General features: G+C 36.9%; 3 protein-coding genes and 1 non-coding gene across 6 annotated transcripts; 3 read left to right on the forward strand and 1 right to left on the reverse strand.

The window, feature by feature from the left end:
• The first annotated feature begins 200 nt into the window (after window positions 1-200).
• Window positions 201-12,643, forward strand: LOC146157271 (gamma-aminobutyric acid receptor subunit rho-2-like). Its single transcript, XM_083388153.1, has 13 exons — window positions 201-255; window positions 849-977; window positions 1,726-1,793; window positions 2,734-2,857; window positions 3,730-3,832; window positions 4,286-4,368; window positions 6,705-6,869; window positions 7,547-7,699; window positions 8,010-8,071; window positions 9,229-9,387; window positions 10,045-10,112; window positions 11,285-11,429; window positions 12,470-12,643. Exons 1-13 carry the CDS (start codon window positions 201-203, stop codon window positions 12,641-12,643), a joined length of 1,488 nt encoding a protein of 495 aa, XP_083244279.1.
• Trnaa-ggc (transfer RNA alanine (anticodon GGC)) lies at window positions 4,605-4,679 on the forward strand. Its single transcript has one exon. It is a non-coding gene; the product is annotated as a tRNA-Ala (tRNA).
• Window positions 12,644-18,688: 6,045 nt separating the features above from the next.
• On the forward strand, window positions 18,689-34,164 carry LOC146157273 (gamma-aminobutyric acid receptor subunit rho-2-like). The gene is made up of 12 exons (XM_083388154.1): window positions 18,689-18,702; window positions 19,650-19,720; window positions 20,293-20,412; window positions 21,582-21,643; window positions 22,631-22,754; window positions 23,269-23,371; window positions 25,853-25,935; window positions 27,652-27,813; window positions 29,140-29,292; window positions 30,093-30,154; window positions 31,995-32,194; window positions 34,038-34,164. Exons 1-12 carry the CDS (start codon window positions 18,689-18,691, stop codon window positions 34,162-34,164), a joined length of 1,281 nt encoding a protein of 426 aa, XP_083244280.1.
• A 1,407-nt stretch (window positions 34,165-35,571) lies between these two features.
• On the reverse strand, window positions 35,572-58,618 carry LOC146157274 (rho guanine nucleotide exchange factor 26-like). 3 transcript variants are annotated; one of them, XM_083386611.1, is made up of 14 exons: window positions 58,291-58,618; window positions 51,275-51,389; window positions 50,448-50,547; window positions 48,613-48,731; window positions 47,622-47,782; window positions 46,720-46,878; window positions 43,764-43,893; window positions 41,852-41,935; window positions 41,581-41,664; window positions 40,109-40,263; window positions 38,819-38,924; window positions 37,348-37,467; window positions 37,024-37,077; window positions 35,572-36,449 (listed from the first exon to the last, which is right to left on the reverse strand). In XM_083386611.1, exons 1-14 carry the CDS (start codon window positions 58,386-58,388, stop codon window positions 36,267-36,269), a joined length of 1,668 nt encoding a protein of 555 aa, XP_083242737.1. In that variant the 5' UTR covers window positions 58,389-58,618; the 3' UTR covers window positions 35,572-36,266. The 3 variants fall into 3 exon arrangements, with proteins under 3 accessions (XP_083242737.1, XP_083242736.1, XP_083242738.1); XM_083386610.1 differs by having other exon boundaries at window positions 51,275-51,392; XM_083386612.1 differs by lacking the exon at window positions 58,291-58,618 and having other exon boundaries at window positions 51,275-54,514.
• Window positions 58,619-59,697: the final 1,079 nt, after the last annotated feature.

Here is a 59,697-nt window from a genome sequence, read left to right on the forward strand (position 1 = left end):
ACATACCTCAAATTATGATCCTCAAAAAAGATGTTGTGGCACCAAATTTTTGTCGTATAAATCATTTCACACCATCATATTTATAATATATTCAAGTTACGCAGTTGTTCACACTTGTCTATGAACCTTCAGTAGCTTGAAATGATACTGTAGACCTCCTTTCATATGAAGTGGTACATAGGAACAGGGAGCAGTAAGCAATGGTGACTGGTTGTTTCTCTATTGCCCTCCTCTGCGCATCTCTATTGCCCTCTGGTTGGTAACGCGGCAGTCCCGGTATGGCTAGAGGTCGTGAGTTCCGACCTCATCGCAGGCTTGTAGGTTTTCTACCCTGGCTCTGCTTGCAAAAAATCCATAATTGATCAAATATAAAAAAATCCCCCAGAAATACAAAAACAAATTAAAAAAAAATCCTTAATTGATCAAATATCTTGGTGAGCCACTCAGAAAGCTCTCGGGGTATATTTAGGAACATGTAACTCACAGCGAACTCGCTATATTTGTTGTTATTGTCATTTATACTTTATTTTTTTCAAGAGCAACGCCTACAAATAAGTTAACAAAATGTACCCTAACTTAGGGTTTCTGAATCGGCTTATTCCTCATCACGCCTTGATAGAAAATTATAAAGAGGCGAGTACCATCCCTCACGTCAGTCCAATAAACCAACTTAAATCCATCTCTAAATTCCTAACCATGCATAGAAGCCACTTCACGACTTGTTTTTCGTCCACAGTATTCGCCGAGCCGTCAAATTAACCGACTCAATTGCGTCCTAAGTCCAGCTCTGACTCCCTAACCAATAATGACTTGTTTAACGCCATTAATGACTTGTTTAACCTCCACAGTGTTCGCTGAGCCGTCGCCTCCAGTTCAACCGGTTTCAGTGGACAGTCACGGAAACGCCATCTCGCGGCAAATCGAGCAGATGTTCAGGGACCACAATTACGAACTGAGCATTCGACCTCGCAACGTCGGTAAGTTGTTTTTCAACTCTCGATCAGGGATGAAAGTACAGAGTGATTTTCTACCCGAAACGGTGAAAATTTCTCTTTTCGGAATGCGTGAAAATTTTTAAAGATGACATCACAAAGTTGCGTCATAACAGGACGTCTAAAACAAGTAACCACTTGTCATGGTTGTCGTGCACAATATGCCACTGAAATATTTGTCTAAATGCATTCAAGAAGATGGCGCGATGGCCTGGCGAGAAAGAGAAAGAAAGGGACATGCCAAGATGAAAACAACAACATTTTTTTTTACCGGAACGCCGTTGATTGAAACGTGTCTGACGCCTGATTTGTATCTGTGAATGTCAAATAAAGTATACTTGGCGATGAAACGCAGCATTTCTTTAAGATTGAAGCAAACTGAAATGGCGGGAATAACCAAGACGAGCGTGTACTTGCCTTGCTCAATCTTACCTGTTGGTAAAAAAGTTTAAAAACGGAAAGCTCTGCAGCTCTTTATAACAACCCCAGATACAAATGATATAGACAAATCGATGGCATATAATTTGACTATCGTATCACACTTAAATGGAATAAACGCTATCTTAAGCAATGCCGCCTTAGTTTAAAATACCAAGATTATATTTTGCAGCTTTATAAATTTAGCTATAGGCCAGTGGTGGGGTTGGCTTGCGAACTAATGTGCGCAGGTTGGTTTCACACAGGTCACATATGCGCAAATTTCCGTGAATAATTCTATGCCATTTCAATGCAGGACAACCGATAAAAGTTGGCATTTCGCTGATGATTGAAAGTATCACGGACATTTCGGAGAAAAACATGGTAAGTTAACCGAGCGTAAAGCTGTATATTTATCCATATATCGACCGTGGTATTATACAGATGCTGACCAATGGGCGTGATATATCATTGCGCATTCGACAGAATCTGTATTGACAGAACAGCAGACAACTTTGCAAAACATATACTTTACACAGGCTAATTTTATGACACTCTGCGTCATAAACTCGTGAAAGAACAATTGACGCCTCGAAACCGACAAACTTTAAAAACTAAAAACCTTTACCCCTTTGTAGGCCGGTGCAACAAAAGTTCTGTTTTTTTAACCCCTTTTGGAATTTTTGAATTTTTAACAGTAGTACACCATTAAAGGTTGTCAAACATTTCAGCGTTTTATCTGAACTTGAACTGTTACATTTTCTAACGGTATTCATGTAAATCTTGTTTTAAAGTGATTCTTAAAATGTCACCCGGCGGACCTAATTTGCTTTTTTATGTATATAGATGACTAAATAATATAGAATCGAGTTATAATGTATTCTTCAACATAATAAACAGTAAATTTTCACAAACTCAATTTTTTACAAAATCTGTGACATGATTTTAGATTATTACCACCCACCAATTAAAAAGATTTGTCCCTGCCAATATAACTTATCATTTTGTGATGACTTAAGTCTAAGTAAAGTAATTAAAAAAACAAATTTAGACAAAAACGGTATACTATTAAAAATAATAAAATAATTCGATTATGAGCAACAATTTAAATGAAAAATGACAAAAAAAATATAACAAGCCAATTGTTTCTTATTGTTTTTAATAAAAACACCTAATTTCAAACCAGATTATTTGACACAATGACCAATGCACAAGTCAGTTCAAGTCATTTAAAAACAGAGAATTAGGCCCTTAGGTTGAGTCATTGGTTCAATCATTACAACGCTGCTCCTTTTAAGCTGCTCATTTGCAATACCGCTTGTAGGACCTCACATTCACCCTGAGAATGCACGAAACTTGGACAGATCACAGGCTTCGCTACGGCTCGAACAGTGGAATGAAGAGCGTGGTGCTGCCGAGCCGACTCATATCCAAGCTGTGGGTACCAGGTAATCAAGTAGCAAATAGTTCTACGTTGCGTATACTGTCGTCATTGTAAACGCTACAATTTGGCAACATGATGTTCCTTGTCGAAGTCGGCCAGATGCTTTGACTGAAAAACGAACCGCCAACCAAAACCATTTCAGTTTTCCGCACAACAATTGGTTAAACGGTCGACCGTTTTTGTGTGTGTTAGTTATACGTAAAGCCGTGAATTTAAGAGATCCTGATCTAAAACATTTAACTTTCACTTTCAGTATAAACACACAGTAAAACAGGAAATGTAAAATGCTTAACAGTAGATTTATACCTTATATTAAAAGGCATTTTTCGACCTGGCTTATGCTGGCATTTTTATCACGTTTTGTTGGTTGGCACACACGCGTTTGTCTGAAGAACTTTCAGCTTAAGTTTATCTCAAGTATCCCCGATTGCCTACCATAATATGCCGTCTTTATCTAGTACAGGGCTTCCTAAACTTGGGTCCATTCACCCCTTAGGGGCCCGTGAACTAATTTGTGGGGCCATGAAGGCCAAATTAAAATATTAGTGTATAAGAAATAAAATAATCAATTTTTTAAATAATATAAAGTTTAGTTAAAAATAAAACGTTTTACTACTGAATGTATTAAGACTCCATTTTACTTAAATCAGTTTGTAAAAATTGATGAAATTTCAGCATATCTCTGACGTCTATTTGATTTTGACATCAATTTATGACGTCATTTTTTTTTTAAATTTCTGGCCAACCAGGGTTTAAGCGAAGCAAAAAAAAAAGAAACCCTGATCTACCAGGTTGAAATATCATCTAATGGAAAACACAACTTTTAGTTTTTTAATGCTGATCGACTTAGTTTTGTTGTCTTTGTTGTGTGTCAAGATTTATACATCATGGGATCAAAGAGCTCGTTTGTTCACAAAACGACGGTGGACAATCTTGTGCTGAGGCTTTACAGCGACGGAAAGATCTTCTACAGTGTCAAGTATACCAACTATTGTAAAAGATGAAAAAAAAAATTAACCCATTTTTGTTCGTAAATCAGGTCTGTTTTGCAAAAGAAGCACTTTTCTGATATCAAATCGTCAGCTAATTAACACAAATTACAAAACAATGCTGGTGTTTTATAAGTGACCCTCTATAGTTAAGAGCATGTTGTTTTTGTATTACAACTGTACGCTTAGAGAACCACCTATCAGTTGACTTCGACATCTTATAACAACGAGAATTGATCAATAATGAAAAGATCTACTTGAAAAAAAATCAAACGACCTTTCCGAAATACATTTTTTGTTTGTTTTTAATCATAAATATCTTTTCTATTTTTTGTATTCTAATCAAGGCTCGATTTAGTTGTTAAATTTTTCGCGTTTTCCATTCCAAGATTGTTTTACTTTGGTTGTGTTTTTTAGTTTCTAATTTCGTAACTTTTGCGCAGAATAACCACCACAGTGGCGTGCCAAATGAACCTGTACAACTTTCCCCTCGACACCGAAAGCTGCTCCCTTATGTTTCAGAGCCGTAAGTTCTTGATTAAGTCCTTCGCGTTTAATTCTTTCACTGAAGGTTAGCCAAACTATTCGCGTATGGTAGTTTTTTTTATATACCGACCAAATATATTTTATTAGTTGCAAGTACCGTTCAAAACGCTTTCAAATAAGTATTAAGATTACTAGCAAATTAAACATTAGTTCTATTTGACTAACAGATTGAGCAAGCATTGGCGTATGGTTGTTTCTCGACTCGTTCCCTTCTGAGCCTGCATAGCTCAGTTGGTAGAGCGACGGTCCCGGCTTGACCGGAGGTCGTGAGTTCGAACCTCACTGCAGGCTAGTTGTTTTTCTAGTCTGCTCTGCTTGCATCATTGATCGACAGATTCGGTGAGTCTGCAATGGCTTTTCGGTGTACTAATAATACGTAAGCCGTTATCGTTGGTCAAAAAGCAGCTTCAGAAGGGCTAGATCTCAGTTGTAAGCACACATATATGTGTGTACATATGTTTCATAGTTCTATTTGAATAATAATTCTTAAAGGTGCATAAAACCCATTGAATATGATTAAGCTTCTAAATATAATTTAAACCAAAACATTTCATGTTTTAAAAAGGCGTTGTTAATCTATATATTCCAATTCTCGCACGCCCTGCAGCAATTCCCTTAATCACTAGTTCATAGTAATGTATAATTATTTGATGAAATAGCGAGAGACTATACTATAGTAAGCAAACCTTCTTATCTTAATCGGGTTTGTGGCCACAATTTTAAATATTTCCCACGGGGGACCAGGTAAAATACGCAAACAACACAAATGAGTTTTAAAAGAGATTACCATTAGGACAAAGCCTAATGCTTTGCAACACCCGATCAATTATGGTAACGATTTTGACAGTTCCTTCACGCGCTAGATGGACGGTGACAGACAAACCGTAAAATTTTCTTCTAATTGCTTTAATTTAGCCCAACAGCCATTTCTAAATATTTACGTCATGAAAATCGATTTACCTAAATTGGTGACTCAAAATTGCGTTTTTATAGGCAAATCGAATTTATCGGTAAAACAGCTATCCGGCGGCCAAACGTATACATTTTTCTTCAACAGCAAGTATCAAACCTTACAACAATGTTAAATCGTTCATGTAACTTTTGATAAATAGTTTTACTAACACTAGTAAAAGTAAATCATCTCTAACAGGTATTTTTGTCGAGTCAGTTACCAAACTACTATCAAATATCAAACACTCTATGTTTAATATAAAGAGGTGCACTTTGCACAAGGATTAAAATAGAGCGCCTATTCGTTAAAGCACATATTCTACCAGTGTTTCTCAACGTTTTTCGCGGTGCCCAAAAACTAAACTTAAGCATAAAAGCGAGATCTTAGCGACACAATTTTCTTCGTTGGACTTTTTGTAAGAGAAAAAGCGATCAAGTTTAGTTAATGTAAGCCAAGATTTCGTACTCAACGTTCAAAGTGTTGGATACATTTTGCTCAGAACCGATCTTAAAAAATCAAAACTGCACCAGGCGACGAAAACAAGATTGGGAAGCACTAACTAGAGTCTATACAACAAAGAGATCTGATCATTGTTGTATAAAATCTCCGTGCGTGCAGAATCGGCCTTATTACTCGGGTAATTTTATCACAAAAAATAGGATTTATTACCAAAGAGAAGTTGGCAGCGCGAAGTTTAGAGTGTAAGATGTTGATCGGAAATTTTTACATATTATTAAGGAAAACCTAACCTTTATTCATGACTAAGAGTCTTAGACTTATCGGAGAATTTCAAAGTCACATTTTTCCTTAAAATCGAGCGCGCTGGAGGTGATTCACAAAGTGTGAAACCTATACCAGCCTATACTTTTTTAAATAGTTGGCCGTCAGATCTTCGGAAGACGGCTTATTCGTTTAAAATTTATAAACATCGAAATATTTAAATAATCCGCCACCGAAAGAGTCCAAACTCGAGTAATAACAAAGATTAATTATTATTTAACTGCCATTTTCCTTAAGAGATTTATTTAAGATAAATTGGAAAAAAATTGGCAGTACTCACAGTTGTACGGCCAACAGGTAGACACTGAAAGACATCTGAAACAAATAGCGATAAAATTATATATTAAACTAGTTAAACTAAAAAGAGGCATTTTCGGCACTTATATGTGTTCTCCAACGTTTCGTCTACCATATACAGGATGGCTCTATCAGGGATGCCGCAACACCACGCTCAACACCACACAAAGTGAAATAACTAAGGAATGGCTCCTTTTTAGTATACTATGCCTGCATGGTAGCAACAGCGTATTTATAATTTAGTTAAAGTCGTGCTTCTGAACTAAAAAGTTCTGTTTTATGAACAGTCGGCCACAGTAGCGAGGAGATGATTCTAGAATGGACGATAAGTGACAACATGGAAGACCTCTTTATGGACACGCGACTGGTGACAAACATGCCAAAGTTCAGACTCGTACATCACACCTACCACTCACAAAACGTCACCATGACCGGCATGGCGCAAGTCACAGGTTCGCAATCCAAGATCCAGGGTTTTTGTTCGGGGAGGATAAAATAGTCTCACACATGATATTGCAAAAAAACTTGCGTTACAAAAATAACTCGAAAAGTTCACACAAAGGGCAAAAAAGCATAACACACATTTAGTTTATCTCAGTGTTGCAATGGGTTGAGTCGTGCCTTCACTTAAGTGCACTTAAGTCACTGTTTTTAATTACTTGACCTTAATTTTAATGACTTGAGTCTTTGAGTCAAAATGACTTGGGTTGAAATTAGGTTATTTATTTCAAAATACCAAATTATTTTACAAAGGACTTGATTGGGGTCATTTTTAAGTGACTTGTTTACAACACTAAATAAAATTACCAAAAATATACTGGACAGAATGCTAGTACAAGTGCCAGTTATAAGATGAATAAACCCCAAACATCTTAAAATGACTGGTTGAAGTCCGCTTATTTATCCAACTTACTAAAACATTTTTGTCTAACTCGTAATATATAACCAAGATGAAGTTTGTCATTTAAAACTATGACTTAAACCAATTTTAACGAGATTTAATAAAAAAGTCATTTGAAAACTTGGCCTAACTACGATTGAAGTCAAGTCGTTAACTTACGTCAATGGCACTAGCGTGACGTCGCCATTTAAAAAAACAGACTTTTTGCATTTTCGTTTACACTTTTAGGCTTCAAGTCGCAGCTCCAGGTTAGGTTCGAGTTACAGAGATACCTGCTTTCGGTTTTCTTCCAATCCTACTTCCCCGCAATGATTATGGTGGTACTGGCTGGGCTGGGAATGTGGATCGACCCGAGGTCTGTACCCGCCAGGGTTTCCATGGGTAAGCTTGTCGTTTAATGAGTTAAAATTCCAAGCTAAAACGTGACCAATTTTGTAGCAAAAATTGCAATCTCTTTTTTCCTTTTAATGTTCTCTTTTTTAGCCAAAAATATGCTTTACAATTTAAAGATGCTTTTTTTTTAATTTGTATTCCCTTAAACGCATAATTGCCGTTGAACATTTGTGGTTTACTTAAAAAAGTTTCACGACAATATAGTAAAATGTTAATATTTTAGCGACACCTGTAAATATCGTATACTATCGTCTGCATACAATTTACTGATTTACACCAATTTTCCAATGTTATTCAGGTGTTACGTCTGTGCTTACGATCTCAACAATCATTACTGGTCTAAAGTCCTCGCTACCAAAGGTTGGTGCTTTAAATTTTAGTTTATAAAGAACCAATCTCTTGTCCAAATACTTACTCACTGAAAGAAAATGAATCTTAGAAAATCCAAAATACCTTTCAGCACCAATAAGCCTATTAAACGAACCCCCTGTCAGTAACCACTAATAGGAATGCCCGATAATATCGGACCGAGGCCGAAACCCAATGCCGATTGGTCGTATATGATACTCATCCAATACTAGGGTGGTATCGGTACCGAACTGATACCAAATTTGCATGGGAATTTCAACCATAGTTTGCTATCCAACATAGTAATTTCTCCATTGGAAATTAAATTTATTGAAAATGTATAAGAATAATAACAGGAGGCAACTATGCTTTTTAACGCTTAGGAAAATATTGGCCTAATAACCTTAAAAAATTCACTTTAACCCTTTCAACTTCACCTATTTTGCTTTGCTTGTTTGGTAATAGTAGTGAAGTCATTCGGTATCTGATAGAATTGCGATCGTGTTCTCTAAAATATCAGAAATCGGCATTGGATTAAAATGTCAAGTACCAGACATCTGTATAGCCACACTAATATAGGCAAATTCATGCTATGTTTATTGTTTCGCTACTCCAGATCTCTGACCTGACAGCGATATTCAAATCTTCCTTAAACAGTTGGTCACAGAAGCGACAGTGAACTTCTTAATTAATGCACTCGCCATACATGTAAAGACCATTCAAGGCACAATGGAAGTTAAATCTAAATTTATACATTTCAACTTGCACACACTGGTATAGAATACTATGAAGGGTAGAGTGGCCTTAAACAAAAGCATTTTAAAATTCAGCCTTGAGTTTAAAAATGTTGCATTGGATTTGTAAAAATAGAAATCACCTTAACCTTGCAACATAAATGTCGACCTTAATTCCTGATCAGTAACAGCAAAACACTCTAGTAAAGCTAGCAGATTCAGGTCAGATACAATTAACTGATCTTAAAAGATATACATATATACATTATATATCGCAATTCGGAATTAAGATATACTAATTCGGAATTAAGATATACTGACGATACCTTTGTTTTTTGACCTGAATTTGCTAGCTTCGCTAGAGTATTTTGCTGTTTAGTTTAAAAAACCTTTTGACTATAGTTCACCTCCTAATTATAATTTTCCTTCCTCCAGGTGTCTTACCTGACAGCGATGGACATCTACCTCTGGGTTTGTTTCCTCTTCGTCTTCTCAACCGTCCTCGAGTTCTGCGTCCTCAACTTCCTTATGACGAAACAGAAGAGGGAAGCGCTCCGCGAGGGGTCCGACGCCGACGGGGAAAGCCCCAAGCAGGCATGTGTGACGTCACAAACCTAAGCTTATGACGTAATAGTGTTGCGCCATATCTTATTCACTGCTTGGCGGCCTGTCACTGACCGAATGTCGCAATCAAGTTAAACATTAGTATTTATTATTAAGTAGGGCGGTATGGCGCGAACGCCAACACTAGACTCTTCCTGTACGCTAGCTCGCTTGCTCATAAAAACAAATACAGTGTACCACACCATGCTCAAAACCGGACTTCCGGGGTTCTTTCGTTTCAGCCACTGCTGAAACTAAGGGATTGTCCTTTAGCAATAAAACAAAGGCGGAAAACAATTAGTGGTTATAAGTGAAAAACGCAAAAATAGAAAGGCAACAAAACAAACTAAGTGAGGTGAAGTGAATTAAACAATCAAGACAAGGTTAAATAAAGCGAACATAAATATAATTTGGTATTACAATAGAACAGCTGTTCGTCAATGTCATACGTCAGTGTTGGACGACTGTGGTCGCAACGTTTATTCGCAATATTTACAATTAGCGTTGTCGTCAGCGCTGAATCCATTTTACAGTATGTTTTGAAACGATAAAAAACAAAAAAAAATAACGTTGTCTTTTACGCAACGACAAGTCACGATGTTAAGACAGGTTTATTATATTTTCACAAAATATTTGTTGTTCCTACAGCGATTTCGAAGCACCGACGTCAAAAGTATGATGGGCTCTCAAACGTTCGATGACGGTTTTAACCAAGAGTAAGTATATGTATAATTTTTCTCAATAATAACCAGGGTTTTCGATTGGTAGGTTGTTGTTTAAAAAGTGATACTTTTAAGCGAAAACGTGATTAATTTTATAGCAAAAATTGCAGTTTTTATTCCGTTCTGTTTTTTTCCCTAAACATTTACTTCTTTACGAAAATGCTTTACAATTTAAAGATTGTTTATTTCAATTTGCATCCCATAAAACGTATCATTGGCGTACATCGCTGTTTATTTAACAAAAAGTATATGATTTTGTTTCTTTCTTAATAATATCGCCAAATGTGTAAATTAATACGTACTTTGATGGAGGGGCTTGTCCCCTGTCTTTGTAGACATTAATCCAGACTCGGACAACTAGATTTATTTTAGCTTTTTAAAATTAGATTAGGATTAAAATTAGAGCATTTCAGTTTTTCCAAATTAGATTAGAATTAGAATTAGATCATTTTGAGTTTTCTCAAATTAGATTAGAACTAGAATTACCGAATTCTTAAAAAAACGAATTTGAACTAGAATTTAAACTAAAATTACATTTTATTATTCACAATCAATTACATTTAAATCGAGAAGTATTTTAATAGGAATGTGCATGTCAATTATGTGTGTGATAACTTTTAAGCATTTTAGCATAGCATATAATTTTTAGTCCGTGAAAATTAAGTTTCAACCAAAGAGTTTGAATTCAAATTCTTTGTTTTTACTAAGAGACTAAAAATGTCGTTGGACAAAGTAGGATTTTTGGTAAAATCCGAATTAGATTAGAACTAGAATTAGAGCACACAAGCAATTCACAAATTAGATTAGAATTAGAATTAGCCGCATTTTGCTCTAATTCATTGAATTAGAAAACTAGAATTATCTAGTTGTCCAAGTCTGCATTAATCTATATTGTGCGATAGCGACGTTGTCAATATTGTTTATGAAAAGTGTTCTTGTGTTAAATCCATTCATTTTAACGCAACTGGCTTACAACAGGCTACCCTGTGTTTGAATGGGTAACTGAGGATTGGGGTCCAGCAACTCACACAAAGCTGAAATTAGGGTAACTTACATCCGGTTGACTTAAAGTCCACGCCCCCGGCGGCAAAATGTGCCTTGTTTTATCTTTGGTAACATTTTATATATTCGAGCAAGGCATAAGAACGTTTTCTCTTCGGCCGCAGAATCCGCCACCACCAGATTAGCGACAACCTGTCGATCGTTTATCGATCTCAACCCTTCGACCGCGAGCTCAACAGCGGCTTCAAGCGGCCGAGCGTTGTCCAGCACAAGCGACAGAAGGTTCCGGTGAAAATCGTTAAAAGCCAGGTTGGTGTTTAACAGCCGGAATACCCTAAATAATTTAATCTGTTGCTGACCCCAAATGCGAAGTGTGTTGATGAAATTTTAGCGTGGTTGACAAAGGGCAAAAACTCCTGAATCCCAAATGCCAGTGGTTGTATTTCATCGGGGTTTGTTTAATTCTAGGATAACATCGGTGCCGATCCGACACCAAATTAATATAACAAGCCACAACAGCAAGTGTTTTAATAGCAATAAAGTAAGTTTTCTAACAATAAAGCATTTTTGTTTTTGTTTCACAACTGGGCAAACAGAACGTTTTGAGGTTTCTTAATAGTATCGATATTGAATTATTTGACCAAAGTCCCAAATTAGGAAAGTATTTGACCACAGTCTCAGTTAGGGATATCCAAACCTTCCTTACAAACAATCCAGTAATTGGACGGGCGCTTCTAGGCCTAAAATCTTTGTCTCTTTTTTAATTCTCTGGGCTTATTTTTAATTACATTTTTCTCTCTTTCATTTTCAGTTTAAAACTCGCCTTGGTTAATAATAAAACAATTTGTTCGAGTAAATCAGTCAAACACAGGTCAAATAATGTAAAACTGTTTTCAGTGTTGTAATGACTGGAATATTAGACGTGACTTGAATGCACATAGCCGATTTAAACAGCTTGTCTTGACTTAAATCTTTCAAACAACTAAAAACATTTCTTTTTAATGCAAATTACTTGACTTGAAGTTTACCTTAACAATGACTAAGAAAGGGGCTCACAGGTCGCTCGACTTTAACTACAAATTGGGTTTAATTTTCGTGAAACTTTTTAGTACACGAAATGTTCAACTTAAAACAAATATCAGCTTAAATACGAAATAAATACAGATATTTCATCCACAATTTTGGCAGAATAGCTTATTTTTAATGCTAATGCGACTGAATTCTGAGTATTTAGTGAACAAAATTCAATATTTTGCAAGACAGCAATACTTGAAAGAATTACCGATGTTCACATTTTAAGGTTCGGTTTAAAATCATCCCAGGGCAATGATCTTTCAACTTTCGTTTAGCTCTCGTCGCCATGGCAACGCCTGCGCAGAATCCGCTGCGCAAATAGCGACGCAACAATGCTGGACGTGTTTTTTCGCGTCGGCTATTTCTTCACCTTTCTCGCCTTCAACGGCGTCTACTGGGGCTACTACGTCATATCGACGCAGCACGCCGAGTCGGCCGAGGAAGACTGATGACGTCATCATTCAGGGAATGACGTCAGGACCTAGCAAATCCCCCGTTGTAGTCATGGGAACGATGGCCAGCAAGCAAGCAATTTGGTCATGGCGGCGAAACTTTCCGAATTGGCTTGACTTTGCATTTTGTTTAGTTGCAAGTTGACGCGATAAAGATGATTTTAAAATCATGTTTGTTTTAATTTTGCAACGAATTTTCACCACGTTCAGTTTTTTCTTCGTGGCGTTTTTAAGCAAAGTTATAATTAGAAAAAAAATTGGCTTCCACTTATTGATTTGGTTTCATTTTAGTAAACTGAACTGCTGTTAAACTATTTTCAAAAATCTACATATATTGGAATATTTACTTGTTCGAATTTATTTCTCAATGGTAATAAATGAAAACGCAGGTAAACAATTTATACTAGACATTAGGGTGTATCTTTATAGAATCCAAAACCATCGTCGGTAGGTTTTAGCCAGTCGATCACTGCTCCGCTGACGCGTATATTAACAAGTAAAACTCATAATTAAAAACATGAGCAAAGACAGGATCAGAAGTTTTGTTTAAAAGGAAAATATATTTCGCCAAGTGGCATCATCAGTTCCTGTAAAAGTACAAATAAATAAATAAAAGCGAGGCTGTAGTGTTTTTCATTGCGTTTTTAGTCTATTATCATGTTTTAATATTTTATTGTTTACTTTTATTGGTTTGTTGATGGCTGCGCTCTGATTTTATTTATTTATTTGCACTCTTACAGGAACTGATGATGCCACTTGGCGAAATATATTTTCCTTTTAAACAAAACGTCTGATCCTGTTTTTAGTCATGTTTTTAACTATGAGTTTTACTTGTCAGTTTATGCTAGAGACTTTTCAATAATATATATTCTATCAATGTTCGTCGCCACGAGAGTTTTTTAACAAATAACGGGATTTTAGGTACACTATGTACGGATCTGTAATGTAGCTTTATAATGAATTGCCCGAAAGGTCGAGTAAATCGACATCACCTTGACCAGCGGTTCTTAACCAGTGGGCCATGGCTCACTAGTGGGCTATGGGAACATCTTGAGTGGGCCACAGACCAATTTTATAAAGCTAGATTTAATTAAGAATTAAGTTTCATTTGTGTCACTACACTCAATTTTACAGAAACAATGGCTTGGGAAAGGAAATTTGAAGAATTTAGAAGGAATGTAAATTTATTGTTCAGCAGCTAGTATCTCACTAATGCACGGTTAAAGAAATAATCTGTTTTGAAACATGTTCTGCTGTTTTTTGTTCTAAACCTATTTCATAGTTGTTTTTTTCATAAACATTTATTGGGCTACAGAATTTTTGTGCAACGAAAATGGCCACGAAAGAAAAAAGGTTAAGAACCACTGATCTTGACTAAGACGTTTCGATACCTGGTCGTAAGATTTGTTTTTCACCTTTTATGAGTTAGGTTTGGATGTATTTCAGTCATCAACAGATGATGATACAAGCAGGTATCGAAACATCTTAATCAAGATAATGTCGATTTACGCGACCTTTTTAGCTTTAAAGGGTATTTTTGGGCACACTATGCGGATCTGTAATGAAGCTTGATAATCAATTTTAAAGGCAAAAAGGTCGAAATAAGTCAACGTCATCTTGGTTAAGACGTTCCTTCAATTAGTGTGTCTGAGAAGTAAATTAAAGCATCTCCCATTATAGGTGGGACGCAATTGTTATCACTGTGAGTTTTAGGTATTTTTAGTAGTTTTTAGTTTTAAGAAAAAAAAGGCGAAAAACTTTCCGTTATTGCTTTTTCATTTCATGTCTCTTTTTTGGTTTTATTAGAAAATTCTTTCCGCTTTATCGCTTTCTAATACAACCTTTTTGTCGTTGGTAAAGTTTTACATTATTATCTATACACTAGTGTCTAGTATACGCATGGCGTTACGTTTGTTCTATCCAATGTGTTATATACGCAATAAATAATGATTTTAGAAAAAAAAAAACGTTGTGAAAAGATTCTTTAATTAAGTTAAATCGCAAACAATTCAACAATGGAAAACACACGTTTATCCCACTAAAGGACAAAGCTAGTTCGCATCCGGAGATTTTATATTGTAAAATCGTGTACGTTATTAAAAGTTAACCAATATCAAATGAAAATTCTTTCATGGATTTACCAAGATATAAAAATGACTCATAGAACTACTTTATACGTTCCGGTTACCAGATTTATATAAATGTTAAATGGGAGAACATTAATTGCTTCACACACCTTGCCCAAAGACGCTATAAAAATGTTAGGGAGAAAGTACATCTTGTCACTATTCAGTCTCTAATAGGCCTGCGTTTAGGGGTTAACACTACTGTAAGCACCACAGTCTTCAGGGTTACCAATGAGTGTTGTGACTTGACTTACGTGATTTTAAGTCACTTTTTTCAAATGACTTGACTTGACTAAAGTCTTTTGGGCAAAATGACTTGACTTGAGTCTTCTTGGCAAATTACTTGACTTAAGTGTTTTTGCCAATGACTCGGGTTGAAATAATGTTTTCTCATTAAGGATATTTTTTCCAAAATTGGATTATTTATCTTGAGTTTTGCACGTAAAAGATTTGCTTGCAATAAGTTGCATTTTGCGTTATTCCTGGAAAAGAAGTTACTCACAATCGGAAGAATGTATCAATTTTAAGAGTTTAAAGTTGTATTTTGTGACAAGGAATTAACTTGGAATTAATTTGCCCTAACTTAGACTTGACTTGTTATTTATTCAAAAAGACTTGACTTGGACTTGAGTTCTTTTACGGATGACCTGACTTGGACTTAAGTTCTTTTACAAGTGACTTGACTGGGACCTGGGTATTTCAAAGTGACTTGTTTAAAATCCTGTTCCCAACTATACGGTCTTTCGTAACGTTATCCCACACAGACACACCGAATATGCCTGGTCTACCGCCCCGCATAATGGCCCTACTTAAGATGGAAAAGGCCTGAACAAAAGAAAACCTTACTAACATCAAGCACGAATATCTATTTTTTTTTCTTTAATTGAGAACTCTGCATTATAGTTGAAAGTAAACAGTCGGACATTCTTTGTTACGATTAAAGTTAGAAATGCCAATAAACTATTAACAAGGGATCGTTGGTAGGGTGTTGACATGCATAAGCAAGTCTATACATTCCGCACGGGGGCGGTCTTGCCTAACACTATTTGTGGTAATGCGCTTGCTTTTACTTTCATAGCGGAGACAGGTTGCCAAAGAACTGGGCTCGGACCATTACTGAGTTGTTTAGGCATTCCCGGTGTCTTGTTGGTCAATGCAAAGACTCCAGTCATGGCCCTTACGTTATTTCCTCGGTGTACATTTGCTTTCCGTTAGTTATGCCCGCCATTAGTGTACAAGCAAAATTACCGAAAAATCATGTTTGTACTTTGCAAGCAGCACTAATGTGTAAAAATGTCGGCGATATTTTTAGGGTAACTAAACCGAGCTCTACTTATGGTAATTTTATCCCTAAATAAGAACTTTCTCAGAGTAGTGAAATTATAAAGATCAACAAATAGCTCTCTTTGCTTTGTGCTATAGTTTTACTTTAACAGATCAGCATAAAAGTGTTGTGTGCTTCGCGTTAGCAATAATTTACTACATTTAGTAAAGCGACCCTGTTTTACCTTTGTTAATTTTCCCCAGAACATGCGAGGAAATGATTGCCTTCAAGTTAAGCCCGGTGGATTAACGAAAAGCGTTCTAAAGGCACTGTCCAAAATTAGCCGTCTTTAATAAAATGACCCGGTAGCCTTTGCGCAAACAGACTACAAAGGCGGCATACTGCATTTGAACCTATAGCTGTGCGGAAACAAATTGATCCAAGCGGGATTAGCACGCAATGCGCCGCGCTAATTAAACCTGCGTCAAATTCAACACGCGAAACGGGCAATGAGCACGGCTTATCTCGCTAGGAAACAGACTATAAGGTCAATCTGTCTGTCGCATTGGCGGTGTGTAGTATGGGTGCCTGCAAAAAAACGACAATTTACAGTTGAGTTGGTCTGGAGAAGGACAACCTCAGTAACTGCTCCAAGATTTTGTCGAGAGGGTCTTTATTTTTGCAGAGCAACTGTTTTTTTAACTATAAGCCAACACTTGCGTGAGTAGTAAAGTAATAACATATGGGTTATTTCCTGACATTTCAATTTATTTGACGTAACGAATACTGATGGAGATGCTTTTTTGCCAAGCTCTTCTTATATTTTACATTTTTTGTAATTTGCTACTGTTATGACTTTTCTAACCTATTTGGTGTATTTGTTGTTAAATTCAAGCTCAAAAAATACTGTGATCAGGTATTATTTCTTCCACAAAGTTTTATAGCATATAAATAGTTTTGGCGAACGAATAGGCTACTGTTTTCATTTTTAGAGGCGATCCTTTACTTGTAAAGCATGTTTCAATAAATAACTATTCCTGTTTTTCCAGATCGAACATAACTGACAAACAGTTAAAGGTGAAAAAGAGGGTTAACTTATTATCAGCCTTTTGCAAAATTGTTAGACAGGTCGAATATAAAATGAAGTCAAGTAGAAAAATATAATTCGCTTGCAAAACACTCTCACCAAGAGTTAGTTACATCATTTTAATGATTACATTTTTTCCTATTCATAAGAATTTTGTTTTGAACAAGAAGATCAACATCCACAAAGAAACTTATTTTTGAGGCGTCTGTGAGACTTTAATTTTTTTTTGTGAAAACAATCAACAATAATTAGGCAAAACGCATTGCATTTCCTAGGGTGGTGTTTTACATTGTTGGTAATTATGCGTAAAAACCAAACAGAGAAACAAAAACGACTGAAAAGCTTGTCTGGTCCATCTTCCCTGCTGAATCAGCTAAAACTCGAGTGCCTATCAAAACTATGCCACGTAGTCACGTACACTAATTATTCGAGCCATCGCACAACTTAAATTTCACTAATTCAGCCTTAATAGGTCATAACAAAATTCTGTCGCATGGGAATAGACAAGGCACCCTTTAAAAAAACGCAAGCGCTGTTTGACTCGTAAGGCGTCATATTCAATGTGTTGGAGTCCAAATCCAATTGCCCAAAGACGCTCTTAATCAGATCGGGGCTCCCCGGTAGTTAGCGCCTGCCAATAAGCGTTGGCTGTCAGCAGGCCAGACCTGCACGTAATAAGGGCTATGTACTACCGGTCGAGGCGAAGAACAAGGACCTCTGTAAAAGAACGGAGAAACGCGGTATAAAAAGGAATTCGAAAAGTCTGTGTAAGGGCCTATAGTGAAAGTGAGCCGATGCGAAGTATACTCAAGACAACTCTTTTGGTGATGAAATTTGTTCTCCGACGTTTCAAAGCCCTTCACAGGTAGCATTGTATATATACGAGCGTTCGGTTTGATTCATCCCGAGTAGGTATTTGAAACATTGGAGAACTAATGATAATTATGAAAAACAGCTCATCCGGTAATTGTAATTGGTAATTATCAGAGGAGCTGTTTTTGATGATGACGAGTATATTAATATTACTATGCTTAGTAGCAACAGTTTATTTTACAAGAACAGCTTGAAAGACAGTTAAAAAAAATAAATAAAAAATAAAAAATAAACTTAGGCAAAATTATTATGTTTTTAGTAATTTTAAAAAAAGGGCCAATACTTGCCGAAGTGGGAAATAAAACAACAAATTTTAATTCGAAATACGTGGCAGACTGTTATTAAAAAGGCTTTTTTTTACAGCGAAGTTAACTTATAAATTTACTAAGAGGTATATTTAGCCTTCGATTGACAATTTTGTCACATAATCGAAATCCAAAGTTAGGTAGGCCTTAAACCTATAATTTACTTCTACTGAAACATAGTTACGTTGTATAAGTTTTGTTTAACTTACGTTGTATACGTTTTGCTTTGCTTTTTTCTAATGAAATGACCTGTTTTTACAACGATTATTTAAATCTAACTCTAATTTAAAAAACGCAAACACCCAATGAAAATAGAAACGAAACAGCCTTGTTTCCGAAAAGTGTGGATTTTCATCTAATTCCGAAGAATAGTAAAGACATTTCACAATGAAGATCTTAAGGTAACAGCTTAAACCTGTGTATTAATTTTGGTATAACATTGATGTTGATTTTTAGCAAATAAAATTCAAGGTTTCGTTGGAATTCATTGATCCAAACTAAATGCGATGTTGCTAGGTTATATTTTGCATTAAAGTTTTTTTTACATAGCCCATTTACAGTTGGGTTTTTTCCCATTGTTTTTTTATGAATGAGAGAATATTACTTCTACCAGGTTTTAGATTAAAACTATGGTATTTGCGAATGGAATAGTCGTTAATTTAATTCCACAGCAAAAAGCAAAACTAAACCGCCAAATATCAGTTGGTTTCGACAACAATGAAACTTACGGCCATATTTATTAGTAGGCCTACAGATCAAAGGCATCTTATATAGGCGCTACGAGTCTACATTTAACCGAAATGTTGTTCGTTGGCTGTAGTGTTCTCAATTCAGCTAAAACAACGATTTTTTTCCCCTACAAGGGAATGTAGCGCACAACGAGTTTCCGTCCGTATACCGAAATACATCAGGATCAATAAATTTAGTTGTTTTGGAGACTCGGAGCGCAGGTAATTAGAAGTTGGCGCCTCTGACTTTTTTCTGTGACAGCATAAATCCCCGGATAAGAATCGATTTGTCTTTCCAATAAACTTTTGGCACCTGGGCGCTAATTAAGTGGCCTAATTCTTGTCGAAAAAGCGGCAGGGAAAAAAATTCCCATAAGATATCAGGCCATTTAATAGTTTTTGATCGGACGAATATTAGGTATTTTTTTTACAATGACATTTTTGATACGACTACTATTTTCTATACGATTACGAGTATACGGCTACATGTTGTATATTGTTTCGGTTGATATTAGTATAGAAAGTTTTATTTTTGTTTGACCGGCTAATCATATTTAAAGCGATTTTTGCTGTTTCATGGTTTTTCAAATTTTTTTGAGCTCCGTCGATTTCCTTTTTAGCTTTGCCTTGGTGATTTGCCTGCTTCTGGATTTTGCTTTGTCGCGCCAAAAAAGTAAAGCCGTGGAAAAAGGTAAAACTTTTGTTGTGTTTATTTTGGTGGAGACCCTTAACACCCCTGGCCCCTGCTCAATAATTTAATACTGATTTGTTTTAACATACTGCTGCATTGCTATTTTTTTCAGTAATGATAGTTTGATCAAAAATCTAGACCAAACCAAAATTATTATTTACAATAGCCATTAAATGTAAAAGGTTTTCAATTTTTTGAGAGTTAATATCCAATGGAAATGCAAATTATTAGGTCATTTCAGTGTTGTAACCATTAGTTCATTTCGGGTAACAAAATAATCTTTACCAGGGGTAATTGAAATTCATTAAGTGCTTCTGGGGTGTACCGGCATAAAAAATGTGTTAAGAACTAATGATAGATTTGGTAAAACACTGATATATAATAACATGCGCTCGGTGCTAAAATTGCCGTAAACTTTGTCGATATTAATGGATCCATACACAACTTAAACATTGCGATAAACCGCAATTAAAATCAAAGTTTCTGGTAAAATATTAGACTGTTGATAATTATTTGTTGAAAGAACTCCAACAACGTTGGTCAAAAATTGACCCATAATAAACTCTTAACAGGTCACGGCAAAAAATCGGAAGCTAACGACCATCACGGTAATGACGTCACCAGACAGATTGAGATGTTTCTTCGAGAACATTCCTACGAACTGAGCATTCGGCCACCGCATCAAGGTAAAGGTTGCTTTGCTAAGTGAAAATAAACAAACAAAAAGTACACTAGGGTGGCATAACAGGGGTTCGAGAAAGTATAAAATAAAAATTTGAATTAACAGAAAAAGACTTTATAAAATCGCTAAAACACTTTTTTGTAAATAGCTTTCTTTGAAGCGTAGAATAGGCGTGGGATTCGTATGTAACACACAAATAATATTTAACTAAGCGTTTTATATCTATTGAATGTCCAATAAATGCACTGATTTTTTAACTTTACCGCGTATTTTGTTTATAGTAGGAGGTGTCAAAAAATATTTTATAAGGTTTTACATTTTTTATAAAACCTTTAGCATTGTGAGAGGGCCCGAAATGCTACAATTCAACAACGATCATCTCATTAGTAGATTAAAATTACCACCAAAGTTGTCAAAAAATAGGGTTCAAACTTGACTATCGCGAAAGGTACAACTACTTTTCGGATTATATGTTCCTAATGCGAATCAAAATGCCTTTTCTCCTCTATTGTACCTTTACCACTGCGGTTGCCCAACTTTAATGTGACAATATCCGCCAACAGAGCTTTCTTTGGCAATCTTCTATCTACATCTCGTAGAATCCATGTGTGAGATAAAACGGCCATAAAATACAATAATTGACATATATTTGTCTTGTTCGCCTCGGTGGTTGACTTGTGATAGCTTAAACAAGGCTAAGACAATGCAATTTCCATCGATTTGTGCGTTGCGGCGATATTGCCCTTTGCGCGGTTCCACAAAGGTAATCATAAAATATTTGCAACGAATTTTATTGGGCTTTAGAGGCAACGCAAAACTACTAACAAGACTTGATTGCCAATTTGATAAGGTAATAAAGAGTTTGATAACTTGAGAAGACGAGATGTTTGTGCCTCGGCATTCAGCAGTTTTTGTAGTGTTTTATACGAACAGGTAAAGTAAAATCTTGAATCTTGTTTTACACTGTAAAGTTTAACCAAGCTTCTGACAGTTTTCAAGATACAAACTTGCAGTTATCTTGTTAACTCAACGTAGCTTCAAATTAGTTTAAAATTAGCTCAATGGCAAAATTTGCATTTCCTAGAAATTCCAGATTGGGATTGCGCAGAGTATGCGACTAATGCAAAACAATATGTACTCGGTCGCCTAAAGTCCCTACACACTGAATTTTTACAGGAGCCTTGCCGGTGACTATGTCTTTGAAGATCGAAAGCATTTCGGATATCTCGGAAAAAAACATGGTGAGTTGTAATCGAATTTGAAACTCACAAACAAAATCATTTGTTTGATACAAAAAACATCCTCTACAAAGCGTAGGCTATAGTTGAAAAAAACAGGTCGTTTCGCTTTGTTTATTAAGCGTATCACGAAATACTTAGGCTGGACTATCGCCAGCGTTGTAAACAAGTCATTTTAAAATATCCTAAGTCTCAGTCAAGTCATTTGAAGAAGTTAAATCTAAGACAAAATATCAAGTCAAGCCCCAGTCTAAGTTATCACTTGCGAAAGTCGAGTCCCACTCAAGTCATTATAAGAGCAAGACAATTTCAAATCATACCATTGACTTGCAACTAAACGTTAGCCATTCAAAGTGGTAACTCGTCTGATTAATTTAATCAATAACACATCAACTAAAAACAGCCAAACAACGTATAGAAGCCCAATTGTTTTATGTAGGTTACAAAAATTACGATAAATAACCCAATTTCATAAACATATAATTAACGAAAACGCTTAATTAAACCGAATAAGGTATTTGACACAATAACTTCAAGTCATTTGTCCGAAAGACTTGAGTAAAGTCAGGTCATTTTGCCCAACATACCGTACTTAAATCCGGCATTTTGCCCAACATATTAAAATTTACTTGAAAAACAAGTTATTTCAAAACAGCGACTTAAATCATTGTGACACTGGCTTTCGCGATCTTATTTTTTTGGATGACGTGGTAGGCTACTCGTGATTTAAGTGGAGAAAAATGGCAAAACCATCCTTTAGCCTACCAAATGGATAATTAATACTGAAATTACATAAAATAATATTTTTTTGTCGTATACCACAATGAAACTGCAAAACACGTGCTAAGCGCCGTTATTTGCATTGGATTTAAACGTAAATGCTGCAAAATCTCAGACACATTCAATGTGTTTACAAAAGGCCGCCATCCTACGAAGTAACTTCAATACTTGACAACTTTGAGTTGTTTACCTTTTATTGTTTCTGTGCAGGATTTGACCTTCACACTATGTATGCACCAGCAGTGGAGAGATTCGAGACTTCAATATCACACAAAAGATGACAATTACAGCATCGTACTTCCGAGTCGAATTGTAGACAAACTTTGGGTTCCGGGTAGGGAGGGATGCACGATATTTTTATTTTTTTTTCATTTCAACCTCAGTTATTTGTCTAAAAGACTTAAGTCAAGTCAATTCAAGTGATTTGGCAAAAGACTTAAAACAAGTCAAGTTAAATCATTTGTCCAAAAGACTTGAGTCGAGTCAAGTTAAATCAATTATTCCTGGTCAACGACTTTAGTTAAGTCTAGTTGAATCATTTGTTCAAACGACTTAAGTCAAGTCATTTTGTCCTAAATACTGAAGTCAAGGCAGGTCACTTGAAAACAGTGACCTAAATAGTTTGAAACGCTGTAAATATGCAAGGCTAATTCTTCGAAGGTTATTACGCAACACTAATTGGGCTAAAAGAATGCTTTCTCGTAATAGGAAAAACATTAACGGCTAACCAAAGGATTCACTCTAACCAAAATATTTAAGAACCCCTCTTAGTCTTTTTAAACCGCATATGGCAAAATACCACAATAAAGATCGCATCACAAAACTTAAATTTCCATATTTGTTTTTAGATATTTACGTGGTGGGCTCCAAGAGTTCGTTTATACACAGGACGACGGTCAACAACATTGTTCTTCGCCTTTTCAGCAACGGCGACGTTGTGTACCGAATCAAGTACGTGCTCGTTTCTTCCTATAGGCTTATTTCAGGAGTGGTCAGAGGCAGATCAAGGATGGCCGCGGCACATGCCTTCCTCTAAGTCTAAACTATATACTTTTTCCAACTTTTGCTATAGGTAAATGGAAAACGTTTTGACGTTCGTAGTTCTTTCCGATTTCAGTCTATTTTTCCCGTTTAGTGCAGGGTTTCGTAAATTGGGGTCCTTGGACCCCTTTGGGGTACATGATCTAGTAGGGAGGGACCATTAAGGCCTCATTGAGATCTTGTCGTATAGTTTAATAAATGGAACGAATTTTTTAGAAAAAAACTTAAATGAAAAACACCGTGGCGCTTTCTCCTTGAATGCAATTTGACTTTCTCTCAGTCGATCGAAAATGACCGGTTTCGTGAGTTCATCTCGAACGCGTGGGTCTACACTGGATTTTATGGTCCCTGCGTTCGCGTTGTGTTTGCGTTTTTTCATAGAATGCAGAGCGTCAATTTTGAAACTTAAGTTATTGATTATTGTCAGTTCTGACGCTCCAACGCCAATCTTATCACTGTTTCCTCAATCAAGTTAAATAACTTTAGAAGCTTCGATAGTGTGATAACACTTATTTAACCAATCCACCGGTGTGCGAGTTACGATGAATAGAGCCGAGGAAAGGTATGTGTAAATAAGGAAGAAATAGAGTCATACTTGTTTTCCAAGGTGAGACCATTTGCGGTTAACCAAGTAAAAAATGCGATCTTAGTTGTGTTTACAGTTGGTCACCACTGGCTTACATAACTGCCACCGTTCGGGTCAGTAGGTCACTACAGAACTGCTTTGCCCTGGGATTTGAGGTAAATTGCGTTGTATAGATCCCGAGAAAAATTAAAATGAAGACAAAGAAGACTCGTTGCGTAACGAAATATGAATAACCTTTTGTTCGGTCGTGACAAACTAATTTACGCCAACCCCAGCGAGGCCTGAGAGATCGGTATGCCACAGTGATGACCCAAGCCTATTGTACTCTTTGTATTCAAGAACTAGCTTGATAGCCTGAAAACATTGTTTTGTAGTTAGCTCGCGATTTAAAGTTTGGCCTCGGGTATGGCATCAGAGTGACGTGTTATCAAGGTAATTTATATTAAAAAATGTAATATAATGTTAATTTACTCGGAAGAAAATCACATCGAATTATTGGTAAAATTGCGTGAACGTTTAAAATATAGAAATAAGCTATTGCTGCCAGGCATTAAAAACGGGCCTATGTTTATAATATAGTTTTTTCTTTGTGTATCTTATTTATTTTATCTTTTATACTCTGTGCGTCCGTATTAGCAATTTCCTCGCGCCACAAATGCTAGCACAAACTTGATAAAAATAGAATAAGCAAATATTTACTCGAAATTTTAAAGCAATTTTATCTGCTGTATTGCCATCAATTTTTTCTTTGTCTGTTTTTAACCTCCAACAAATGCGACTCACCATTTCTTTTAAAAACAATGAATATATCCGAGATGTTTGCGCCGCTTAAAATACCCAACTATATACAAAGCTGAAGAATCGGGCTAGAACAGGGGTTCTTAAACTTTTTTTACCGCGGACCCCTACATTTTTTTTTGCTTTGCATGGACCCCAGTTGGCAAGAAATGCTCCAAAATGACGTCATAATACAAATAGATTTCATAACTCTGTTTATTTCGCTCCAAAAAATGTGAAAGTTAAATGGAGTCTAACTATACATCCACATTAATTAAAGTGTTTTCTTTAAAAAATTAATTACTTCTTAAGTATACACTAGTTCTTTAATTAGGCCTTCGTTAGGCCCCCCAAGGGGTCCATGGACCCCAGTTTAAAAAACCCTGGGCTAGAAGAAGTACTATTGCTTGTGCGACAAAACTATGAAACTCTTAATTAACTACTTGTTACAACACTGATTTTCCCTTTGCTTTGAACCAGTGATTCTCAACCGGGGTGCGTCAATCTAGGGCAGGGGTCGGCAACCTACGGCCCGCGGGCCGGATCCGGCCCGCCGATGTAATTCATCCGGCCCGCCGCCACTTTGACAAATTAGACACGAGTCGATTTCACATACTTTTTGACTATTTTAACTACGTAATTGCGAAAAATTTTTGCGCTTCGCGCGAATAATCATTGTGCGTCCGGTTTGTTTACGTTTCATGCGCAGTGAAAGGCTGTCAAGTACGTCGTGAAAAAAAAAAATTTAGGATTCCAGTTTTTGCTCTATTGGTAAGCTTCTTGAAACATGTTTTGTGTACAATAAAAAAGCTAAAATAAGTTTTTTTTCTACCTTAATGTGCTCCTTCAAACATCAAGGGTGCCGCAAACTACTTAAAATTTGTGTAGGGTGCCGCAAGCAAAAAATGGTTGGGAACCACTGCTTTAAAATATAGCCACAATTCAAGCGGGGCACTTTATTTTAGACACTCTATTCAGCAATTAAGCAAATTTTACAGTAACTTCAGCAAAAGCGTTTTTATTTCCAGAATGACGACCACCGTTTCTTGCCTGATGAGGCTGTACAACTTCCCACTGGATTTGGAAAGCTGTTCACTCAAGTTTCAAAGCAGTACGTTTCGCGATGAATTAACAATAACCTGGTGAAACCCGCGTCGATTATTTCACCGAAACTTGGTCAATTTTTTTGGCAATACCCAGCTTTTAAATCGCCTAATCTATATTAATATATGGTTGACTGTTTTTAACGTTAACCAGCTAAAAATTTGTTTTACGATTTTGGCGCTACGAGTTATCTACTTGTTCTAATTTTTTAAAAGTATACCCAACATTCGCCTACGTCCCGTAATATTTTCTTTTTTATGCAAACCACGATATTTGGCCATAATTTCGTTTGCATCACCGACTTTCAGCATATTCTTATATGTTCCAGGTGGAATTCGTTCTGCTGTGAACCCTTAACACGACTCAAAACCCCACACTTAGCCATAACCAAAACATTTATCTATTCATGGGTATTTTTAGCCTGTTTTTGCGTTTTAAAGTATAGCATTTGCTACATATGGAGAGGTTTTTGGCAGTATATATATATATATAGTGATTAACAAAAAATCTATAGATAAACTTCTTCAAAGAAAAGCAAAACTATATGAAATATTCTAATGTTTAACAGTTTCTTTGCGGGTTTTATAATTGGTTCAAATTAACCTAAATAATGACGTAATTCTTTTCGAATTGTTGTGGGCCTACTAATTTTCGCGCAAATATCACTTTTCGACATCAAATTCGATGTGGCCTGTGACATTTCCAATATTATTAGCCTATAGGTTTAAATGAGTATATGCTAGGAATACCCGATAATACTGCGTCGGAGCTGATAAACAATCCCAACAGGTTGTATCTGTACTTGTCGGATACTAGGGGTGGTATCAGTGCCAATTTGATACCAATTTCAAATTGAAATCCAGCCATTATTACAGTCATGCTTTGAAACAATCCAGCCATAATTTGCGATTTGAAAGAACGATTCCACCTGGACAGGTCAAAAATTAAAACACATAAATATGCTGTTGCTACCAGGCATAGTATATTTAAAATACACGCATTTGCACCCTGTTGGCTTTGTGTGTTAGTCCCTGACGAAGGCTTGCCGGACAGTAAGCCGAAACGTTGGTTAAAGAAATTTATGCCAGAGGAACCTATTTTAAATAATTAAAACACATATTAAACTTCTTATTGTACAAGAAATTGTAGTCCAACAAACTAGGACAAATAACCTCTTAACATTTCTATATGATCAAAAATGTTGCTTGTTTGCGCAAAGTAATGACGTCATTTGGTATCGGATCGCGAAAAATATTTCGGCATCAAATAAAAAATGTCAAGTATCGGACAAATATACAGTATACAACCAGTATCGCTCCGATTCCTTATAAGTCGACATCCCCATCTCTAACGGTTAGGGGTTAGTCTCATCGCTTCATGTCTCATCGTTTCTCAAAGAAAATAAACAATGTGGATCATTATTGAAACAGCAATTTTCTAAATATCTATGTATTGAGCCAAAATTTTAGCGAGTTACACAGAATAGAAATACCTCAATTACATAGAATTACAATTACCTTAAAAACTGTAATTAATTACAATTGATCCAACTCGTGTAGAGTCAAGGTGTGCTGTTCCAGTTCTGTTTATCGTGACATCACAGTAACTACTTAACGAAAAATTCGATTAGAGGTGCCGGAAGCTATTTATTATTTCTGAGGGGTGTCACAAGTCATAAAAGGCTGGGAATCACTGGTCTAACCCCTTATTTGCTTTTTCGCAGTGGGCTACAGCAGCGACGAGCTGTTGTTGAACTGGTCGATGGGAGAGAGTATGGAAGAGCTGTTTCTCGACACGAAACTGGTGACCAACATGCCAAAGTTTCGACTCGTGCATCACAAGTTCAAGTCGCTCAACGTGTCCGCTGGAGTGACGGAGAAAGAAGGCAGGCAAAATAAATATTTAGCCGCAACGTCGCGCCAAACGAAACTCTGTAGCGACACGTTTCATTTAAAGCAGGGCTGGGTGTCAATTTGGCTTTTAAGTTTCCGCAAAACTATTTTTTATGTGCTAGCTGCATCGGTTGTGACTTTTCGTGAAAAATTTCGTTTTATAGCAAACGTAACGTGGCATTTTGATTTCGGTGCTTTAATTTGAGCAACTTTTCTAATTTAATATAATTTAAGACAGTCTGAAATACTAACAATACATTTTGTTATTACTTTTTGGGGGGAATTTAAACTTGTCCGGGAATCAGGACTTGACGGAGTCGGTTTGCTTTGCTAGATTGTGACTCGACAATCGGAGACTAGAGTAAGACTGCCCGAGTCCTGAGTCCGGCGTGCGCGTGCGCTGTACCAAATTTCGAAACTAAGGGCGCAATCTGTAGATCGTAAAGGTGAAATAGAATATCATAGAATATTTCCCAATTATGCCTTATCCACCCTACATTAGTTACGTAAATGGTTGAGTTACAGGCTGTAAAGGTGGAACCGTACCCGGGACTCGATCAAATCGCACATTTGGCCGGATTCGAGCTAGGAAGTCGGACCTGGGGTATTTTTACCCAATTTCGCAACCCTGATTTAGACGGAACACATTGCCGATTTTTAATCGCAGTTGTAAATTTCGAATTTTTTAGGGCGCAATCTGTACATTGTAAAGGTGGAATAGCATATGATGGAATATTTTTCAGTTAAGTATTGCGGGTGAATAAATTGTATGACACACATATGAGTGGATTGCTGATTATCCATCTTAATTTAGTTATGTAAATGGGTTAATTACAGAGTATGGAGTTAAAGCTGGACTCGAGACTCGATTAAAGCGCACATTTGGCCGGATTCAGACTCGGAAGTCGGATCCGGGTTACTTTAACCGACTCTGAAGCCTTGATTTAAACCAAACACTTTGCCGATAAAAAAGGCCGTTTAACATAATTTTAATTGCGACTTTTCCTTAAGCATTTTATTAGGTGATTGCCGTGTTGTAAACAAGTGGTTTAAAAATACCGTCCCTGATCGTCTAATTTAATTGTCCTAAGTAACACAATTTTACCTGTGTATTTAATGAAAGCACCATGATTTAAGCCAAGTCATTTTGCCCTAAAGACTTAAGTCAAGTCATTTGCAAACAGTGATTTACATCAAGTTGACTTAAGTCATGTCATTGACTATGGCTGGTTGATGTTTTCTTGAAAGTACAGAGATAGTTATATAATATACATTCCTGATAGTAAATGAAGCATTTTACGAGGCTTACATTTCTACAGAAATGCGCTCCCAACTACTGATCAACTTCGAACTGCAGCGCTATCTTTTGTCCTGCCTCTTTCAATCCTACTTTCCAGCCATGGTGATGGTGGTTTTAGCTGGACTCGGAATGTGGATCGACCCCAACTCTGTGCCTGCCAGAGTGGCTCTCGGTAAATTACGCGAGTTTGGAATATATGCTCACTTATGTGCGCCGTCACCGGTTTGTTGCATACGTTAGAGATATAAGAATGTTCGATAATATTGCATTGAAAAGTTCAACCCCATATCAGGTTGGGCGCTGGTCTAGCATCCTACCACAACGCACATTGTTGGGTTAGGATGCTGGTTAGCGTTTGGGTTTGGGTGGGTCAAGCATTATTATTAAATATATATTAATACTTGACCCACCCTTACCCAAACACTAACCGACACCCTATAGTTCAAATATTGTGCGTAGCTTTATAATTGTGGCAGGATTCTAGACCAGCGCCCCAGGTTGTAATATCGGCAATCGTCCGATACTTTGAACATGGTATCCGGAAGGATTAAAATACAAATTATCATTTAAATTCAGATGTTTATACACGGAGAGATATTTTCTTTAAACAATATGAATAAACGCAAATGACTCCCGGGTTAAGTACAAAAAATATGTTTAATATTAAGGCGATTCAAAAAGAACACACTAGAACCGGCGATAAAAAGGAACGAGAAAAATAGAAAAAGGCAAACATGACGATCAATAAATCCGGGTCGGTGTAGCGTTGCTACGCTATTTCATTTGACCTACTGTGTTAAGTTGGTTATTGTGCTTATTATCAGCAACACTTTTTGCCCAAAATATTGTGTATTGGTATCTGAGTAAAACAAAGTACATCGAAGTACATTGGGTTCGAATCGCCGCATACTTTCCAAAATTTCGCTCAGTAAGCGAAGTAAAAATTTTGTTTTTCTGTTATGTTCAATCCAGGAGTGACGTCGGTCCTTACAATATCGACTGTCATCACCGGACTGAAAGGATCCCTCCCCAAGGTACGTTCATTATAGTTGAGGCGCGACATTCTACCGGGAAATGACATATGCTATTATTGTGCCGAGCAAAAACAATGAAAAGGGTAATTCCTGAAAGGACGGCAACCTTGCCTTATATAATCTATCGGAGACTTTAATCGATAAAATTTCGACTCAGAATTTGCCCCTGTAAGAAAGGGAATAGCTCCATAGCAATATATAGTTATTGTTGCGTTGTTATTGATCATGTAGAGCAGGGGTGTCCAACATGAGGCACGCGTGCCAAATGTGGCACGCGCCCTAATAAAAAATGGCACGCAAGCCCCCAAAAAATACAGCCAATTGTCGAAAAAATAAATTTGCTGTACAGCATATTGTCAAGATTTATTCACAATACAAAACAATACCAGCAATTACGACAACAAACAATTACTTCTGATATTATAACACTAATGTTTTTCTTTTTTGCTTGTTTGAGTTGGACACCCCTGATGTAGATTTACGCATAATTTGTACCGTTGAGACATTATAACGCATCTAAAAACAAAACAAAAACGCTTATCGTACAATTCGTCGATAGGCATATAGTAGCTGATTACAGCCCACCAGTTGTCAATTTATTATATTGTATAAACTTTGACAGCATTATATAGCAGTGTTACGAAGACTTGAGTCAATGTCTTGATTGGACTTCGATTTGGTAAAATGGCTAGACTTGACTTAAATGACTGTGTCAAATAACCTGGATTGTAATATAATGTTTTCATTAAACATTTTTCAATAACAAATGGGTTAATTATCTCATTTTTTGTTTGTTTTTTAATTTTTTTGCAATATGTTGTGATTTTTTATTTTAGACAAGATATCGGGCAATCAGGCTATGTTCCCAATTGCTTTTTTGCCAACCTTTACAATTTAAATAACTTTGTTTGCGCCTCGAGCGAACCTTAATTCTTTTTACTACGTTTTTGTCCGTTTATAAGATAAATTCAGCTGAAAGACGTTATATAAAGTGCAATTTTCGTTAAATTAAACTTAAATGCCGTTATTTCAAGCAAATATACAAATCTCTTTAATCTACTTAATGGCCTACGCCTAATGCGTCAAGTACCTGTTTTTATTGAAAGTTTTTTTTTTTTTAATTTAAACCAAACAAACGAATATTTAAATAGTTTTCGGCTGCAATTTTCGCCAGAGTTTGCCTGACTAAAGTTTTAAAATTAGTTAATTTTTGACGTCACGTTAAGTAACTTCGTGACGTTTTCCTTAAATGTTTTATTGCTCCCAAGTAAAACCCTGGATCTGCCCCTGGTCCACAGACAAACTTCTATTAAAAGTACTCTGAACTTAATCGACAAAGGACATTATTTTACCAGAAAAACATGTTTTTTTCATCATAATGGTATTGTCAACTTTGACTTTAAAAAGTCCTTGTGACTATTGTTCACTTTTTAATTGTTATTTTTCCTCCTATAGCCACACTAATGTAGGCGAATTCATGCTTTGTTTGTTGTTTCGTCTCCTCCAAGTCTCTTACCTAAAAGCGATATATTGCGATAAACAAATCTTCCTTGAAAAGTTGTTGACAGCAACAAAGACAGTAAAGCTTCTCAATTAATTTACTCGCTATACATATAAAGACTGCTCAAGGCACAATGGAGGTTAAATCTAAATTTATACATTTCAAATTGCAAAATCTTGTGTAGAATACTTGTATGAAGAGTAGAGTGGCCTTAAACGGCAAAAAAGATTATTTTATCAAAACACAAACATTTTTTTCATCATAAAAATATCAACTTTGAATTAAAAAGTCCCTTTGACTATTTTTCACTTTCTATAATTGTCACTTTTATTCCTCCAGGTGTCTTACCTGACAGCGATGGACATCTACCTCTGGGTTTGTTTCCTCTTTGTCTTTTCAACAGTCCTCGAGTTCTGCGTCCTCAACTTTTTCATGACCAAGAGGGGAAAGAAGTTTTTCGAGAAATTCGCCTCCAAAAGAAGAAATCAGATTTTAAAGGTTCGCATTGGATTATCTTCATGTAACACTAATTGGTCCAGGTAGAATTTTTCAATGCTTTCTATATTTTTTCTTTTACTATTTTCTGAAGGTTGGATTTCCGCCGTTTTGATAAACTGTTAATGTTTATAAATGTGGCGATTTATTTATTCCGTCTTCTGATACAAACTTTGTATGTGTATTGGTTCTTGGAAACTTTTGGGCAAAATTCTAAAAACATTCCTTCACTACTAACTTCTCTGTGTTGGCCGTAATGCAAAAAAGAGGAATAAAAAATCCACAGACTGGGCTGTAGCACAAATTGTTAAAAGCGGCACTACGGTCTCCACTGCAAAATTATTGTTTGTCGCTGCAAGCCACCTGGAGGCCTTATGTTAGACAATCCACCTGCACGCCTTATGTTAAACAATATAGTCCTATAGATTGGAGATTTGATCTGCTTTATTTTTGACATCAACTTATTTCAAGTAAATTAGACAAAAAAAACACAGTTAGATGTAACACTTTGTGTGAAATTAATGTAATCCTACTCACCCTTTTCGAAAAGCCCACGGGACTACTCTGTGATTTTCCTCACCAAACTTCGAAAGTCCAGAAATTTGACATCATACTAATCAACTCTTTATCGTTCACCGTGTTATTTCTGTCACATTTTTTTGTTTCAGCGTCAAACGAGACGTTTCAACATGTCGAAGAGTCAGCTACAGATGAGGACAGTGGGCCCCGTTGGTTCCATGGGTTCAATGGGTTCCTCAGGTTCTATTGAAAAGCAACCTTCCAATAGAAGTACCGAGGAGGAAAAGATTAACACGTTAGTAAATATTCGCAGTTTATCTTTGATTGATTTTTTGTTGCTTGGAGTGACTATAACTACTGTGCTGTCCACAAGTAATTTTAATTTTTTTAATATTTCAAGTTATTTACCCCATAGATTTAAGTTTAGTCAAGTGATTTAAAAAATGATTTGACAGAAAACAACACTAAAAACCTATAACTTAACTTTACAAGGCACCACTTAGTACAATTTTAGGCGAACTTTAGAATACTCTTTTCCCAAAAATTTTTGCCTACTCGTGACGACTTCGTTAAGCCCAAAGGTACCAGGGCAACCAGGGCTGGGGAGCCGGAGCCGGAGCTGGAGCCCGGAGCCCGAAGCTAAGCATTTTCTCTGGAGCCAGAGCCGGAGCCGGAGCCATTGTAATTTTTTTTGTGGAGCCGGAGCCGGAGCCATTTTTATTATTTTTGTGGAGCTGGAGCCATTTTACAATTTGTGGTGCTAAAGCTAAGAAATTATATTTTGTTCCATCTCCAACGTTATTTAGCCAAAAGCAATTTTTAAAACTTGCCATTGAATAAGTGACTGGTGGCACCGGAACTGGAGCCAGAGTCATTGGGTGTGTGTTTGATGGCTCCGGAGCTGGAGCCGGAGCCAAAGGATATGAGTTTTACTACTCCGGAGCTGGAGCCGGAGCCAAAGGATTGAGTTTTACGACTCCGAAGCTGGAGCCGGAGGCATTTAATAATTGCCTGATGGCTCCGGAGCTGGAGCCGGAGCTAATGCTATTTTACGGCGGCTCCCCCGCCCTGATTTAAACCACCTCTTCTTCCTGGATTTAAACCACCTCTTTTGTTTCAACTGTTAAACAATACACAGCGGTGTAATAGGTCAATAGCAGGCCTCATCTGAACCGCGTACCAACGCTTAACGCTTGTCTACAGCGGATCCCACAACGATCAACTCCGACGCAACATGCTCTACCTGCGCTCTCAATCAACCGTGACGTCATCCGCCTACGATGACGTCATAGGTGGGGGCGGCCGCCTGGCTGGATCGGCACCCGGGGTCCGGGCACCGGCCATTGTGGGAAACCAGCAGTGCCTGAGCTTCGAGGCTACCTCGGTGGACGCCGTGTTTCGGGTCTGGTACTTTCTCAGCTTTGTCGTGTTCAATATAGCCTACTGGACTTACTACGTGATTGCGACACAGCACGAAGCTGAAGAGGCCGACTGACCCGAATGACAGATCGCTAACTGACCACTTACTGCCCACCGACTGATTGACCAGTTACTAAATCCGAGGACTGACTACCAACCGCCCACCGACTGAATACAGACTGGCCACAAACTGATCGACGACTGACGGTGACTATCCACTCCACCCACTGGCCGTCAACTGACCGGTAACTGACCATTTGTTACCCGCTGTCTAACCAGTTACATTGGAGTGACAGAGGGCTTTTATTTCATTCATTTTTGTCAGATGGTACAGTAGTGTTCGTCTATTGAGACATTTAAGCATTTAGTGGCGGCACTGTTCAATTTCGAACGGCGTTTTAACTTGCAAGTTTATACCTCGGGTACCAGCCTATATGTGGTGCTTTTCGCAGTTTGCCAAGAAATAAAAAAAATAAATATCGAGCAAATAACATCTCTATAAAAGCATTTCCAATACATTAATCATCGTTTGTGCGACTTTTCAACTTTAGGCTGACGTATGTATCGAGTCTGTCCATTACGCCATATTTCTTCAGGAAATTAGTATGTTAAGTTTTAAGCTCATATTTAAAAAAGAACAATTATTCTTCCGTAAGTAAAATATATAGTTTCTCCGAATATAATGTTTTTGCCTATATATATATATAGTTGCAATATTATTGCCCTGAAGAGAATTGCTCGTATTGGTGGTCTAAACGTTGGTCCTTTAATAAAATTTTGCCAGAAGAATAATATTACAATAAATATAGTTTCTCGGCTTTGTTTATGATATGTCGATAAAATGCTGCTTTTCTGTTCCTTATAAACTCTTCGCTTTTAATGTTGGCCAGTACTGGGAGCGTTATTCTACACTCAGTTTAGTATGATGCATCACTTGTCGACAAACCCGATATTTTTACGACATGTGCCAAAATACGAGTAGCCATAACACATATTACAACGTTCGAAAAACCTATGGCGTTTACAAGATTTTTAGGTTTTGGAATAACCAGCCGCTTAATACAGCCAATTTCAGTCTGGCCATATGATCTCCTTATCTCCTTTGGAGTCATCTATAGGTAATTTTAACTCAAGTGAACCCTTTATTGTGAAGGGATGAGGGCTGACTAACTCAACGGACTATGTACAATGGTATCCTCTGTAAATAAACAGCCCATCTTAAACCGTACCTAATAAAGCAACAGACATTGGTAAAGCAATAATAGCCCTATATAGACTTACAATAATTGTACTGTACTGAGTGATGCTTTTAGAAATGCGTATAAATAGTTTTGCCGTATTTTAATGTTTTGTCGTTCTTTATCAACCTACCACGGAGATTTCCGTGATCTGCTGTCTGTTTCGCACTATGTAAATCACTGTTTTATCTATATACACGCACTGTGCACCTTTCGTTATTCCTCCACAGCGTTGTTTGCTTGTTTGCAATACTGTTAATTGCATTAAATGTATATCAGCACTGTACGTTGCCCAGTGGAACAGAAGTCGACGTCAAGATAGAAATAAATATACAAAGATCGCTTTGCGAAAAAAGTGAAGATGGTAGCCGCTTAACAATAAGAAGGTAGTTCGATGGGGAACCGATAACTTTACGCGTCGAGACGCGATAGCTTTGCCTGCCGCGTTCGTTGAAATCTCAAACAAACTTTTCACAAGAAGGAAAGCCAGTTGTTAGCAGTAAAGGAACCTAGCAAAATGAGATTTTTTTTTCTGAACTTCAAACTATTTTTTTAATAAAAATTAATAGTCAAACTTTTGTGGTTTGAAAAATCGAATTTGCTGCAAAAAACTGAAAAACGATTTTTTGCTAGTTGGAAAACTGTTGCTGGTAAAACATAAAAATCAAGATTGGTATTCAATGCATGAGCTTGATTATCAATTCAGAACAAAATTGGAAAATCAATTTCTTCGCAAAAAAAATTCGAAATCGAAAAAAATCGAAATGCACTGAACTCTAAACACCGAGAAAAACTCGAAAAAAAATGTGGCGGCCAAGGTTTGTAACCGCCGCTTTTTCAGGTGTTAAGAGAATTCAGCAGCATACCCAACAACGCCAATTGGCCGGGCCCTGATACATCCCAAAGCAGCCTTATAATACGAAAAGTAAACAAGGCGATTCTATACGACAGTGGCTTCTCCCAGCATTCGATTTCTTCTTTGCAGGTTCTTTTCCCTCAGAGCGACATTTAGGATCTCTTTGACGTGCGCCGACGGAAACCAACCGCGCCCTCCGTCGGATATTCGCTCGCCGTAATACCATCCGTCAGAGGTCGTTTCGAGCAGAACGTAAACGTCCAGGATCTGTCGAAAACAAAGCGAAATGGGTCAAAAACGGCAATTCGTCTCCTAGAAAGTGTTTACAATTTAAAGCACATAAGTTTAATTAAGCAATTACTATTCGAGCATTATAATAGCTTGCCAAACCTAAAAAAGTTAACCTAGATCAGCGGTTTTTATTCTTTTTCAGGCGAAGGAATAACAGCGAAGCTTTGACGACTCATTGTGCTCACTGAACTTTTTACTAGTGAACAAACCATCAGACAAATAAAATTGTATTTCGAATTTAAATCATATAAGCCATGTATTCGTATTTTCTCCGCAATATTTGCAATTTATCTAAGAAATCCGGATCACAACTATTCTTAATCAATCTATCTATCTATAAACACTGCAGTCGGCGACTTGACTAAATGATCCAAGGAAACAGTTTTCGGTCGCGAATAATGGGGTTAGAACGCTGACCTAGATGTTAGCAACTCAGTAGACATGTTGATAGGTTATTATTAGTTGATAGGTTATACTTTAGGATACAAACGTAAAATTTCACGACAAGGTGCAGCAAATTTAAATCGACTTTTGCTGTGCAGTCACTCACCTTAAGGGTTATCATGTCCGGTTCTTCCGTTCGTAATGACCGTATAACCTCAACCTAAAGGAAGCAAAAAAATAGATCTATACCAACAATAGAAAACGGAGTTGCCTCGCATGTGTGGTCCCAATTTCCACTCATAAATCCAAAAGGAAAAATTACATACATATTAAGGTTTTTAAAACCCAAAACCAGTCCAATCTTGGTGTTTCGAGAAACGTTGTTTTTATTTTCGAACATGTTTTGGTTCTTTTTAACATTAATTCTCACAGCATTACTCCAAAAATACAAACGTGAAACCATTGTATGGTCTACCAAGTATTAACTTGCCTGCAGGTTGGAGCTGGAAATTGTTTGTTTTGGCCTCGGTTGGTTGCTCAATACCGCCATCCAGCGGGCTTTTGTGCTTGCCTTGTCGGCTTCGAATCTCAACTCCGACCTCTGGTTTTCCTGAAATGGAAAACAACATGTTCCTCCAATTGGCTGCATTAAACACCAATCAAAAAATAGTACTCTATAACGGAGTAACCGAATAGACGCAAGTTGAAAAGTTTTGAAACAAAAAAGAAAAGACGCCGAAATTTCAGAGATCGTAAGTGTGAAAAATTAAAAGAGAAAAATATTGAAATGTGTATATAACAATTAGATTAAATGTTGTTTAGTAAAAATGCTCAAATCCACAGTATACCAGGTAATTCAGCGTCCCTAATAAAAGTCCATATAAGCGTATAGCTGGTAAGTAGGTATACACTTATGAAGAAGTAAGCAAACTATAAATGAACAATTTCCATATTATACAATTAAAAATCGGACCGAAATTTGTCATTTAAGTCTTAAAAAACCGTTTGAAGTAAAAATATTGACAACCCAACCAAGCAAAAATTGTTAAATTTGATAAACGATTATTAATTTGGTTGTGGTTATGTGGGAGTTTGATCACAGATTCACCAACAGTATGTCTTTTAGTAGGGGGCAAATCGGGAAGATATTCAATGGTATACAAATAAGAAAATCTGTCTTCCCGTTTGAGAGCAAATCACAAAGATGTGTAAGTACCATCGAGCTAGCTAGAAGGCCAAATTCGTTAAGGTCATCGTCCGCGTGACAGTCATGAAGTTCACCAATCTTATTGTTTCAACAAATGAAGATGCGCGTATAATTTTTGACAAAAGTGTGATCCAGTATTTTACTCGGGTGTTTAAACCTTGAGTTTTACCGGTTTGCAAACGCGTGATCGATAAACAATGATTTCGAAATACATGAAGATAGAGCACGAGGCGGTAAGCTTTTGCGTTTTGGAGATACCGTGTAAATCAAGGGTTACTGAACTTTTTCTACCGCGGATCCGAAGTTTTTTGCTACGCGTGGACCACGGTGAGGCAAGAAAATTAAGAAATGAGCGTCATAGATTTACGTCACAATACAAACAAAACTTTATAATTCTGTTAATTTTTGTCCAAAATATGTGAAAGTAAAATGGAGTCTAATTACAGTCAGTGCAAAACCGAAATTGGTTCCTTTAAAAATATATTTTTTTAAATGTACAGTAATACTTTAATTAGGCATTCAAAAACCGCTAAAACTAATTCACGAACGCCCAAGTAGTCCATGGACCGCAGTTTAAGAACCCCCAATGTAAATCAAACAAACGCAATGTCAACATTAAGTGCATTTAAACAGGACCCAGACAAACAAGCAGCTTCAAGTGTCAGGATGCCCGAAAGCCGCTCTGATAATAATTTATTAATGGTTCAGCCCGCGCGGCTAAACTTGTATTTCAACAACGTCGAACAGCACCCACTTGGTTTTGCTCGATCACCAGAATGAAGCCGACTGGGTCGTTAATGACGTCACGGCTACGTAGTCGTTCCTTGCTGCAGTAGTCGGAGACGGTGTAAGAGTCGTCGCTGGGTAAAAACAAAGATTGTTGAAGATGTGGAAAAAAGTTTTCGGGCGTAGTTTTAAGTAATTTCCGGTCAACATAGAAAACCTGAACCTAACTCAAAAAAATTTTAAACCAAATATTTTGTTAAAGGAGTCAACGTCGTCATTGTTCCACGATAATTCATAAAGGTTGCATAACGAAAGGGGTAAAGAGAATCAATAAAAGATCAGGCAAAACGGAAATAATTAAGGGACAAATACATGTCGTCAAAGTTATTTTTATATATTTTAGTCATGAAACTGGGCAGATGATGGCTATCAAATGATTGGTTTTGATTTTCGTAGAAGTCAAAGCGAACCTTATACAGAACTTCAAGTAAGATTGTGTAACATTACGATAAAATTATCAAACAGATTCAAATGTTACATTGTCGCTGTAAAATTGGTCCCTGCGCAAGTTTTACACGCATTACGAGCAGCTTCCCACAGATAAAGATTTGAATGGATTTTCATTTGGATTTTCGGTCTACTAAGTTCTATATTAAGTTTAACCTGTATCGCTGATGTCAAACAATAGACGGAAAGACAATTACTCAAGTGAACACTCCCACCTTCTGGCGTCCACTTTTCGTGGACAAGTGACAAGTACAAAATAATAATAGATTTGAAGGAAAATTACGTCACAAAAAGAATCGTGAAAAAAAAAACGATAAAAAAATGAAAAAAAGAAAGGAACAAATCTTAAATAACTAAAGCAATTTACGAATGCAAAAACACTTTTTGAACAATCGCCGTCCTAAAACCCTATTTAACAATTCGTAATGATTCCCAATGAAAATAAGAACTTTGAGTTTATAGGCTTATGGCAATTAACTATTTTAGGTGTTTTAAATGTGTTAGCGAACACGCAACAGATGCAAACCAGAAACGTTTATTTTCACCATTCGGATTGAAAAAGTTTTTGGAGCATATTGGTTTGAGGCTGTAGTAAGACGTAATAAGAATATGGAAGCCCATACAGAAGTAGGTATTTGAACGTTTCGAATAACTCTAGATTCATTTTAGACATCTGTAAAGAGTTATTCGAAACGTTAAAAATGATACCTACTTCTGTATGGGCTTTGGTATTCTTATTACGGATTCAGGCAGATTCTGTTATTCGAAAGAATATTTTGATTAACAGCTACCCAGAGAATAAGAAACTTACCTCTTCTTTTTTGCGATGAGGAGCACGTCGTTGAAGAGGAAGAGACAGACTTCCTGACGCGTGACGCGTTTGAATCCGAGGACAAACTCTTCCTGGATCCTTGTCAGGAGTCCTTGCTTCACCAGGAAGCGGGAGGGGGACACGAGAGCAAACGACTGCCAATCAAGACAATAAAGATTGGTTTTGTTTTTATCGTTTCGCTTTTGACCTTTTAAGCTACCCACGTGTTTTATATTTTTTTTTCACCCGCACTCTTCCCGGCAAGGTCAAGTCGTGGTGCTGTGCTTTCAAGGTCACTTTTTAGTTCCGACGTTATTGTTTGGATTGATAATGTATGTTAAAAGTTGTGGACAAACAAATAAGTGTCATGACATAAATCCAGGTTACTATTACTCTAGTTAAATTATACATGCACTGAAAATGACCCTTGATAAGTTAGCATCATTGTAGAGCATTTTATATAGGCCTATTCAGTGGATGCATTCTTTATTGCAAAGATACAGAAATAGTGAACGTTGGTTAAGCTCGTCTGATAAGAGATCGTTTTGATAAACGAAAATTTTATAAACAAACTAATGTTACGTGTTTACATCACTAAACATTGTTTTGGAAAATTGCGTCAGCAGAACCTAAATAGATAATGAATACTGAAATTTATAAATCAACAGCGAAATAAAATCGATTTTAATACAATCTAGACTCCAGAGGACATAGATTGTTTTTTTATTGATTTTTGAGAAGTCCCGTTCATTCCTGTATTGTGTTCTGAGGGCCAAAGGTTCAAAACAAATGGAATAACATCAATTTCTGAAAAAGAGATTACCAAGGTTTTTTAAATAGATTTTTAGCTTTTGCTAATAAATTTGAGTTGTAAGCAGCGAAAGACAAGTTTTGCTGCCACTGTGTTAACAACGCTAAGCACCATCATAACCAATTTAGCCCACTTAATGGGTTTTCTGAGGACTGAAGCTTTTGTAGTCGTTCTGAACTTGAGTGCAAGAGTTCACTTCAGACCGTGCGCATAAACTAGTTCTAAAAAGCCTGTAGATCTGTGCTGTATTTATCGTGTGTTACGAGCCTGTACCATCGCAGCAAACTCGCATAAATGAAAAAACAAGTACCTGTGTTGACAAAATTGTACTTAACTGATGACGAGCTTTTGCACAACGGTGTTTTATCACGCATCAGGTAAGAGTAAGAAAAAAAAACAGATAAAAACAAGCGCGAAAGTCACTTGTGCGACAGCTCGTCAATTATATTCATTGGAATTTGTCAAAAGTGCCACTTGTTTTCAGTTTTTGAAAAAGACAAATACGGCTATCAATCAACACAGAAATATACCAATACTTTTAATTTAAGACCCGAACATGTGCAGCTAACACTTAAAGTCTGTCTTTGAAAACTAATTAATTTACAAAATGTTGTTACGAAGGCCCGTCACTTTTAAGGCATTCTAGGAAAAACCAACTCACCCGCGAGGATTTGAAATCGAGTTGTTGTTGTAGTTGGATCATTTGTTCAGTTCGCTCCAGCGTTTTCGCGCGTTCGTTACAAGCCTAATAATAAAAAAAAATGTAAAAAAAATCATATATACAAACTTTGAGAAATAAGGCATGAAGTATTTTTTAATAAAATAATAATATTGACTCTACGAATCTAGTTCCCCCAGAAAGCTGTATAAAATTGTTTTAGTTAAAATCGTTGTTTTTACTTCCGACGTAAATTGAGCTCACATTATCTCACCTTTACGAGATTGGTGGTTTCCCTCAAGGCACGTGACGCCGAGTCATACTGGGGCATTGTGATGTCACAGCGCTGCAGTATCGTCTGTTTTTGTAAGGGAGGAAAAAATCAGTAAGGTATGGCGCATCGATAATTGCCTGATTGCCTTAAACTAAGAGAAAAGGTTTACGAACACTGGTTTGCTGTCGGGTTTGTTAAAATAACTTAAATAAAATTAAAATTTTGACAAAATTTGACCTGAAAAAATGCTTTTTTGACAAAATTTTGACCTATTATATATACATTGATTTAAACAACATATTGTTTTTTGAAGTAATGTAATAGTGCCTTGGCGTTGTTAACCACACTAATCAGTTATTTTTCGGGTTTATGTAAAGCTCTCCAAAAATAGGACGCTGGCTATTTAACAAAATGCGATGTAAATATAGCTGGAATACAACGTAAAAATTATCAAGCAAAGACCTAGTACACTATTGAACTAGGAAATGGGTTAATTGCATATCACAAGCGAAAAAATACAGCAAATATTTTTCAATAGATTGGTCAAAATCAGAAATATACAACTGTATAAAGAAAAATCGAAGTTCGAGCTAAACCTAATGCGAAAAACCAGGCCTGTGTGGTTAATTCTGCCTGCTCGCGTATATCGTATATTACTTTAATAATTTGAAAATAATTTTGACAAATTTTGAACTAACGTGCAAATTTTGACAAAATTTTGACATTTTTTGACAAGTCAAAAAATAATCGCGCTAATTATAACCAATAACAGCGAACCCTAATTTTGAAAAAGTGCTCAATTGACCTTTTTATATCAACCAGTTTTATGGAGCCTAATCGAACGCCATAAAACACAAATTTCCTTCCCTTTTCAAACCGGTTTAACACTGTAAAGGAAATGGCCTTGAAATGCCCCTATATGTATCATGTTGCTGAAATGTTTAACTGTGGTACAAAACATGTTTAACTGTCGTACAAAAGCATAATATTTAATAGACATTGAATTGTGATACAAAAACACTACTAAACAAATAATGACATTGTACATAGTTTAGCTTGTTTCACGCGGATAACAATAGTATTACTCTACAAACCTACACTTAGGAAAAGCACGATACTTCAAGCCAGCACATCACTAAGTTTCACATAAACATTCTTACCTATATTCACCTTTACTGAACTTTACGACGTTTGAAGCATTACGACAGGTAACAGTTCGAATGTTTTACAAAACTACTCGACTGGTTGAAGAAAAGAACCACTATCAAGAGGTTTTTTACAACACAATAGTAAAAACACTTAAGGGTAAAACTCACCCCAACGGCACTTACCGCCAACACTAACTTTTTCGAAAAATATCTTTCTTTTTATCACTTTTAGGTCACATCAAGACATCGTCGTATTACGCTACATTCCAACAAGATTGTTTCACAAAGCTAGTCGACTGATTGAAGATAAATAGTACTACTTCAGTGTTGTTATTTTTTAACAAAGAAACATATGAATCAACGGTCACACCAACTGCACATTTCACATCACCACAAACTTTCATTTTTAAGAAGAAACTTTTTTTCTTACTTTTATTTCACATCAAGACATCGTCGCAATACGCTAGATCCCAACAACAAAATTGCTTCCTAAGGCTACTTTTATTCGACTGGTTAAAGACAAATAGTACTATACTTTAGCGGTTTATTTTAAACAAAGAGGCTATGTACCAACCTATAAACCAACTACACATTTTACATCACCACAAACTTCCATTTTTTAAGAAGAAATTTATTTTTACCACCAAGATAACTTAAACACTTACATTGATTTATACGCTGCTAGACTCGTACAAAAAACCCAGCACCACTCTTACGTTCATACTCCTACGATTATGTGAAGACAAGAGTGAAAAGTGACTCACGTCGACCAGGAGAGGGAGCCTCGTGATCCTTTGCATTGGGAGGAGGAGGAAAGAGTGAAGAGGTAGTCCCGCGCACTCCTCTCCCTTCTCGAGATTACGGAGCACCTGGAGGAACTCAGGATTGTTGTCCCTGGAGCAAGGAAAAAGATGAAGTGGATTTCGAGACCAGGAGGTAAAATGTCAATTTGCCAATTCATTGTTGCAAACATTTTTAAGGATTAAGGTTTCAGTTCAGTCATTTGTACGAATAACTCAATCCAAGTGATTTTCAGCAAATATTAATAAAGTCTGATATTAATGGATTGCAAAGGGTACGCTATGCATGGGTGTGTAATGTAGCTTGATAATAACTTGCAGCCACAAAGGTCTAAGTCTAGTAGATAGACATTATCTTGATTAAGACGTTTCGATACGAAATATTTACTTAAACAAAAAGATGATACAACAATCCGAAGATGATACAAGCTCATATCGAAACGTCCTAATCAAGATGTTGTCGATCTACTTGACCTTTTTTGCTTTACAAGTCATAACAAAGCTTCATTACAGACCCGTGCATAGTGCACCCATTAATAAATTCCCAGTATTATTCAATTCAGGTCGTATTTATAAAATTGAACTATGAAAGACTGATAAAATCCTATTGCATTTCGATAGCAAAGACTACACTAAATTAAATTCACTTTAAAAAAAGTGACTTCAAAATGACTAAAGTGATTGACTTAACTCATTAAACGTCTGTGAAAGTTTTAATTCAATTGACTTGTAGTTTAGTGATTTCTTATGAAACACTGCAAAATAAGTTGTTATGTTCTTCAGTTTCGGCGCGTATAACAGTAAGCTTGCTATATGAAGTCAACGATATTATTAATATGGAAAAATATTGTAAATTTGTTTGATTCCCATGACTTAGGCTTGGTTCGTTGTAATATGCTTTGAACTGGAACGACTGGAAAATTAAGACCGTGAGAATTAATTTTTATATAGGGTAAAAACTATTAGAAAAAGAACCTTATCTGTAACATGACTTGACTTTTGTAGATTATGTGAAATACGTTTAACGTGTTTAAGTAGACTTAGCGTAGGTTTTACCTCAAGACGTAGTAAGGACTTTAATTTAATAGGAACTTCGCAATAATCAAAAATCCTACAGCGTGCAAAAATGTGGGAAAACTGTTTACAATTATTTCGCCAGCTACTAATTTCATCAGCATAACTTCGGGACAATTTTTAGGCAAATGGCCATTTAGTTAGACATGTAACCAATATACGTACAATATTTTCGAACTGTACTTCCTAATTTGTTGTTTTAATCTTAAATAAAAAACTGAAGGAGAAACAAATATACACGAAACAAGCTGTCTGTTTTTGAATCGCGTAAAAATAAAAACACAAGGGTCATTACACGAGTGAACTTTCGCTTTATATTTCAAATTGCCCGATCAAATTTCGTACGTTGTAGGTTTCTGCGTCATAACGCCTCAATCAGGGCATGTTTGCCTTTCTCTTATCATGCCGAAGGCCATATGGCGTATGACGATTTATGTAAATTCAATACTCGACTTTTAGACAAAAAAGCGAAAGTGGTGCTAAAATATTAAGAGCATAAAAGTATGTTCTCAATGTCGCCACTAAATTAAGGCTATCGATTGTGTTTTTTCATGAATGGCGTATAGTGTATGCATATTCTGTCTTACAGAGACTTCTTTCACTTTCGACTAAAACTCTTTTAGTCTGTATTGATTTTAGTATTAGACGTTCTTGGTCTTGCATCCAACCGAGGTTCTTAATAGAATTATATGATATTTGTTTTTACATATTTCAATTATTTTATGGTTTTTACTTGAATCGATGCTTGGTAATATGGCTAGAACGTAAAACGAAATGAACTATTAAAACATATCGAGCAACTTGGAGATTTATCTTTAAAAAAACAAACTTTCCTTATTCGGTTTCAGAGATCCCAACGACCTACAAAACCAGGCCCGGTTTACATAGTAGCTTCCAAATGTAGTCAGTACCGTTTTCAACTTATTTCGGTGTAATTTCGCTTAATACAGTGGGGGGAGTTGGAGGCGCACGATATTGGTTAACAAATGGGAATCGGAAATAAAAAAATACTTTGCTATAATAGTTAAAACCATATTTTTTTCTGTGCTAGGGGTGTCCAACATTACGTATTGTATATACCGATACAAATTCCCGATGGCACGAGCAAAAAATACGTCATTGATGGAATCTTTCTGCAAAATTATGTATTGTCTTTAAAATGTGTAGGTGCAATGATTTACAGGGTTTTAAGTCAAACATTGCTTGCAGAAACTGAACTTTAAGTTAGAAAACGCTCGGTTTAACCACAAATAATAACTGAAATAGCTACATTTTTTGTTTTGGATCAGCACCGATATCACCCTGGTATCGGACGACTTCCGATACTGCTCCATTGTATCGGATATCGTTTCCGATCCGATATTATCGGAGATACCTACTTAGTATAACGACAATTGAACTCGAAGTTACACTTGGAGCTGTCAAACGGAGCATTTAAACCAGTGATTCCCAGTGCGCCGCGGCACAATAGTGTCCCTCAAAAGATTGTCAAGTGTCCCGCGAAACGATTGTCAAGTGTCCCGCGAAACGATTGTCAAGTGTCCCGCGAAATGTAATTTCGAAAAAAAGAATATTCTTATTACCAATAGCCATACACGCGAGTATTTTAGACTTTAATACACACTATTCATTAGGCTTTAATAATTTTGAGACATTTACAGATGTTTGTCGTGTATTAAGGACGATTGTAAAATTACTCCTATTGTTGTTTTGTTAAAATTGTGTCGCGAAATAGTTAAGATTTTCTTAGTGTGCCGCAAGCCCAAAAAGTTTGGGAACCACTAATTTAAACCGTAGCAGTACATAACATTGCATAAGAAACGCTAAAATCTCAAAAAACACTCACATAAGTTTTTGCAGCACGCGCTGCTGGTAGGTCTCGTTTGAGCAGTAAGTGACGTAGGGCTGGAAGGCGCCGGACGTGACGTGGTCAAGTATGATGTCACAGACGTCAGTGACGTTGACGGCCGAAGACTTTCGGCGTCTCATCAGGGAATGGTAAAACCTGTGGAGGCGCGGGTATTTAACACAAGTTCGTAACTATTCCGATTCGTTATTTTTTACGAAAAACAGGAAAGGTTTAAATTGTTATAATTGAATTGTTATTTGTCGGTTTATAAGGAATCTGTTTTACATGATACGTCAGTATCCCTGGTGAAACGTCGATCTATTATTCCTGGAAGAGCAACACTCATATATATATTATGCCTGGCAGCAATAGCTTATTTCAGGAAAGGTTTACATTTAAAAAACCTAAAAAAATAAAATACACTTACAACTTTGTCGTTGTCATTATAAAATTATGTATATTTAAGAGAGCCTTTGAGTTCTGGTTGGGAAATTTTATATCAAGATTATTTTTTGAAGCATTCATCGAGCTCTTGTTTCTCATTGAACAAAAGCACTTGTAACTTTGAAAGTCTGACAGCTATTTCAAACCCTTAAAAAACGTATCTTTTGATACATTAATTTTGTAACCCTTGCCCACCCCGTACGATGTAAATTTACAGGCGTTTCTAATTAATAGCTACATTAATTAATTACGGCCGTAACTGGGCGGCAATTTACGTTATTTGACAGTGAAAGTACTTGGCTGTGTAGTTAAGCTTCACAGTCGCACACAACGCTTTCAATTTAAAATTACTTTCTTAATTTAGCATGGTAAGTGTCTTTTCATACACACCTATTGGAAAATTGATTTTCATTCACGCCGGGAAAGAATAAAACGTTAAAACAAAAGGCCCTTACTTTCGACTTGCTGTTCTGACTGCCTCGACGTTGCTGAAGAGATGATGGAACTCTGTGTTGGTGATGCAAGCACGCAACTCGTCAGACGCCATGAAGTAGTTCACCAGCACGTTCAAACTGCGCAGGTACGAAGCCTCTGAAGTCATAAGCTCGAACATCGACTGAAAAAACGGATAAGGCGAAGATTTTTAGAGTGTATTGTGAGTTTGTGACAAAAAATTGCGTTTAAAAGGAAAACGAAGAAAAAGTTTAGTTTGACAATTTAGAATCAACAACAACAACACGAAAACTTGAAAGCAAATGTTAAAGTATCAAGATTCGTGATTTGAAGCAATAATTTTACCGTTATATTTGCGGGAGATTTGTGCATTACAAAAGTGGTGCAATATTACATTTGAGACAGAAACAAGACAACAAGGGTGGTGGTATTAAAACATTGTAATTTAAGATTAAAATGAAAACGCACACACACTTAGATTAGTAATTAACTTATTAAGGTCTATCGCCCCACCTCTTGTTAATTTCAACACATATTACAATTAATCAAAGTGCTATTCCACTGTATTCCACTATGATGTTAAAGACTTGAGTTGCACTCTAATCGATTTTCAAACAACTTTAACTAGGGGAGTTTTTATAAAACTTGTTTGAATCACGTACGATTTTTAAGTAAATAAGGTAGATTACTATTAATAAACCCTGTTTAGAGGTAGTTTTAAAAATGTTAGAAGGCAGTGGCTGAATACGATCCTGGACAAAAAAGGTCGGGAGCCACTGGTTTAAAATGCCCAATTAGTCAGGTATCTGACGAGTAGGCTACTAATACTAACCACCCAAGTACCGAACAAAATATTACCGCAATTTCTTGAAATTAGCCTTACATTTTTACATGCTCGACAAATACGTTGTAAATTGTATGTTTTCGTTGCCATATCCTAAATGCCAGGTAAAGACCGGGTAATTAACTAGTCTTCCAGTTGGTTTGCCTCACCTCTTGCCGCTTTCGCTCCTTGGGACTGATTCTGCTCAGAGTGTCACTCTGCTGAACTTGAGGGAGACAGCTCCAGCTCTGACGTTGCATGCCCTGCCGGTTGATGCAGCTACCTTTCACTGCAAAGAATACATTACGTGGTAGCCTTGTCAAACTAACGCATTTCAGTTCAGTGGTAAACTTAGGGATATGCCGATTCGGCCTACAATAGTTCATAGCCTATTAATTCATTATGGAACCTGGAAATGTAAGCAAAACGGTCTTGAGGGCCTACAAAGAAATCTCTAGTAATTTTGTCATTCGTCATCCACGTGAAAAGATTTACTAAATTTGATGATATTCAAAGAATGTTTGACATAAAGTAAGCCCTACAAAGAAAGTATATTTAAAGTTTTCAATTAAAGTTATTTCCGATAAAGTAAAAAATAATTTGTGGAAGGTGTGTGATTTTGCATTCAACGTTAAAATAAAATACAACCGCAAAGTTAAATTTGACATCCTGAAGTCAGATCTAAACAAATAATAAGGTTTTTCTTTTTGTAGAAAAAGCTAACTAAACGTTTGGCCAGTGTCGTATGATTATCTACAAAAAGATGTGCATTTTAGGGCTAAATTAACCTAAAGTCGAGTATACACATTCCATTGATTTTGTAATAACGAAGAGTTTTATTCAAAAACTTTTATAACAAAGACTGTTTTGGCTGTAAACGAGTCCCGTAGGGCAATAACGTTCAGAACAAAACCGCACTTCTGGCCACAAGTGTTTGCAATAGGAGTGTCGAAGTCGGGACAAAGGCACACGTTGCCTGAAGAGGAATGTTGGTATATTGCGAGTCTGCGGTGTGGCTGTTCACATTGCGCCGCATGTTAACAACAACTCTGGCGAACTTAAGTTACCAACAACTCCTCAACTTTCATCAACAACTATTTTGCTAAAAGCACCATTCGAAAATGGATTGGGTCTTACACGTACGTCTGTTTTATTCAAAATGGATAATTTAACAAGTCGTAGAATACTTTTCAATCTGTTGAGGCCAACCAAGACGGTTGATTTGGCTTTTCTGCCTAAAGGTTAAAAGTTAAACCCGCGTCTTATTTCTCTGGAATAAATGCCAAAAGTTTAAGTTACCAACCGGATTGGTTGGCGTCAACAGATGGAAACGTATTCTACGACTTGTTAAATTATCCATTATGCATAAAACAGACGTACGTTTAAGACTCAATCCATTTTCGAACTCCATAAAGAATTTATATTGGCTTCAAACGATTGGTGGTTTTCACAGTGGTTTAGAAAATCAGTTTTATCAAAGAGTCGAATACATGCTTGGAGTCGGGATAAAATCTTGATTTTGTCGAAACGTAATCACTTTTTTACAAAAATGTTATACGCACCAACCAACAACAATAAAGAAGCAAACAGGGATGCAAGACTTTGCTTTGCACAGCGCAAGTGTGTCAGAATTTTCTTACAAAATAGTCATATATGTAGACGAGTGATTTCCGTGCCTCGAGAGATTAACAAGTGTGCCGCGAAACTTTTTGTAATTTCGGAAAACAAGTTCTTTGTATTACCAATAGGTTTATACACGCAAGCGTTTTAGACCTAAAAACGCACTATCCATTACAAAATTGATTATGTTACGATAGTAGAGTTACTAGATATTGTTGTTCTGTTGCTAAAGTGTGCCTCGAAATACTCAAGATTTTTTTAGTGTGCTGCAAAACAAAAAAGTTTGCAAACCACTGATGTAGACTGTAGTGTTGCGAAGAACTAAGTTAATGACTTGACTTAAGTGCACATAAATCACTGTAATGTATGTCTTGAAGCGACTTACGTGATTCCATTATGAATTCGTCTTCTTCGTCTGCATTTGTGACACCGCGTTCTTTGACTTCCTGGTAGAGAACTCCACCAGAACTAAGGAGGCTGGGATCCTAATGCAAACAGAAGACGAAAAACGTTAATAAGGGAATAAATTATGCCTTTTGGGTGAGCATTGGGCCCTGAGAGCGGGGTTAGTACCTAGCGCTATGGGTTCTTCGGGCCCCAAATAAAAGAATATTAAATAAGGCCCAAAACGTAATGAGTTCAGGATGAAAATGTTTACAAGGACTAAAAATTGCTTGTCAAAGCGGACAGATAAAATGTCTTTTCGAATAAGTATTTTTTGAACTTTACAAGACAAGTGTAGCCTATTCAGCTTTATAAAGGATACAGTTATAGTCGGAGCCTATTTTTTAAACCCTGATCTCCCATAAAAAGAAAACGTAAAATATGATTCTCAAGTGTAAAGGTGGCGTGATATAATCCCGAGCGACATGCCATTTAGGCATAGTATCTCACTATGTGTTTTGCAGGTTTTCAGCAGCATTTTTGCATGCGTATTTGAACAAACAGTTAAATCACACCGAAAATAATGCATATTTCAAATGTCGACCTAAACAAACCCCGTTTCTTTCGCTTAATCCCAGGGTGAGACAATACCATAAAGCCCCGTTCTCACTTACTACTCTTAAAATATTTATACTTTGACCTGATGAAGCACGGCGCAAAGCTTGTCGAGAATTTAAGACAATGTGTCTTTATACAGTGCAATCTGATTCCTCGACTCTTAATAAAGCAACGCCGCAAACTTCGAATTTAATTACACGCTCCACTGACCTCGGATCGCTCCTTCACGCTCGAGAGACTTTCGGAATGCACGAGAATCTTTGGCGGCGTGAGAATGGCCCGGTGGTACGAGTTGGTCCGGATCTTGCGAAAGGTCTTCGGCAGGCTACTGCAACGCACAGGATTAAATGGCAGCCACTCCCCGACGTTGGGAAACATAGCACGGTCCCTAAGGCCTTTAAGTGCATGGGTAGTTAGTGGTTTGTAGGGATGGTAAGACTATACCAGTGTTGTACAATCACTAAAGTTAATTGCGTGACCTAACTTGACTGTTTTTTTGATATGATTTAACTTAACTTTAATACCTCGGGCAAAATGCCTGGACTTCAATTGGAACTAGAATACGGCCCGATAAACTGACTTGGGCTTAAGTGTTTTAAATGAATAGAAATAAAAACTGAACTTTGTAAAATTGCGTTAAACTTTGATAGCTTTTATACAGTTTTTGAGTCTTTTTGGATACAGAAAGTAAGTTTGTGCCGTAAAAACCTTAAACGGTTAACAATTAGAAAGAATCGTGATTAACTAAATTCAAATGCTCCGGGCCAATAGCCTGGGACAAACATAGGCTGGCATATTAAACAAATCCGAGAATGCATTTTGACTAAATCGCGAGACTGAAATGTTCAGTGTCATGGTGTCGTATTTAGCCCACTGCAGACCGGTTATATCGGGCGGGTGTGCTGTCCGATATGTGGTATCGAGTATCACTAGTCACGACCAATTCGATGATATTAGATAATCCTTCCAGATACATGACCAAGCAATCAAGCATGTACAGTTGTGCACACTGTTGTTACGAAATTAAAAGCAACTTAAGATCATGGCGAAATCGTTTGATGATCTCTATTCAACTGCTGGCGAAAAATATACAAAGTACAAGTTCAACAATGCTGTGTCTTTGTAGGTTCTGGCAACTCTACGGAAGGCTTTGGTAATTCTTAGACCACGACAACCTGCACAACCTGATCGATAAATACAGTTTTTTTTTGTATCTTGGGGAAACACTTAATGCTACGCTATGAAATGCGGGACTGTTTAGATCGATAAAATATACATGCCGGATGAACTGGTGGATTTTCCCTCATAACTTAGGCTCGTGTGCTGTAGGAAAATATCGAGTTTTTACGATGGCGCCGCGGGAAATTTTATCATCAGGACAAAAATTGTCGAAATTTAATTTTTCGAAAGCTTATTTGGTTTCAACAAACACACAAAACAACAGTTTAAAAAGGTATAAATAATCCAATAATTACGCGACACGGTGAATCCAAGCATTGTTTTTGACCGCATTGTTTTTGACCATGCATTAGTTATAGCTGTGGGTTAGGTCAAATCGCGTTTAGCCAAATTTAACAACCAAACACTTTGTCAAATTACAATAGGGCAAAGTTTTGGGGATAAAACAGGATCATTTGGCCTGGCTGTAACAGGACAACTAACAGTGGCGGTCTATACAAATACTTGCTGCGTGCTGTTTACTGGTCGATAGATTTTATCCGTGGATCAGACAGACTGGCCTGAGGCTATCCTCTACGAATTCGAAGGATTTGGAACATTTGCTGCAATCGGCCGTGCATAAATTTTTGGCTCGCAAATCCCTGGGTTTTAAATCGCAAAATCCCTGGGTTTTAAATCGGAAAGCAGTCTTTTTCTGAGGTAATGTACAATACTAAGCGGCTCTAAAGTGTCACTTTGTTTGCAATAAATCAAACTTTCTTTTGCGATAAGTTCAAACACCGTTTGTTTTTTAATGGATGATTACTGTATGGTTCAACAGAAAGCGAAATGTCCTAAAAATGTCTCGACTTTTGTAGTCAATTAACAATGCAACCACAACGCTATATCATTTATATCGCAAATCAAAAGCACATCTGCGGCAATAAACAGAGAGTTACTTTTAAAACTACTTCTATCATAACTTATTGTTTTCTTAAAGATGATGGTTGAGCAGAAAGCGAAATGCCTTAAAGCTGCACTAAATTCTTGTGGCAAATCGAGGTTAATGCTATGACCTCTTGCTGTGCTAAGTCTTGCTAACTCCTTCAACAAACTATGTTTGGCTCACCTCATTTTAACTGTGTGAAAACAAATGAGATGCACATAGAGATGCATTTTCAACATTAAACTGGCGATACCCTTTCCGTTTCAACCAACCCGTATATTATATTAAACGCTAACTTTTTTGCAAAAACAGGCGCATTTTCTTCTCTCTTTAAACATTTCGACACACACGTATCATCATTACTAAGCGAAAACAAAGATAGAAATCAAAACAAAATCTCTAAACCCTGATATTGCAAAAATCCTAATCTTCGAGCGAAGAGGGTTTATCCCTAAATGAATGTGTTTTACTGCTTTCTATATCAGGCTGTGTACACCACGTGTGGTCTTTCTGTGCCAAGAAATCAACCGGGCTTCACTTTCTTTCCGCGTATGGAAGGCTGTAAAATCGCGCACACGCCGAGCATATGTTCCATGTTAACGTTACGAGGGCAATATCTTCTACGATTTGGCGTTTAGGGCGAATGTACCGACGCTTGGGTGATAAGCGACCCGCAACCAGATTTTCCAAAAATAAAGCTTTTATTTTTGTTTTCTTCTGTAGCAGAGTTTTTATATTTTGATTTACCAGTAATTCATATTGTGTTTATAATAAAAACGTCGTCATACAAAGGGGCATTTCTATCCCTACATGATTTTAACCTTTGTAGAGCATGTTGCTCTATCATCATGAATTCGTTTAATCCCTAAAAGTATAAGATTGCGACTAATAGTAGATTAATCATTAGACAACAGAAAAATGAACGCATGATTTACTTTTGGGACAACATAAGAAGTTTAAGAGGATGACATGTCTACATCGTTCCTACAAACATCCTAAACTACCACGAATTAGCATAAAGTTAACAACCACTTGGATACACCAACATTTGTTGAAATTCAAAAGTCTAATACTGAGTTTAAATCGCTATGATCATTTTCAGCGAAATTGAAGGGTATCTGCGGAGTATTGAAATGCAATATAGAGTCTCAAAGTTACAACTCACAATTTACGCAAGAAATCAGGCGATATCACCTTAACCAAAAAGGTTTTTATATATGTATATGTATTTGTTTTCCAGTTAATAAGTGCGTTTACAATATGAGAGCGCGGCGAAACCGGAGCGTTTTTGTTAAACGAAAGCAGTCTCGGCGCTTGTTTGTGATAACATGTCAACCGCAATGCAAAGGAGGCGGGCCTGACTCTGTATTGACCTGTGTTTTTTGTTTCTCGTTTGACAAATTGCCTTTGCGTTGATCCGTCATGCTAGGGCAAGGTTGGGAGGTAAGTGCAAGTTCGTTCATTTAAGAAAATGTTTCTTTGTGATTTCCGTGGTTCCCAAACTTTTTTGGTTCGCGCCACACTAAAAAAATCTCAACTATTTCGCGGCACGCTTTCAACAGAACAATAATAGAGTAATTTTACATTCGCCCTTAACACATGACAAACTATATGTAAATGTCTCAATATTCATACCTGGCAATGGAGAGTGCGTGTTTAAGTCTAAATTGCTTGCGTGTGTGCCTATTGGTAATACAAATACTTTCTTTTGCGAAATTACAAAACGTTTCGCGGCAAACTTGACAATCTCTCGAGGCACACAGTTAGGGAATCACTGCTTTAAATCCATAATATACCAACAAAGCAATGAACTCTAGCCGACACAAACCAGTTTTATAGATCGAGGTTCATTACAAAAACAACACATAAAGCTTTACTATATTTGTTTGGAAAATTAGTGCGATTTTGTTTATTTGAAGTAGCAACACATGGGTCGCGACTCGAACTTAGGTCGCCGTTGATTTTGATTGGGTTTCATATGGTGGGATTTACGCCTACACAAGTTTCATATTAACCGACTGCACTGGTTTCATATGGTTAGGTTTATTGAGAATCTTGAGATCTAAGAAAGATGTCTAAAATGGAAAAAAATCGGAAGCAGTAAAAAGATATGGCTTTATAAAACAATATATGCTAATGTCTTAAAAAAATTCAGTTAAGATAATTGGTTCGTCAAAACGTCGCTGTTAAACATGCGCTAAACATTTAGGTCGAGGCGAAAAGCGTTGGAAAACACAAAGCTGGTCATCTGCAGACACACGAAGGCCAACGAAAGGTCGCAGTTCAACCTAAAATGAATATTCAAGGCAAAATAATATTTCTTAATAATTTTTCAATCCTTGTCAGCATATTTTGAAAATGTTAAAAGACTTTCTACCTATTCTGTATGGGCTTCAAATGGTATCGTACGCCAAAAAAAATAGAATACGTTTCGGCCAAGGCGTTTGAAATTCAGTGTTCATTCTGTTTTTATCCCTTTTAGCTGTGAATGTTCTGCGTTGGCGGCACGCAACAACTATCCTATAATTCTTTTATCTCGTACTACACATTGTAATTCTTAAATACGTCTATAAGTATAAATCGAACGAGTGCAGTACACAAAGCCCATATGCTCGTGGAACTGGCTGGAATATATTTGCTTTTCGCAATTTAACACCGTATATAACATAATCGTAACACGTCCGAAAGGGCTGAACTGAACATGGTTAAAGGTGCTTTAAAAAAGTGCAGGCAGACCACTTCTGCTCGTCACAACACTTTCACCGTTGGCTGGACATTCCTGACATAGCGTAACCGTTTAAACCGCAGCTTAGCATCACAGGTAAGTCGTCTGGGTTTCGGTTAAAACCGTTTTCTACAACATTTTACTGGTTATAGTAAGGTGTGTTTAAGTTATATCATTACCTTGAATCAGAAAAATGCAGCTGGTACGCCTCAGGCGAAATAAGGCATGCATTCGTCTTTACCCTTGTAATAATCCCGTGTTAACTGTTCACACTAGTTGAACAAAATAGCTATAGCGTGCGAGCTGTTATAAGACAGCTTACTGTTTTAAAGTAGCTCTGTTTGCCAAAAAGCATTACTTTTTTAAAGACCAATCTTTTCTATCACCACAATTAAAATGCCGAATTTTATTTTTTGCGGAGTTTCTTTTTATATGGAGGAAACTAATAACACTTTTATGGCGCAGTGACTGATCAAATTCGACTGAACTACATAAGTCTGTCACTAATAGAGTGTAGTTAACATTTTCCTGTGTGCATTTTGCACAAAAACTCTTGCAACAGCTATCACCTTAGAATAACCCACCTCAGTTTGAATAGGACGTCCAATGCTATGATATTGATAACAACTCGCCTAACAATGTCATTTTTCGAAACTGAACAATGGGCTTCTTATTATCTTATCATAATACGATACAGCACGGCGCACACACACAACAATTGTCGCAATAGCAAATTCGGCCTACGCTACACTGCTTTGCCTAAGCTAAGCTCCTTCGACAGTTGGACACCTGAACATCACTATAACCGGTCACTTTACATCTGCACTGAGATATCACGTTACAGTCAGCTTGTGTTCAACCGTGCAAAGTTACCTTAACCACTATGCTGAACGCAGGGCCAATAATCGTATGGAAAGCAAACGGCGTCGAGGCTTTTATGCACGAAAGAACGGTTAGAGCAGCACACTTATACGCCCGAAACTCAAAACACGAGCGTTCGGCAACCGCCAATGCTAAAAATGACTAGCCACTAGCCAGGGGGTCGATTTTAGCTAACAAAAATACACAAGAAGCTGTGTGATTTTCGTGTTTATTTTGCACGGAGCAAAATCGATCGGTTCGGAGGGGATTTTTAGACTCGATGTCGGACATATAGTCTTAACGAGGAGGAGATGGTTAGTGGGAAGAATTAACAGCGTGTTTAGACTCCTTTAATTCAGTGCTTTATGACCATCTGTTATGGGGCTAGCTAAACATTAAGCTTAAGTTCAACTGAAGGCTTTGGCGACTCAATTTTCTTTACTGAAGTTTCACTGAAATTAAAGTCAACAAAACATAAAGACAGCAGCGCAAATAAGTGCAAATTAAATTTATCGTTTTTTTATGAAACATAGCTTCAACATTTTTTTTTAATTTTAGAAATCTAGCTCAGAACTAACCTCAAAAATTATTTTTGACATTTTTCTTAGCTTCTAGTAAACAAAACAAACATATGGAAATGGCATGAATCAGTAAGAATGTAATTTATACGAGTCATTTGAAAGGTATTGCTTACAGAATTTTCCCAAATTTCGGCGAATTTTTGCTTAGAACCAACACGTTAACTATACTGCAGGCTGCGAACCAACCAAATCTAACGACGACCCAATGTTGGGTCATGACCAATGGGTTGAGAAGCCCTGCTTCACGAGCTCGCCTCGCTTACCTAGGTCAACATCACGCCCACACGCGTTAAAACAGCAATGACTGGTAATGTGAAGAGGCTGACAACAGTGTCTGGCGAGGCGACTTGCGACACCGATTTAACCAAGTGTCGTCATCGCTGAAATTCCCAGCGGAGACAGGATAGCTGCTGCTGCTGCTGCTGCTGCTGCTTATCTACACGCATTTCGCTATATTTGCGTCCAGCTCCATGCTGCACGAAGCATGTAGCATTTTGTTTTTGGAGGTTTGACTTCATTGCCCGCTTGGAAATTTTAACAGACCGCAACTGAAACACTAACTTCTAATTCTAGACTGTAGAGTGTAGATATAAAGGTATAGGCTATGTTTTAAATCACAGGGGGATTTAGGATTCCTCTTAGATCAAATACCATAAAAACACCGCATATTGCTGTCATGGGGAAAGTGGGACAGGTAAAGAGGGAATTTGAAGCTTTTTGGGAGCAAGTTTAAAACGCGATTTGATGCTTATAAACTCACAGGTCTAAAACAGTGATTCCCAAACTGTGTGCCGCGAGCCAAAAAAGGCTGGGAACCACTGGCCTAAAATGTGAGAACTTAACCTATTGTCTTACCATTTGCAGATCTTGTAAAAGCCGGAAAGAAGTCGGTCAGTTTCTGCTGAGAAGGCTCTGGCTCGGTCACGGTTTAGCCTCAAATAACACAGCGACTTACTTATCGTTGATGTCGTCGCCGAAAGTGTCGTCGCCTTCGTTACTTCCGTCATCATCTTGAGCGTCATAGACGTGTCCTGTTCCGTCACAATGCTCCATAACGGTCGTGCGTCGTTGCCCTTCTAACACCGACTTGCTAGTTTTCTTCTCAAGCTCAACAAGACAACAAAACAGTTTTGCTCCGCTGTGCAGAATGCGCCCTATCAGCTGCGATGCTCGGCTTAATCACAAGAGAACGCTTTGCCACTGGCGACCAGGCAATCAGGCAAATTCGGCGTTCAATCGAAGGTTGGCTGGCGGTATACACTTCAGGCTCTTGCCGCGGCCCTTTGTCGGTTACACATTAACGCGATTGTTTTGCCTCGTAACGTCACAATACAAACGCGAGCGCTGCCTACTCTCCCTCTCTCAGTTAGCTAGAGAGCTTCCCATATTGGTCACGCTCAGCTGCCTGCGGGCCAACCCGCAAGGTCGACGTACAACGCCTAGAGCCCGAAATCAAACAAAAGCGGATCAAGGTGTTTTGACAAATGCCTTGGCGTCGAAAGGGGCATTGCAAAACTGTGGCACGTTGTTGGGGATTCACGCTAAAACTGGGAAACAAGATCGTAAAAACAGTGTGGTGGTAATAAATGAAACAGTCCCGAAACACGATGTGCCAAAGGTGTATTCGGGGTATACTCTATTCATTGCGAAACAAAACCAAATTATTTAAAGGGGGCAAATTTAAACAACCAGTCTAAATACCTAAATTAGTAAAAGACAATTGACTGGTCAGTTAAGCCTTTCCGAAAGGCACCTTAGTGTACTATATAATGGTCGCCGGCATCGTTGGTTAGTACCACTCCACAAAGGCCTGATCACAGAATACACATTTGTTTACTTAGTTTTTATACATTTTTTTAATGTATTAGTGTTGCTAAACTTCTTCACGAAACATGTTTTCCCTTTTATGTGAAATGTTAGACAATACACTTCAAATAATACAATGAAACGAAATTAACGTGGTGTAAACAAGACCTTTTTTTCATTGCTATAACAAATTCGGGTTACGTCATAGAAAAAAAATAAATGTCATAAAATAAACAAATAAAAAACTAACAACATTAATCGTGTTTCACTTAGCAATACATCGTAGACATATAGAAAAAAGTAAAAACGAAATAAATTGCAAGTTAATATTTTTACATAATTCAATTGATGTAAATAATACAATTTTACTGAAATATTGTTAATTAAAATATGAATCAAGTTAAGTCAAGTGATTTTTCCCGAAAGACTTAAGGCAAGTCAAGTTGTTTTAAATTTCTTAGTCGTATATTGTACTTAAGTTAAGTAAGTCATTGACTTCGGTCATTAGAACATTAATAAACACAAAAATCACAGCAAAGATTCGGTCAAAGTACAA

This window comes from Ascidiella aspersa, chromosome 4 (assembly GCF_963924565.1).
Source record: "Ascidiella aspersa chromosome 4, kaAscAspe10.2, whole genome shotgun sequence".
In the NCBI taxonomy this organism is placed as follows: domain Eukaryota; kingdom Metazoa; phylum Chordata; class Ascidiacea; order Phlebobranchia; family Ascidiidae; genus Ascidiella; species Ascidiella aspersa.

What these genes read in the sequence shown, in the direction of transcription:
- LOC146157271 (XM_083388153.1), top strand. Translation starts at nt 201, where the DNA reads ATGGTGACTGGTTGTTTCTCTATTGCCCTCCTCTGCGCATCTCTATTG. An exon ending in ACATTTCGGAGAAAAACATG is followed by an intron (nt 1,794 to 2,733) that starts GTAAGTTAACCG and finishes TACCGCTTGTAG; the next exon opens with GACCTCACATTCACCCTGAG. An exon ending in CGGCATGGCGCAAGTCACAG is followed by an intron (nt 6,870 to 7,546) that starts GTTCGCAATCCA and finishes TTACACTTTTAG; the next exon opens with GCTTCAAGTCGCAGCTCCAG.
- LOC146157273 (XM_083388154.1), top strand. An exon ending in GCCACCGCATCAAGGTAAAG is followed by an intron (nt 20,413 to 21,581) that starts GTTGCTTTGCTA and finishes TTTTTACAGGAG; the next exon opens with CCTTGCCGGTGACTATGTCT. An exon ending in TGAAAGGATCCCTCCCCAAG is followed by an intron (nt 30,155 to 31,994) that starts GTACGTTCATTA and finishes TTATTCCTCCAG; the next exon opens with GTGTCTTACCTGACAGCGAT.
- LOC146157274 (XM_083386610.1), bottom strand. Translation starts at nt 58,388, where the DNA reads ATGGAGCATTGTGACGGAACAGGACACGTCTATGACGCTCAAGATGAT. An exon ending in GGCGACGACATCAACGATAA is followed by an intron (nt 51,393 to 58,290) that starts GTAAGTCGCTGT and finishes TGTGCGTTGCAG; the next exon opens with TAGCCTGCCGAAGACCTTTC. An exon ending in AGGAGCGAAAGCGGCAAGAG is followed by an intron (nt 47,783 to 48,612) that starts GTGAGGCAAACC and finishes CCGTTTTTTCAG; the next exon opens with TCGATGTTCGAGCTTATGAC.